A 72,089-nucleotide genomic window follows, 5' to 3' on the forward strand; every position below is an offset into this window, starting at 1 on the left:
AACAGTTGATAAGTCTCTGTAATTATTGTGATTATCAATAAAAATAAGTATTCTAATCTAAAACTCCGGCACTAAATCGATACAGGTTTACTCAATCTACTAAGTGAATTATTTATAAATTATTTATCTGTTCTACAAGCGCTGATAAACATCAATAACCAAATTAATCTCCAATAAATCCTTGTTACCATTCTGTACTAAATAATGATATTGAAGTGAGAAAATAGTGTCGTCACCGCGGAGATCTCTCATTGGTTATTAAATCTCCATCCGTACTGTTATTGGCTGAGTGTTTGAAATTAAACCAATCACGTTGACTATTATTATTTCGTAATTAACAAGTGATATTCTTATTTAAACAACAACATGAAAAATACTACGAGGGCAAACAAATAATGTAATAACGATAATCCTATAAATTTAAATGAAATCCTTAATCAGCTCTCAAGAACCCTTAATGACAAACTTAAAGAGATGGAAAAACAATATTTTTTGTTAGCTAGACGCAAGATTCAAGGACTTTACAGATCAATTAGAACCTATTATAAAATCAGTGGAATTTTATCTTCACAAATTGAAACTTTAAACACCAAAATGTTAGCTTCGACCATTCTCTGGAATGCGAATTTATTCATTTGAAGGAAGTTATAAAGGACGTTAATATGAAAATGAACCAACGAGAACAATATGATAGACTCCGTAATGTTGAAATTTGCGGAGTTCCGATGTCAAAAAGTAAAAACATCCAGGTTAATGAATATATTCCAGAAATTTGGGTACCAACTACAAAAAGAGGACATTGACTTCATTCATAGAGTGCGACCATGGCCAACGGCAGCTTCTAAAATGACATCCACACCCACATCTACATCAAATATAATCATACGTCTTCTTCGGCGAGATTGCAAGAACGCTTTGTTAGTAGCTGCACGTCACCACCAGACCTTGACTTCAGCAGATATCTGCCTTCCAGGAGTAGCAAGCCGTATATTCCTCAATGATCACCTCACACCTTCTAACTAGTTACTAAGGAAGAAAGCCAGGAAATTTAAAAGTGAAAAAAATTATATATACCTTTGGACAAAAAACTGTTATATATTTATGAGAAAAAATGACTGTTCTCCGGTTATTCGAATTTCCTCTGAGGCAGATATAAACAAAACAGTATGACTCCTTTCAAATACTACAATGATTTTTATTTTCATTTCTATTCGCATTTGGCATTTTTATGTAGCATACACAATTTTAAACTATTCTTTAATCTTATAACTTCCAGTAAACAAATTACTTTTAATCAAGTTATGGCATATCATACGTCTCGTAAGAGGTTAAATTTACATCGCACACTTTTTGTCTACATTAATCGAACTCACATTACTAATTTACCATACGTTTATTTTTATTATTATTAAAATGAAATTTTTGGTGATATCTTATTTATATTTTACAATATGGCTTCTTTAAGATATTTTCCACTGTACCCTAAAAACTTTTAAAAACAAATTAACCTTACAATGTACCTTAATCACAACGATTATTTTTTAGTGTTCGCCTATTCTTTTAATTATTATTTTTTACCAAGCTCTTTAAATATCTATTTTCTTCCTAACCTGTAATCTATAAAAATGATTGTCAATGCAACTAAACTGGTTAATCTTATATTCAACTAAAATGTAAAATTTATTCGCATGTACAACTGTCTGTTTTCTAAATAAACTAAAATAAAAAAATAGTTGTTTTTTAGTATTATTGCAGTTTCCATCATTGCAGTGGCCATCATCCGTTGGCTAAAGAAGGAGGTAGCGTAATACGGCATAATACCCCAAAAACAAATCACTACAATATTTGTGCTGGGTCGCAAACCGGGGAAGATTAAAAAGAGAAATTGTTTCTTGTTTCTCGTGCAGACCGTAGAGTGCATTGAACTGACACAGGGTTAAAAGTGTATTGTCGCTACTGTAGAGAAAAGTTTTGAACGAGATTCAATAAAATTCGATCGAGAAGTAAATCGAGTAGAAGCTGATCACTTATCCGAGTAAAAATTGTAAGTTACATTCAGAAAGTCAAAAATATCTTTTTCGTAGTGGAAACAATCATTACACAAATAATCAATTATCATTGCGAAAGAGTATAAATTAAAAAATTAGGTTTGTAAAATGTGCAATAAAAGATGGCATTTAGCTGGACAGAAACGATTATTTCCAATATGGGAGTTAATAATTATAAAATAATAATAAAATTATACCTAGAAATTTAGTAGGTAGAGGTAAAGTTAAATTAACTTAAATAATAAAAAGGAAAACACTTTGTTTAAAGTCACATTATTGTAATTTTTAAAGTCTACCGGTTTCGGTACCTCCGTACCATCATCAGCACTGTTATAAAAATACTAACAATTACAGAATAATACACATATATATATAAACAAATAGTTGAGAGAGAAAGAGATAGAAAAACAGAGAGAGACAGTATCAGTTGCGGGAGGGAAGTGGGGGTGGGGAGTTAGGGATAACAGGAAACATATTTATTATAGGGCTGAATGTTAAATTTAATTGATTATTGATGATTAAATTAGATGTTTTGCGTCAGTGAAAGCTTATAAAAAGAGGATAACCCTGGAAAATAAACTCAAAATATTGTGCCAATCAAATACCCACATCAAGAACCCGGAGACATCATCATCTCAAAAATTCTACGAACGTGTACAGAATCTCTCCTCGGTACAGTTTACCCAACAAGAAATGGAATTACTCTCCAAAGGTTTAAAATATAACCTAAAATATACTAATAAAAATTACAATAGTGCTGTGGAAAACGTTGCAGTAGACATGGAAACAGAGTTATATAAATCTCCGAAACCTTACCTCTACAAAAGTGCCGAGGTCTTACAAGACCTTATCCCAAGATTCCAGCCAAAGCAGAATCAAGAAAACTTACACGCCAAGAATATCCGTGAAAAACTGAAGAAAGAAGATTTAATATTAACTAGAGCTGATAAAGGCAATACAGTTATAATTATGAACAAGATAGAATATAATCATAAAATTAATGACTTCCTAGAATCTGATAACTTTGAAATTTTAAAAGTAGATCCCACTAATAAATACCAGAGAACCCTTAAAAGTACATTAAACGAGTGTAAAACCCCAATATTCAAAGATGATACTTATCACCAGGTTAAATTCTTAACTAAAAACCCGAAAATCCCCAGGTTATATGGGTTTGTCAAAATACATAAAGCTAATAGGCCAATTAGGCCGATTGTGACTTGTTGTAATGCACCTAATTATAAAATTGCTTCTTTTCTTACTAAGGTAATTAAGGATTCCAATATATTTCAACCAAAATATACAATTAAAAATTCCCATGGATTAATCAACCACTTGAAAGATTTAACCCTCCCTAGCAACTGTAAACTGATTTCTTTTGATGTAGTGAATTTGTTTTCCAGTATTCCGATAGTAGAATGTAAAAATATTATAAGCAATTTAGTCAATGGTTCTAACTTACATAAGGATTTTACAAAAGATATTAACCAACTTATCGATGTTTGCTTGAACCAGAACAGTTTTAAATATAATAATATAATGTACCGACAACGAGATGGATTACCGATGGGGTCTCCCACAAGTCCACTTATTGCCGATATTTTTATGAATAATTTTGAAAACAATATTTTTGAACTTAAAACACCTTTGTTAAAAAATATTTTACTATGGAGACGCTATGTAGACGATATCATATGCATTTGGGCGGGTACAGAGCGTCAGCTAAATTCCTTCCTATTACTCCTCAACTCCTTACATAAACAGATCCAATTCACACTAGAAGTAGGCATAAATTCGACACTCAACTTTTTAGATCTCACATTATCGATTATTGATAGTAAAATTCATTTTAATATTTTTAGAAAACCTACCTTCACAGACACTATAATCCATAATACGTCCAACCACCCTATTTCCCACAAACATTCGGCATTCCACTCTATGATCCACTGTTTAGTCACTACTCCTTTAACAAATGTTAATTACGCTAATGAGTTAAGTACAATTAAACTAATAGCACTTAATAATGGATATGAAATAGGCCTTATTGATAGAATCCTTGCAAAAAAATTAAGATATATTGCCATAAAAAAATACGTCTACAATAGTCCACTAACTTTCAACAATAATAACTCCAACCAGCAGTGGAGAAGAATTTTGTATATTAATAACCTTTCCTCTACATGTACAATTAAATTCCCACCAGAAATTAAACCAGCGTATTATACTAATAATAATCTAGGAAAATATTTAGTTAATGCCAAAGATAAAGAAGATGTTCTTAGCCACTCGGGCGTATATAAAATTAGTTGTAATGATTGCCCAGCATTCTACATAAGGCAAACATCACGCAATATAGAAACTAGAATAAAAGAACACCTAAGATGTCTAACCAGTTCGGGATTTTCAGAATTTGCAGAACATCTAATTAATAAAGATCATACTTTTAACCGTGACACGGGTATTAAAGTCCTACACAAAAATGAGATAGGTTTACGACTTAATAATTTGGAAGCGTTGGAAATAAAGAAATCAGTCAATTCAAAGGCTGAAATCATCAATAATCAATTAAATTTAACATTCAGCCCTATAATAAATATGTTTCCTGTTATCCCTAACTCCCCACCCCACTTCCCTCCCGCAACTGATACTGTCTCTCTCTGTTTTTCTATCTCTTTCTCTCTCAACTATTTGTTTATATATATGTGTATTATTCTGTATTTGTTAGTATTTTTATAACAGTCCTGATGATGGTACGGAGGTACCGAAACCGGTAGACTTAAAAAATTACAATAAAGTGACTTTAAACAAATTGTTTTCCTTTTTATTATTTAAAATGTCAAGTCACAATGCGTTTGCTTCTTTTGAAAAATTAAATTAACTTCTTTGAAACACAATCAGGTAGAAAAGATTTTTCTAAAGGAAAGCTAATAGTTCAGAAATGCACAAAATTATTTCCATAGCAGATAGAAACATTACACCTTTGAAGAATGCCAACATTTTTATACAATCTATCAGAATCAGCTGGTTTTCAGCAGTGCCTCCAATATAATAATATATACATATTTAGGTATAATAATGAACAATGAAATAATATTAACCATGAAAACTCAAATCAACACAAACAAATAAAAATAAAAGTGTAAATAGTAGGTAAACAAATCAATGCAAATTAATAATGTAGTCAACAAAAATTCTAAATACTATAAATATACAATATACAAAATCGCAACTACAAGTAACTAAGTATCCCCTTCATTGTAACGATAGCAACTATTCGCAGCAAAGCTTTTTGAAGCAATGCAACGATGTCGATATTCGAATTGACAGTGGTACTTCGTCTCAAAGCTTTGACGAAGAATAGCTATAACTCCCCTCAAACACAGTAGTTTTATTTAAATATTGAAGACAATATTAGTGATTTCTGAACGAAAATCTGAAACAGAAAAATTAGAAAAGGAAACGGTCACATCTGGGACTCGAACCCAGGACCCTTGTCTTTCCGGGACAGTGCTCTACCAACTGAGCTAATGGGACCCTATTCTCCTCGATCACTTTTAACTGTATCATACTTCGAATAAGAACTACTAACATTGTCTTCATTTTTTTTTTTCACCGCACAAAAAAAAAAAAAAAAATTAGGCAGGAACCTTTGAATTCATCAAATTGAACATTTGACACAATTGGAAATTGTAATTTCCTTCTGTTGGACATATTCGAATCTGATGCCGATAGAGGCAGGGCGAGATATGATCCCGTCTCGGGGACATTTCAACAATATCGGACACATGCATTTTGGACTCGTTATACTTGTTTTTGGGTTTTTTCAGTAAAGAGGGACCATATACTGTATCTCCATAGTCCAATATTGAGAGAACAAGACTATAAGTAATAATATTTCGTAATTTAATTGATTATGAAATAATAGTTTGGAGCCTTATTATAAATAAAGATGAATTAATAAATAACGTCAATCTGAAATTCGTGGTAGATTGTGTAACATTGTGCAGCGTGTTAACGGAAACAAATTGAGTAGGTATGTGAAACATTTCACAGAAGTCAAATTGGCACAAGAATCATTTTGTTGAAGTGGTTTTGACAACAAAGTTATTAAGGTACCTTCATACGCGAAGAACACACTGTACATGTTACAATTTAAAGTTTGTGATGCAAGTCAATGCTAATTTGAGATTTAAAGTTTGTGATGGAAGTCAATGCTAATTTGAGATTTAAAGTTTGTGATGGAAGTCAATGCTAATTTGAGATTTAAAGTTTGTGATGGAAGTCAATGCTAATTTGAGATTTAAAGTTTGTGATGGAAGTCAATGCTAATCTGACAATTTGAGATTTTTTTCAACAAGAGATTTTATAGAATTGTTTAATGTAAGACTTTCAGGATTATTTTATTGTGTTTATAGTAATACGTTAAAACAACAATTAATTGGGAAATTTCCAGTAGTTTTTTTTCAGAAGAGTCAATTTATCAAATATATGGATCAATTGCAGTTAAAACAACAAGCGGTTCCGATTTAAAAAAAGTAGATTTATTCCTTTGGAGGTGAAAGAGCAAGTGGAAAGTGTAAACAATAGGTTAGTTTTAGAATAATTGAATCGGTATCATGTAGTGAATTTGCGAGTGCAATTGTTCCGGTTGTAAAAGACTTAAATATTAGAATCTGTGACGATTATAAATAAACGATTAACAACTTGCAATCAATAACCGTGCGGCAAAAAACGTGTGCACGCTAAAATTAGAATTGGAATTTAAAATATCTCACGAATGCTCGGAACGGCCGGATGCTCAAAAAATAACCAGTTTTCTCAGAAATAATTTCGATGGTTCCAGTGACAGTTCAGAACCGGTTCATTATGACCGGGACAGGAATATCGACCAACTCTAGTGTCGTTTCGCGTCTTGCATTTATGATCGTGGCACAATACCATTGCCAGGGGCGTACAACTCCCGTCTGACCTTGTAACCCTGATGGGAGGAGTTATTCAATACCCAAATTCTTATAGACAAAGCTGTTGTGGCTGAAAGCTCAGATCTCATTGGCTCAGAGCAAAAATTGTAGTTTGATCTCTCGCTCTCTACCATAGCGACTTGTGTAACAGAAAGAGAAGCTAAGCATGTGTTATGCTGCGATAAAAAATAACGGTAATTTCCAAGACGCCATTTCGAAAGTTAGTGAAAGTTATTAGCGTAAATATTTTGAATTTTGAAAATCGTCTAACCCATCTAAAAATAATGTTGTGTGCTAGAATTCTTCATGGTGATAAATTAATGTCGTGTTGTGTTAAAGGTTGCTCAGACGGATTCGATAATCTGGTGCTAGCAAGAAGCAGCAAGAAATACGTTTGTTTGTGGGTGTCAGTTCGCAATTGAAAGCAAAAATACGGTACTTTTGGGGTTAAAAAAGAATGCATGGCAACGCTTAATCTTCCAGTCATCATATAATATCCTGTCTATCTTCACCAACTAAAAGAAGGACCCGAACCCGTTGATAAATACAGGTACTAACCTTTCGTTCTTTGATACAATATTCCTGATTCCTGAATGTACTTCATTGGCTAATAATTTAATTAATTTTCCTTTTCAGACCTATCCGTATTCCGACGCGATACTATACCACGTATTAGGATGCTAAAACTGCTAAAAAAAGCCACGATTACATCAAACAAGATCATTTTAACCTCTCTAGAATTGCATCATGTAAGTATTCAGATTTAACCAGCATTTTCCATGATGTTTGCTGACGACAAACTGTGAAAATTATATGAAACCCTTGCAGGAGAATTTGAATAACTTCTAGTGCTGTGGCAATAATAATTAACACCTAAATTTGTTGAATATGTATTTTGTGTATATATTCTTGTATTTTTGTGCAAGGTCAAATTAAATCCTATTAACCCATATTTCGCCGCTATCAGTTCCCGTGGTCAGATTTTGATAGAATTTGGATATGTGGTATATAAACACACAATTAAGAAAATAAAAAAATTTAAAAAAATGAAAAAACTTACACTTACAAAAAAATGAGGTGGTGCGTTTTCGCACCGTCAGCGAAATAGGGGGGTAAAAAGTAAATGTATGAAACCAAACAAGTTTATTTTAAAGTGGATTTATTTCTCTTAATTTATAAATCATATTACTAATATTAACCAAAATTAAAGATATTGTATATATAGGTAGGAAAGTGCACCTTTCTAAAAGACATAATAAGAAATTAGCATACACAAATATTATAATAAACACTATTTTCCGGTATGGTATAATTCGTTACATTTATGGTGCAATGCCACATTACACTCTGGACACATAAAATATGTGTGTGAATGACATATGCGACATCTTTTTCTATTTTCCCCCTTATTTAAAAAATGACTACTCCCTGCTATACTTGACCTCGATGTTGTCGCAAATCTACTGGGTCTGCCAATAGAAGAAGAATTTACTTTTGACGACTTTATGAGAGCGGTGGCCACACTTCTTCTAAAATTCAAAAGGCTCATATTTTCTTCTGGATGAACCATTTGGTATAGTTTCCATGCATTACAAAGTGCCACATCACAGAAGTTGGAGAATATTGCCCACCACCACTTTTTACCACGAACCCTTATTCTATAGTTTGAAATGAAATTATCCGCTAAATCAACACCTCCCATAAAACGATTATATTGGGTAAGAGCGCTGGGTTGAGTGACATTTATATAATCTTTTTTAAATATTTTAATACCTCGATACGTTTTTAATGGGCTCTACGTTATCAAAATTAGATGCCACTGTAACTACAGCACTATCTTTCCATCTAACGACCAGTATCTTATTATTTTTTTAGAATCTATAATCATATTCCCCTCTTTCTAATTTATTAATTTGTTTGGTCGCTTTTAGTGTACCGATGTTCTTTAGTCGATTTTCTCTTATCGTACCAGTACCGAAAAACAAATAATCACTTAAATAGGTAAGTTTTTAGATTTTCACGGCCAAAAGCATTTTTGTTGTTTGTTTTTGGGGTGTTATGCCGTGTTGCGCTAACTCCTTCTTTAGCCGACGTTTCGGACAGCGTTGCAGTGTTCGGATCTACCGGATCTGCCCTGATGATGGACACTGCAACGCTGTCCGAAACGTCGGCTAAAGAAGGAGTTAGCGCAACACGGCATAACACCCCAAAAACAAACAACAAAAAATCACTTAAATATTTCAAAAGTGGGATCGATGTAAATAAGTTATCAAAATAAACAATGTGATTTCCTGGAGTGTCTACACTTTTCAGAAGATCCTTCACAACGTTGCCTCCCATACCCAAATTATTAGTATTTGACGGCACTTTGTTTTTTCCCGTATATATATCAAATGCATAAATATATCCATCTGCAGAAGCCAATGTCCACGACTTATATCCAAATTTGATTGGCTTGCCATGAATATACATTTTACACGAATGTTTTCCTCTATAAGGGATCATTTGTTCGTCTATTGACAGCGCATGCCTTACAGTCCCGAACTGTTTAAAAATTTTATTCAACAAGGATAAATATGGTCTAACTTTATAAAGTTTGTCAGTCGTATTGATATTTAAATTGTCGGCCAAGTGTAAATTACTCTTGACGTCACGATAGGTTTGTCTGGTCATGCATGACCTTACAAAAGGATTTGTAATGTCCTCATCTGGAGACCAATACATTTCTTCACGAGGTAACCTATGATACCCAGTGTATAGTAAAAATCCTATAAATGTTTTTATATTATTGATCGTCAACGATGTGGCTACTTTGTTTTTTAATAGAGCGTAACCATTTGATTGTTCTACAATTAAGTTAATAAGATCATTATTAAAAAATAGTTCAAAGAACTCGGTACAAGATTTACCCACTAATTTTCTTTTCACATCTTTGACGCTTCTATTCTCAACGTTGTTTGGCACTCGCGAATAACTAGGTTTCGATTTCTTCCAACGCATTTCCCTTGGCATTGATGACGAAGATGTTGATGGTTGGGGTTGGGATAGAGTTGTTGAAGGTTCACTCATCAGCCTCTCGGAGTGGACTTCCAAAGTTCCTGCCGTATCTCCGAAAGTATGGCTAAATGCAGCGTCTTCATGTAAATCATTGTCATCAAAATCCTCTTCATCAGTAACTTCGGCGACTTCAGGTGGTAAAACGACCACATCTGGAATATCTTCTTCGCCGTCTTCATCGTTGACATTCCAATTCTCTGTGATAAAGTCAGCAGCTTCTTGTGCGGTAAAAAAGTCCTTTGGATTCATCCTATTCAGAAGAAAAAACACAGTATTAGCGATTGATGCCGGTAATTATGAATAAAATAATGCCAAGGTTTTTACCCCCGTATTTCGCCGACGGTGCGTTAATGCACCACTTAAATAAACTATGTGAAATGAGTACCTTTGAAATTTTTATTTATTTAAAAGTGTTCAAATTATTAAATACGAGTCAATTCTGTATTAAAAAATGCTGGAATATATTAAGAATTTTAGTAATATGTTAAATATAATAATTATTTAAAAATTGCTTACCTGAGTGTCGTATTTTGTCCGACTTTGGGGGCGTCTACAATGCGACTGAAGCAAATATATTTCTACCTGTTTAGTTCTAACGGTAAAGTCAAACCTTTTCTATAAATACCTGAAAGAATAACGGTGAATCCTTATCAAGTTATCAAAATATGACCAAGCAACCAGGATGGTGCGTTTTTGAACCGTCAGCGAAATATGGGTTAAGTTGTTGCAGTAAGACTGGGTTCGATTCCTAGTTGAGACCGGTACTTTTTATTTTTCTGTGTCTTGTTCTGTATCATGCTTTGTTTAGATATATTAGTATTATCTTCTACTTCAATGATAAATCAATGCTCAATACATCGGTTGTACTGACCCTGTTTTGTATTACTGTCCATTGTCTTTTTGAAAATAAAAAGTATTTTTATGTGTGCATAGCTGTGGGTTTTTTTTATTTTCCTTTTCCTGCATTCCAATATTTTTATTTTTAAAATATAATTTTTTTGGGCTAGTGAATGAACGATGTTAGCTGGGTGCTGTTATATTATCTATGTTTGCACTTTTTTAAATGGCCTTGAGATTTATTTATGGTCCACAATATATTTACCTGTCTGGACCAAACGACCGTTTTATCTGTGGTCGTCTGTGGTTAAGGGGGTGACAAAATGGGGCCATACAAAAAGCCCGAAGATATCGATCTAGAGAGTGGTTTATTTATGACCATTGCTTAACTACTACTGCAAAAGTGCAATATCATTGTTCCTCTTTATTGTAGTAATATTTTATTAACTGCACAGTTTTTGTGTTCCATTTATACAGTATTGTGTCAATTCAGTGAACATCACATTTCTATCGAAATTAATCACATTCTTCGACTTCTACTTTTCTAGTGACGTTTCTTCAACACAATGGAACTGTTGCCATGTACATAAGTATGTTTATGTTATATAGAGTATGTAAGCCCCTTAATTGCCCCATGTTTATTATAAGAATACATCGCATTAACAACATGCACCATATAATATATTGAGCTACCCAACACCAACCAGGTTAACACGCGACAGACAGTGAATTATTTCATCGTTTATCTTTTCTTTGTAGGTTTTATAAATAAAAATAATAATCATAGAAAATAAATAGGCTAAATTCGTCTACCTAAATGTATGCAGCTATACTAGAGCGTTTGACACCAAATATGGGCAGTCATCGTTCAACTGAGTATATTAAATATGATATTGTGGCGTTGGGTGGAATAATCCAGATTGTCTCACTGAAAGTAAACAACGCGACCTACCCTACGACAATACGTCGCGAGTTGGTCTGGCACATTACGCCAACTCACTAGAAGGTTCTAGCCTATCGCCTATGCGTAATAGCAGCGCAACCGAAAGTTCCAGTAGGACCCAGACAGAGTGAGACCCCCACCAGATCCACAAAATATAATATATTATTGTGTAATTAGAACTAAGATTGGCAATTATTAGACCGTCATAAAACCGGAATTTCTCGGTTGGACTGTAAAGTTAGAATTGTATACAGTAAATGTCTTACTTAATAAAATAAACAAATTTTGACTTACTTAAACCTTCAATCCATTGGCATATTTACCCTTGTATTTCTTAAATATGCTGTTAGAAAGTCAGAGAAGTTGTGTGTATTTCTGCTTTGCAATAAAACAGAATAAATAGTATATTTCCGAACGTATCAGAAAACTAACTGTTTTTGAAAAGTGGTGGAAATTAACATAATCAAACATAAAAACGTAAATAAATAAGAATACTTTTTTTCGTCTAAACATTGAACTAAAATGTTATTAATGGTACCTATGTAAAATTTTTGTCATTTTATATAAAAATTAATAATAAAAAATTCACAAAGTTTGATATTTTTTTCCCAAATCCCAGCTATTATATCATAAATAAGCCAGAGTCCTGAAGGGTTAGGTTAGGTTAGGTAACAGTAACAACTGTAGGTTGGATAATGTTTTGGAATAAAATAACATGATATCTGTAGTCAATAGCTTTTTATTGTTTGTAATGTAATATTATAAAAAAATGTTAACTTTGATATCGGATCAGGTGGCCAATTTAAGAATTTGTACTAGAAGCAGCCTAATACTGTAAGGTTAGGTTAGGTTGTACAAACATTATGTCAGGTTGCGCAGATGTCCACTATAAGAGTCCAATGGCAGCGGTGAAGTCGAGCAACCTAATGACTGATTTCAGCGATGTTACTGTGGATTCTGAATACCCACGTAAGAATTTTGCCAGTTGGAAGAGGAGTTAGGTTAGGTTGAGTTGCACAAATCTTAGGTAAGGTTGCACAAATCTAAGGTTATGTTGTACAATTCTTATGTCAGTTTGCACAGACGTCTAGGTGAAAAGTACGCCGGTAGTGGGTAAGTCGGGCAGGTAATTGACGACACGTGTGAAGTCGTTGATATTGCAGCAGATACTGAAGCCATTGGCCATGTCGGTGTTCTCCCAGTTGATCCAATTGAATGCTGTGTTGCCGGTGCACTGGTCGGGGCAGAAATCTCTCCCCAGAGTTTGCGCCTCGGCAAGAGTCACGTACGGGTTGTTCAGTCCCAGGAAAGCGGTGGCTCTGCCGGTGCTGGGCTCGTACACTACCTGCAAATGAAAAGTAGCTTTTAATGTGATGGTCACATGTTTTATGGTCAATAGATTGTAACTTAAAGTGTTTTATCTCGAAAAACAGGTGATATTGAAGACCAGGATATCAAGACTCGGTCATTTAGATAGTTGCTCGTACCTAGATTGCATGCTGTTGGCAATGCTTTCACATAAGCTGTACCTATAGTAGATGTGTTCAACAGCACGGAGTAAAGTTACAAGAAGGCTGTAATAACATAACTCAATCAGACAAAAAAATAAGTTAAGCATAATTCTATTCTTTTGCGTACACGAAAAAAATTGATATTGATAATTTATTAAAAATTTCTTCAAATTATTGGTAATCCGGTTAATCTCGGGATTATTTCCTAATAAACTTTTACTAAATTTCCATTTGTCTTAATAAAACAATAACGAAATGCGGACATATAATGATTATTTATTTTTTTGTTTATTTTATTATTTATTATTATGAACACGTGTTCCGACATCGTGATAAGACTTTCGTATTTTACTTAAAGTTTACTGGGAAACCTATCAACTCATTCGTTTAGGGCCTGCAATCTCGTGTTTAAACGGATTACGAATAATTTGAAGAGATTCTTATCTTAAAAAGACCTGCTACACAGCATCTCTCTTAGGCCCTGTCTGGAAAATGTAAAAAAAACTCCTGTGTCGTGCACTGCTCTATGGCCAAAAGCCAAATATGTGCAATTTTCAAGATCAAAATTAAGTTTTGTTTTTCGAACCACTTCAATGGAGTAGTTGCCTCCTCTTCTAAGAAGAAAAACGATATAAAGATGTACAAATCTTCCGGCCACGCATTGTTCTAAAAGTTTCATAACTAAATTGAAAAAAATGGAGTTAAATAGTATCTTAAAATAATTGTCTGTTTTTCCCTTTCTTTATATTTATTATCAGCCTATATTAATCTCTACTTTATTAAGATGTTTCTAATTACTCTCTTAATTGCTCAGTACTGTAACAGAATTATATGTTTGTACACCTACGCATATTGATGATCCAGAAGTTTCAATTGTTCCTATTATATATGACTTATTAACTAATGTTATTCTATTTTCCTTATAATTGATATAACTCGCTCACCAAGCACAAGAACCAGTTTTTTGTTTGGTGAGATTGCGATTGTAAATATATTTTGTACCGATATGTAATTTATGTAATACTACTGTACCTACTTATATCTATATTAAATAAAAAAAATATAATTATTATTTTGTTGCCAATTGAATAAATATGCACACAAACAAATTGCTGTTCCATTTTACAATAGTATGTATTACCTGTTTAGCCTTTACAATTTACTTACTGAAGTTCTTATATGTAAGGGGGTCATTTGGTCAATGACCACCAAAAATATGCAGCAATAATTAATAATTGGATTTGCATGGAATAATTAAAAATGTCGAATTCTGTTGATATCATATTGAGACAAATCGCAAAAAGTGTATATGAATGGCCCCAACCGCACTGCAATTTGTTTCTGTTACAAAACATAAAAATAAAGGGATTAAACGATATTTTAATACGAAAAGTTACAGTTTTTGTGGATGAATCTGTGGTGGCGATAAAAGTAACGTAATATTTTGTTTTCATTGCTTACTTTTAAACTCAACCGACTGACATGGGAGTTAGTGATTTAAATATTCAAAAGAAGAGATTAATAAGCAATCTAACTCTACACTACATATCGACAATTCAATGAGCTTTGTCTTATTAGGAACCAATGATATTCGTATTAAATAAGATAGTGATTAGTAGATACAAATTTGTATATTTTAACAAAAATTTTGAAGTGTGTTTTGTGGATCTTTAGAACTGGCATTAAAAGGTCACGATGAAGCAAAAGAGTCTGATAATCCAGGAATATTCCGTGGTATTATTAACTTTGTTCAGGAAATATTAAAAGAACATTTAGAAAGGTCTTCGAGATTTAAAGGTTTATCTTAGAAGATTCACAATGATTTGTTAGACTCAATTTTAGCAGTATCTAAGGAAGAAATTATACTAGATATACAGAAATTGAAAAACGTTGCAATTCTGTGATGATAGATAAACCAGAAATTGAGATGACGTTAAAAAAGATCTTGAAAAACAAATATAATAACACATCTAATTACAAAGTAGAAGTTAGAACTGAAATAAGAAGAAGGCTAGTATATACCGGTAAAATCTATGTGGGATACCAGAGAATACAAGTAGAGGATGCCCATCCTCTAGTGCAGTACTATCACTGCCTGGGCTTTGGACATACTTCTGTCAGGTGTCTTCATAAAGAAAAGGACAAACCATCGTGTACACACTGTGCTGGTGATCATTCCTACAAAGATTGTGCTAACCAAGATAAAGAACCTAAATGTAAAAACTGTGAGAAAAAAGATGAACTGGAATATTGACATCAGGCATTCTGTAAACGATAAAACGAAATGTAATGTGTATAAAAAAATGAGCTTTTTAGCAAAAGAAAAAAAATAATATTGACTAGAAATAACATTTAACCTGTCCCAAAGTAGATATAGTTTTATTATAATACATATGATTTTTTCTCGTAGAATTTGCTACATTTCAATAAATACAATTTACTTCTTCAAATTTTGCAAATTCACTTTGTGGCACCATTTCCATGATAATCTTTATTTTTTTTAAATCGACATGTTTCGAGAATGGTGTTCTCTTCATCAGGACATAAAATATACAATGTCGATTTAAAAAAATAAAGATTATCGTGGTAAAAAAAAGTGTTTTAATTTATTTCATTAAATACAATTTACGTTATTATTGCCAAACATTACATATTTTTATTTCTACATTATATTAAAGAAAAAAATCACTGTGTAAAAACTCTAAGCTTCCAAACGTCGTTCTATTCTGTTATTGAATATACATTTTCTTACATTGTGGGACTACTTTATTTCCCCCCACTCCGCTGCTATACGCAAGCGAGCATGAGAAGAGGAATCTTCATCCCTGTTTTAGCGTTCGATTCAACCGCCAGTACCTCCACTCTTTCTGCCACCGTCACCGCGTTCTGTATAAATTATAATATTCGTCCTCACAAATAAACTAAATCAATTGTTCAGACACTCGTGTCAATCTCCCATCTCCTGAACACAATTTACGGTTTGGGCAGCCGCCGTAAATTACAAATAAGTACAGCCCTCATACAACCACGCTGCCACAGCATAAATATTGTTATAAAAAATCACATAATAACTAACAAAAATAAAATTATTATGTAGCATTATTTTTTGAATATTAATATCATATCGACATATTAACAGATATAAATATTCTGAAATAACACTAGATGTGAACATACAGAATATTTTGTATTTATTAAGTGTTTATCAAAAAGTACTTGTACCAATTAGCTTCAGATTCAATCACTTTTATATTGTTAAATATTAAACATTAAATTCTTCAATCTATACTTACAACACGTCTGTTGTTAAACAAAACAAGAAAATAATTAATTACCACGGGCTGAAACCTACAAAAGATATTAATTACTGTTAAGGTTTCATAAATCGAGTTATTTATATTGCGCTTACAAGAATACGTGTTAATTATATTATCTATGTATGGGAATTAATCAACCTAACAAAATTATTAAATTTTATTGTTATCTAAAAATGAAATACTTATTTGTAATATTATTTAATGCTGATCGCATGGAAAACCATTATGTACTAACCATATTATACTAACAGCTTTTACTTTAAGAAAATGAATGGTGGTTTATTTGAAAAAAAACAAATGCTTTATCATATTGACTGTTTATTAAATTGTTGTGAGAAAAAAATGTATGTAATTATGTCTTGTATTAATTTGAACCTTATACTGCATTATAAAGAGATATTTCTTATAGAAATATTTCAATATGTAAAATCAACCAAACAACGTATCAGCATCTTATTGTAATTCATAAAATTCAACTACGAATTAGATGGCGCAAATTAATTTTTCTTATATAGATAATGACGACAAAATAGAAAGTAGAAGAGTAAATAATTTAGAAGATTGGATAAAAAAAAACAAAACACAAATACGTCTGATAATCTTGTTTGTATTCAAATAAATATATGATCTCTACAAAAATATTGGGATGTATTGCATATATATATTTACTTAATTGTTTGAAGCATATTGACATTCTAATGCTATGTGAAACATCTATTCAAACTGAAAGTACGTGTATGTACAATATTCCGGGATATAATGCAGGACTGATAAGTCAGGAGGAGGTATTATTTTGTATATAAGAAACAAATTTGAATTTAGACTAAAAACCTTACAATCAATACATTTTGAAAATAAAACAGGAAAGCTCATACTCCAGGACAAAACTAAAGTCAATATAATTGCTATCTATAGATCTCCTAATTTCAGTAAATCATCATTTCTGACGGAATTATCATCATACTTGAGACAATTAATAGTAAGGAAAATATTATCTTCTTGGAGATATAAATCTAAATTTGCTTAATGAACAAGATAATATTGTAACTTCATATGAAAACTTACTTAATAACCATTATTTAACTAAATACATCAATGTAGTAACCAGAGAAGATGTATTAAATGGACAAATTACTCGCACGTGTATTGACCATATATTTGCCAAATTTAGAGGCAAGAAAATAACTGCTTGCGTCTGTGAAAATAATATTGCCGATCATTTTATCACTGCTATTAATATAAAATTTCATAAACGTCAGGTAGACTTTGCAAATAAGTATATTCAAATCATCTCACAAAAGGATATTGATAGATATATTTAAGATTATAACTGGAGTAAGATTATAGAGATTATTTCAGAGATAGAAAAATATGTACCAAAATAAGTAACACTTTTAGTAAAACAAAAAATGTATCTGCAGGAGTTCCACAAGGTTCCATATAGGGACCTGCACTGTATATAATTTATGTAACTATAATGAAAACACTTTTCTCTATTATAAAGATCTAAAAATTGCAATTGAACTCATGCAAATTGACTTTAATGAACTTTGTAAATGGTCACATGATGCAGGACTATTAATGAATGCTAAAAAAACGCATTACGCATTACAAAAATGCGAAGTAATACATATAAGATCACCTAATGCCAAATTTCAAATTAATCCTAAAATTATTTCTCATAATTTTAATTGCATCCATAAAAAATAATTCTATATGTGAAAGCTTAGAATTAGTTAAGGAATATGTCTATCTTGGTGTTACAGTAGATTGTTTTTTCAAATGGGACAAACATATTAAAAAAACTGTAAAAGACTCAGATAAATTGCTGGCAGAATGTACACATTAAATTTTTTCCTATCAATTGAAACACTTAAAATAATTTATATGCCAATGGCAGAAAAAATTATAAGATATGGATTAACAATATGGGGAAATACTACTATAACCAATCTGAAACAAGTCCAAGTTGTACAAAACGCAATTGTAAAATTACTCGTTGTCCCTAATATTTTCAAACAGGGACATAATACACCGTTGCTGTTTCAGAGTGCCAAAATTTTACCTGTTAAGGCTATACTATGGCAAACAAATTATAATTCAGCATATATTTACCCTGCAGCATAGAGAAATAAATAACGGGTTAATAGTTCCAAAATTGAATAATAAGTACGGACAGAGCACGTTTGAATACAACATACCGAAGATATTTAATTTATTAGTCTATGAAAAAGGTTAAATATATGGTGAAAAATTAGCTATCGGAAAAAAAACTGTAATATGTAAGAAAAATTGTATGAAAAAATGTTGATTCTGTAGATTTAAGATGTAAATTATAACTTCTAAAATGTATATATAACTAAACTTTAAGCACCTGTTTACAAGCCAATTCAATTGGCTTAGCAGGACTTGTTTGATGACATGTATTTACTATTTATTAAATAAAAAATAAATAAAAAGTGGATGAGACAACTGAAGGTTCCACCAGAACCCAAATGGTATTTGTGATCAGATATTTGAAAGTCAATGTCATATGTGAACGTTTTTGGAAATTCGTTAACCCAGAGGCTTGCACCGCAGGAGGATTAAAAAAATGAAATATTGAGTTCCCGCGACAGCTGATGTTGACTCGCAATGTTACGACGGTTATGCTCACTAAATCTAATTTTACAAAAAGCTGGTACCATAACGACGGGTTTAAAAGTATTTTTTGCGACCGTTCAATCATTGTCCGTTTTTTTTCAAGATCGCCAAAGCGAAATAATTTTTACATGAAACCGATAAGTTTGTCTGCCAAAGGTAGCCCACTCCAACCGGTGTTGTAATGCCTAATGCAAAATAGCTTTTTTTAACGGACATTTTCAAATGTTATAATTTAATTTTGGAAAAGGAAAATGATCAAATTACTCAAGATAGAATCCACAAGATCAGTCACATCACTCCTATACCTACCTATCCAACGCAACTATCATGGTATATATTTTTGTAGATTTTTAAATTATAGGGGAACTCCGCAATTAATGGTAAAAACATTACATTCAAAGTAATTGTGTTAATAATAAGTGAAAAGAAAAATAAATTTAAATAAACCAATAATGTGCTATCGGCTTCAGAGCAGGTGATTACCGGCAAATTAATTACATATATTGTGCTACCGGCTTCAGAGTAGGTGATTACCGGCGAATTAATTACATATATTGTGCTACCGGCTTCAGAGTAGGTGATTACCGGCGAATTAATTACATATATTGTGCTACCGGCTTCAGAGTAGGTGATTACCGGCGAATTAATTACATATATTGTGCTACCGGCTTCAGAGTAGGTGATTACCGGCAAATTAATTACATATATTGTGCTACCGGCTTCAGAGTAGGTGATTACCGGCGAATTAATTACATATATTGTGCTACCGGCTTCAGAGTAGGTGATTACCGGCGAATTAATTACATATATTGTGCTACCGGCTTCAGAGTAGGTGATTACCGGCGAATTAATTACATATATTGTGCTACCGGCTTCAGAGTAGGTGATTACCGGCGAATTAATTACATAATATATTGTTCTACCGGCTTCAGAGTAGGTGATTACCGGCGAATTAATTACATATATTGTGCTACCGGCTTCATAGTAGGTGATTACCGGCAAATTAATTACATATATTGTGCTACCGGCTTCAAAGTAGGTGATTACCGGCGAATCAATTACATATATTGGCGTTTTTATAATATTCCTCTCTGATTACAAATATTACCTCTTATTCGGTTTTTTCGACTGACCTATTAATTGACCGATTAACCCCAGAGCCGCCTCTCTATCATACAAAGTTTTTGACAGTTTTTCATTAATTATCACTAGCTTTACCCCGCTACGCTTTGCTGTTTCTCAGTCTGTCAGTACAGATAGAAAAACATTAGCGCGTGTTGCTTTTATGTCCAACAGATGTCGCTATTTAAAAGAAACGTGTTTTTACCTCATCTATATAACATATCAAAAATATCAAAAAATACGCAAATTCAATGTCAAAATTTCAAATAAATGTGAAGAACTTTCGGAAATTTAAGATTTTACACAAACGAACGTTTACATTTTTATTTATATATCGGCCCTGGCAAACGCTGTTCTTCCACATACCGCTTTATTTATATATCGGCCCTGGCAAACGCTGTTCTGCCACAGACCGCTTTCTATGCAGGGAAATATTAAAATTTGTGGTTTTTTTTATGACAAATTAAAAAAAAATATATACCATAATTTTTTATTTTTTTTTAGATCTTGTCAACAGCGCCACTAATCGGGTCCAAAACTTTTCTATCTTTCAAGCATACTGACAATACACATTCACAAACTTTCGTATATCTATCAAGCTTATTGACAATAAACATTCACAAACTTTCATATCTTTCAAGCTGACAATACACATTCACAAACTTTCATATATATATCAAGCTTATTGACAATAAAAATTCACAAACTTTCATATCTTTCAAGCTTAATGACAATACACATTCACAAACTTTCATATATCTGTGGTTATCTTGGTGTACAAATAAAAGTCTCGTTCAACTCTGATACAGTGTTAATTTTTAAATTAAAATTGATTTTACAGACGCAATATTTACTCGTTTACTATTCACAATACTATAGAATGCTGGCGATATCTAGGTCAACTTGGCTGGCGGTTTGGAGACGGAATACTGGCGAGTTCCTTCTCGCTGCCGCTTTTATAAGGTAAAGAAGCTTCTCGAACATTTTGGTTGCTATGTAGATATAAAACAAAATTAAAAAGAATAAAAGAACATCCAAGAAGCTTGTTTGGAAAAAAACCGAAACTTCTAGAACTCCGTTCGAATCAAGTAGTGGCGTACCACTACATATCTATCAAGCTTACTGACAATACACATTCACAAACTTTCATATATCTATCAAGCTTACTGACAATACACATTCACAAACTTTCATTGAAATCGGTTTGGCGGTTCAGAGATTAGCGTGTACGAACACAGTGACACGTGATTTGTATATATTAAGAAATAGATAGATATAAATAAACAATTGCGCTTTGACTTACCTTGTAGAACCACAGTGGCACAGGGATCTGTCTTGTTGAAGGATTGAGGTAAATTTCCTTTGGATATCCAGTGTTGTTATTAAATTCAAGGATGCCATAAGTGCCGCTGTAAAACCTTGTGGTGGTGTTTAAGGCTGCGATACGCAACTTCAATCTCTGAAACATTATAATTAATGATGTTAAAAGGTTACTTGCAAGATTCACGTTTTTACAATTCTGTGGTTTTTTGATTTGATAACTAATTCTTCAAAAAAAATTTTTAAAAACTCCTTGGAACCATATTTTTAGGGGGTATTTCACTATGTCGGGCTAAATATCTGACTAGCTAGCCGTTGGCTGGCTTTAAAGATCAGAATAACTTCGTTATTCAACGGCGACCGTTTCACCATTGTTACCGAGCTTCCGGATAGATAACACTCGAAATGGTCTGGCAAACATCGCAAAATGTTTGCAGTTACCCAATCTACTATAACGCCTGTCATGTTTTGCCGCAATGTCAATGGAATGCTAGCGTCAACGCCAATTAATAAGTTTCCCGCCACAGTCCGCACACCGCAAAGGGTGCATTTTTTTGGTTATGTTATATTGATTATCAGGTCATTTTAGATGGATTCGTGTCGAATTAATACATTGTTTCTTATTTTGAACACAATCAAATAATTCAGGATGGATCATACAAGCATTCAAATTCATTCGAGCTCTTAAAACTCGCGGCCTTCGCATCGCCGCCCTTTCACCTGCTTCTGTAAATCAAAAATCTCGGTATCCATAATAATTCGCAACAAAATTCGACTCACTTCTCCGCTGTCAAACTCGGAATGTTTTGACGCCATCTTTGATTCGAGGAATAGCGCCTAACGTGAGGTTCGAGCACTGATTGGTCAAATCGAACTTTAACCCGAGCGTTAGTGTTATTCAGATATAGTGAAAACGAAAAAATGACTAATCCGCGGATTAATGCTTAGTCAGAACATAATCAGAGATAGTGAAATGCCCCCTTAGAGTATTAAATTTGTTTCGTACAATATGCTTCTGTTATCTGTTGTCTGTCTTACTTATAAGATTTAGCATTAGTAAAGTAAGCCCGGGGAACGCCGGAGACTTCAGTTAGTACTGTACATTATTTTTTAATGAATAAACTGTGAAACAACATAATTGAATTTGAACCCGTGACTTCCGGATTCGTAGCCAAGGATCGTAACCACTCAACAAGGGAATCCGTTACCCCGCAGGCTAATTTGTTCGGTTTGGGAACAAACATCTATTATCCGTTGTATCAATTCGCTTTTGAGAACAGCTCATATGATGCCGTGTGAGAAATATGATTTAAACGAGAAAGAGAAAACACAATACTTTATATTCAAATCTAGAAGTTAACCACATAATAACTGAAATGTACACCTCTTTGAAACCAAATGTTCCGACCGCAATTTGAGAAAAATTGTTTTGTGGAATTTGTATTAATTATTTTTATATGAACATCAAGAAATGAGGTGACAGCAACTTTATAATACATTTTCCTAATAAAATGTTTATTTGCTAACAGCGATTTCAGTTCTGTGTTTAGACGAAAATACGGAAGGTAAGCTATTATTTTATTTCAATCAAAATACCTATTTGAATTGTGGGTAAACTTATACTTAGTGATATATCGATTGAAAAAATAACTTCTTTTTTTTTTTAAAGAAAGACAAACATTCCCGGGTTACGAATAAACTGACAATATTTGAAAATCTCCTACTACCACCATAGTAAGCTGAAAATGTTGCTTGTGTTGTGATGGAGGACTTAGCCAGCCGAGGAATTTTGGTTATTTGTTTTTGGGGTGTTATGCCGTGTTGCGCTAACTCCTTCTTTAGCCAACATTTTGGACAGCATTGCAGTGTCCATCATCAGGGCAGATGTGTTATTTGAGGTTGTGGTGAAATGTGAGCTTATGTATGAAGTTGTGATACCGTGTTGCCAGCTCCAACCCTCTGAGCTAACATTAACATAACATTTTTTTATTTAAAGTGGTTTTCTTCGTTTAGCTCTGGTGTAGCCGTCAATTACCGGATACAAAGAACTATTGAGCTTAGCTCCATCAACAAAACAACTTTTGTACTTTATTCCACTTATTTTTTTATTTATTTCTAACACAATGGAATTCCACCACAAATTAACAGTACAAAAAACTAGACCCATTAAAAGCAGCGAAAATAAATAAGTCGAATAAAGTACAAAAGTTATTTAGATTTCAATTCTAATACAATGGAATTCAACCACGAATTAACAGTCCAAAAACTAGACTCATTTTGCACAAATCATTACAAAACAATCAAAAACTTCCGCATCTCCGATGCGAAAAGTGGAAGCATGTGTTATCCGTTTTACGGGTTTATAAACAGTTTCCTTTTGATAAAATATTCTTCGACACGGAGTTGGTTCAAATTATTTAAATACACACACATATTTATATATTTAGAAGCTGGAACCCTTTCAAAGAGATTGATATCAGTATAAAATTATCGGAAAAGCAATACCTTTCTCGTAGCGTAACAAAGCGCAAAAGCAAATATTCCCGGATTACAAATAACCTGACAATATTAGAAAATCTAACTAAGATTACTTATAAACTTCCATCACAGTGGAAAATGTTGCTTGTGTCATGATGGAGGACTTAGCCAGCCGAAGAATTGAATTCACGACGCCTATGACCCAGACTGCCACATTTCCACTGTAATTTTTCATAGAAAGATGTATATTTATTGTTTTGGTGTTTAATTCGTAGAACTCCATTTAATTTTTTTAAATAAATTTAAAATAAATCAAATTTAATAATTTTATAATTATTATAAAGTTCGGCAAGTATTTCTGTTATTTTTACAGTTTTTAATGTGACAGCTGTTTCGGCTTTTGAGGCCATTATCAAACTGTGGGTATGTCCACACGGCGACGACTTATTTATTTGATTTTATTTATCCCCACCCATTTAAATTTCTATAATGTTCAAAAATGATTCATTAAGAATTGGAATAACCAAAATATTTGGGAATCCAGCAGTGTTTGCACACCTGTTAAAATTAATGGCCTAAGGGTTTTCTTAATTGTTGGTACGTGGGTGATTATGTTAAGGAATTATATTTTTTGGGTTTTTTGAAAATATTAAGCAGGGGAGAAATGATCATTTTTGGTTGATTTTTAATTAGGGTTATGTTTGGATCATTAGTTCTTTTATTTATCTCTAATTGTTCTAGTAAATTTAATCTAAAACCCTTTCTTTCTATGTGTAAAGGTTTAGGCTCGTTGTTGTCAAGCGGGACGTGGTTTTTCTCTACATTAAAAACTGTAAAAATAACAGAAATACTTGCAGAACTTAATAATTATTATTACATTATTAAATTTGATTTATTTTAAATTTATTTAAAAAAATAAAAAATTAAATAAAAATAAAAATAAAAAATAAAATAAAATAGAAAGATGAGCTGCAAAACCCTTCGGGCGTTTAAAAATAATGTATCGTATTATTTTAAAATGTAACTTATGTATATACTTATATAAAACTTAAATAAATTTGCGTACTTATCTATCTGACCGGTCAGTGGTTGAGTGGGCATAGCGCTTGGGTCTCACCCGAGCGTCGCGTGTTCGATTCCTCGGCTGGCTAAGTCCTCCATCACAACACAAGCAACATTTTCGGCTTTCTGTGGTGGTAGTAGGAGATTTTCAAACATTGTTGGGTTATTCGTAACCCGGGAATGTTTGTCTTTCTTTAAAAAAAAAAAAAAATCTTCTATATATATATATATATATAAATCTCGTGCACGGTGTTTGTGGTCGCACTCCTCCTAAACGGCTAGACCGATTTTATGAAATTTTTATGTGTAATTGATAGGTATGACAATAGGTTGTAAAGTATATTTCATACCGTTAGGTGATTAGGGTGTCTCTATCCAGAATTTTTATCTGTCTTTTTTTGACAAATAATATTTTTTGTGTTCTTTTATTATTTGGCATTAAAAAATATCTATAACCTTAAATTTTCACCCCCTTACCCCCTCCCTACCATTTTGCCGTGATCGTAATCGTGATTATAGTATTTATGTTTAAAAAAATTAACAGTCGTTCATATTTCAGACAGAAAGAAATTATTTAAGTTGTTGAATAACAGATGGCTCTGCTTTTGCCTCATTGAACAAGTCATTCACGAGAAGCGTCGTGACATTTTGACATTTCATTTGGCATTTGTTATGTATCATGTATCACTGTGTGCATAATTTTGAACGATTTATTTTAATTTATCTATTTGTGGGTGTTGGCACCTAGCATCGTACTACCTACCTTCTATCCTTTGTAAAATTATTGTGGCCTATCTACCCAACCCCTCTCCTCTCCTATGCCGACGTTAGATGAGTTAAAATATTCGTCCTGTCAACATCGTTTGATTACGGAGCCCCCTTTATCGACCGTGTCGAAAATCAAAGCCATCGTGAGCTCGCGCATTGTGAAATTTGTGAATTGTTGTGAACCAGTGCAAAGAAGGATTGAAAACCGTGGAAGAATAGAAAAGGGTAAGTCGGCATTCAGAACTTTTCCAATCCTATTATTCCGCGTTGCGACGGTGCTATATCCGTCCCCAACAGTGGGCGCGTATTACAGTGAACAAAGCCAGCAAGATGCAAGGGGGCCCATTCTGGGCCGTTGAACGAATAAAGCAACAAATATGCAAAATAGTAGAGCAGAAATAACAAACATACAAATCCAACAAGATACCGAAACTGTGCGTGTGAGCATGTCGCAATTGCATAAATCTGAATCTCAAGAGGCACGGAGGTGAACAAAATTAATTTCTTTTTTTTTGCTTAAATCTCGGCACACCATGTTTTTCACATGGACATAATTAGCATGTTCTCGCGTGGGCAAACCATCGAGCTTATTTGTTTTAGCTAAAGACGGACTGACTAAAAATATTGTACACAATTGCTCTTCGAAATTAATGTTGATTTACTTTATTTCATTTTCCTACTTTACGATATAAAATATAATTATTTTTTTTACTTTTCATTTAACTTTTAAAAGATCGAACATTGAATTAAGAAAATGAATAGTTGGCGTTTTTTTTTGTTTTGATTCGCGGTCATCGTCTTCAGTGCTCCATTTATCTTTCTGCCATAGATCCCACCTCTACACACTTACAATACATTCGTTATTTTTTATATTAAAATTATATAACAACCGAAATATTCACTATAAATAATTAATATGACAGAACAACGTTTGTCGGGTCAACTAGTATCACTACAAAATCATTTAACAAATGCAATTAAAAAAAAAATGAAGCAAACAAATCTCAGTATTAGAAATTATCGAGGAACAACTCACAACCATTTCATTCTTGATTTTTTTTTTGTACTGTATATTTAATCAACCACCATAACATGGGCATGCGCCTAGCTTGGTGGTTTTAACATACCTAAAAACTGTAAAAACCAATAAAAACACTGAATAAAGAAAAAAAAATCTCATATGAACTAATAATTCTTCATTCAATTTATCAATTTGTGGATCGACACAAATTAATACATATTTTTTAAATTCAGGAAACACTATATTATAATTATTGATTTTTTCTCTTCTCTGAGAAAAATTCAATTTACAGTTTTTCTTCTATCTTTAATAGTTACCGAGATAAAGACGTAAAAATGCGAACAAGTTAATTGCACGACTAGGTTTTGTTTATCGTGAATTTCAGTGCAACTTACTATAAAACTTTAGTAGAGCAGTAACTTTTTATGTGTTTTTACCAATGTTGAACTTATGAACCAAAATTAGGTTGAAAATTGAAAAGGAGATAGGTAGGTATAGCGTTTTAAACTTTCTTAGAATTAATTATTATTTATAGAAATTTTATATCTTGAAATTCGTAGTGCGGGCGTAATAACAATATTTAAACTAATTTTATCAGCTAAATTTCGTCTAATTAAATAACATGTTTTTAAGAACTAAATAAAACCGTAAATTGGATTACACACCTGCTGTACTGGTATAACGCGAGACCACATTTCCTGAGAAAATTTTTTCGTTTTCTTAGCTTGCTTACATTTGGATATTTGTTTTTGTTTTTACTCCCCATTTTCAATTATGGACCTATAAAAACTCATTATTAGTAATTATAAATACAAACGGAAAGCATTTTTCCATGAGAAATAAATCATTTACTCAGGTAAACACGGAATAAAGACATTTCGAAATCTCAAAATTTTGAGATTTAAAAAATGAATCAGTAAAAAACGAAGTTTTTTTGCTATAAATACATATGTTTTATCAATAAATATATATCTAGATTTTACTAAATAATAAATCTTCCACCCCAGGGACTAGATTCACCCACGCAAACAGCTGAGCCAAATCCTAATTTGGTACGGCCGACATTTATTGCGTATATTAACTGTCATTCAATTTCAGATAAACGCGTATATGTTCACTTCTGTGCCACCAAAATGCGTTATCATCGACAACGAGTCTATATTCCGAGTTTCAGCTCGATTGGATGTTGGGTAGTTCATAAATACTTTCAAAAAAACGAAAGTGAATTTCAAATAGATAATATCAGAAAGAAACACAAGCTTACCCTCACGGTTTGAGAACTAAAAATACCCCTTGCTAAAATTATGTCACCAGGAAAGAAACCGTTAAAAACACTGGCACGGATCTGACATCTGTTCGTTGCCGCTCTCCGCGGGCTTCTGAAGAAATACAAGAAATCAATACAATGTGTCACTCGAAAAATTATTAAGTAAGCGCCTAAGTGGATTTTAATTTTTAGAAAAAAATTAATAAAAACGGTTAAAAAGTTAATCAAGTCAAGTGGTAGCAAATAAACCTAGTCATAAAACAGTATTTTTAAAAAGTTGTTCTTTATACGAGTTTATAGTAAACTCATGAAAAAGAAATCAATTTACTTGTTAACGCTTATATTTTTCATGACGTAAAACCAAGCGGTAGAACAAGATTTGATGTATTCATAGTATATTTTGGTATTTATAACTTATACCGATTCGTAGTAAAGATTAATCTAAATAGTGCTTTCACTTATAGCTTCACCTTAACACAGAATTACGAATACCGCACATTCCTCAATAATCTCCTAGCCCAATTGATGATCTAATGGAGGGAAAATTAGTTATATCTCAAATATTTTTTCTACGGTATCCCCAATTGGGGTAGATACCTATGCGGTTGGGGTTTAAATGTATATGAATTATTACATAAACCAATACACCTGCACAAGCACCGCAGACGAAAACATTTCTAGGTCGAAACGCAAACCAATTAATGCTATTAATTTGTATTATTTTCACAGTAAACACCTTAACAAGAGTTAGACGACAATTCTTTAGTCTTTACTTAAACGGAAATATTTTTGTTTTGTTTAAAATGGAAACCTTTAAAACATATCAGTTTAACCGGCTAAATCAGCCATTTAACTAGTTCATTTGGCGCCACTTATAATCGTCGTTTTTTTTCCATCAATCTTTTTTTATTCTCTAACGGGGGCAGCTACCAGACCTCTTTAATTGCTAATTAAAAGAGGTCTGGCAGAGTTAAATTTGAATTTAGAGTCTTGCTAAGTTAAATTTATACCTCATTTAAAACAGCAAATGGTTTGAGACCAGACTATGTTGTTGTTTTCTAACAAATTAATTGAATGTAGAATTATCAATATAATCTCCATGTAAATGTGATCAAAATCTGTAATGATGGATGGCAGCTTAAGATTATTCCTATAAACTTAAAACGGAAACATGCTAACATGTTCAGTATGGTTAGATGGAAGGAAAATGGATGTTAGTCGTACCGTCAAATACCTGGGACATATTATCACAGACGACCTGAAAGACATCGAGGATATGGAAAGGCAAAGAAGAGCGATATCCGTTAGAGCAGGTATGCTGTCAAGGCGTTTTCATTTTTGCAGTACAAACGTGAAAAAGTTACTATTCAACGCATTCTGTGCTTCGCTGTACACGTCAGAACTGTGGGTGGATTACACTACATCCCAATGGCATAAGCAAAAGGTCGCTTACAATAATGCTTATCGCCAACTATTCCGCCTACCGAGATACTGCAGCGCCACGGAAATGCTCCTGGAGGGACGAGTACACTCTTTCAGAGAGCTTCTCCGCCATCACATGGGAAGCTTATGGAGCAGACTACACCAATCAAGTAACAAAATCATCACGATGAAAAAATGAAATATTTACACTCAGTCAATCATAATGGCATAATAGAGAAAAATGTTCAGATTTTTTTCCCTGTCTATGAGGTTTTTTATCCAGTTAATAATTTTACTCGTCTGCACACATAAATGTAACGTATTATCATATCAGTATTGCAAATACAACATTCAGATGGTAATAGTAATAAGGCCAAATGAGCCGCAATACTAGTTAGTAAGACACATGAAAGGATATTGTTATAAGCCTTAGCTAGTTAGAGAATTACGGAATAATCCATAAAACACATTAATATAACGTAAAATCAGTTTTGTAAATACAACCATCAGATGACAATAGTAATAAGGCCAAATGAGCCGCAATACTAGTTAGTTAGACACATGAAAGGGTATTGTTATAAGCCTTAGCTAGTTAGAGGATTACGAAATAATCCATAAAACACATTAATATAACGTAAAATCAGTCTTGTAAATACAACCATCAGATGACAATAGTAATAAGGCCAAATGAGCCGCAATACTAGTTAGTTAGACACATGAAAGGGTATTGTTATAAGCCCTAGCTAGTTAGAGGATTACGAAAGAATCCAAAACACATAAATTTAACGTAAAATCAGTCTTGTAAATACAACCATCAGATGACAATACTAATAAGGCCAAATGAGCCGCAATACTAGTCAGCTAGAAACATGAAAGGGTATTGTTATAAGTCCTAGCTAGTTAGAGGATTACGAAAGAATCCATAAAACACATTAATGTAACGTAAAATCAGTCTTGTAAATACAACCATCAGGTGGTAATAGTAATAAGGCCAAATATCCTAACAATCTTAAGGCCACCTATCTTAACAAACGGATCTTTAGAGCATAGGCATCAGGTGTAAAAAATGCTGTACTTGTTCTACCAGTATTTCGATGGAAGATGCTCCGAGGAACTGCGTTATTGATCCCTTTATCACTAGTGCATAGTCTGGATACACGCTAAACGCGCGCACACGTTTTTACGCTGCCAACATTTATTCGACCGGTCGGTGGCCGAGTTGACATCGCGTTTGGATCCCACCCAAGCGTAGTGTGTTTAATTCCTCGGCTGGCTAAGTCCTCCATCACAACACAACATTTTTCAGCTTACTGTGGTGGTAGTAGGAGATTTTCAAATATTGGCAGGTTATTCGTAACCCGGGAATGTTAGTCTTTCTTTAAAAAAAAAATAAAATAAAAAGTTTTTATCCGTTTGGACATTCCAAACTATTTTAGTAGCTTATGTAAATGCATAGATAAAGCTAGAAATTATAAAGGCACAGTATGACTCGGACAATTCTATGGGAGGGGGGAATAAACACATAAGTCAATTTTTTCATTTTTTTTTTATTTGTCCATCGTGAACTATGTAACCATGTTCACAAGTGTTCCAAAACACACACGTCTAGGAACTTTATTATGGATAGTGTTCTCACTGATCCTTATCACACGAAATAATTGACTACAGAAATGGGGGAGAATAAACACATAAGTCTGACTTATGTGCTTTGGAACACAAAATATTTTTAAGACTGGCAAGGTCTATGACTTATTTGACATTTCTCTATGGTAACCGAACTGTCATTGTTCGCGCGTTTTTGGTGTGTTGACGTATAAACAGAAACATTTTGAGGAAACTATTAATACTATTTATCCTATTTACTGTCAAGTGTGGTGAATATTATTTTACAATGGGAAGTAGAAGCAAAAAGATGGTTAAGTTAGCGATGGAACAGAACAGAGGACTTACTAAAGGTAAATATATTTTTTGTTCATAACCTAATTTTGACATTCATGATATTTTTTGATACGTGATATTTTTTTCATAACATACTCTGTTTTAAAATGAGATGGCCACTTTGAATTCTAAATAAAACAAAATTACATATTTTCAACAGGTCCTGCAACAATAATGGATGAAGCGCGGGTCACGAGAGACAATCTAACAGTATTAGAAGAACCAGTAATGGATGCTGTAGCAATCACTTCTCGACATTTGGAAAATGATATCTCATTGTTTGATTTCGATGATTCAGTCGAAGATCCAAACTTTGAACCTCCACCTGAGTCAGATGGGTCCATAATATCATCACGAGCGACTCCAAATGTGGAAAATTTTAGTGTTACTCCTACTCAGGGAAAACATTCACGAAAAATTAAAGCAGACAGGAAAAGTTAACGCAATTCTGGAAAAGAATATCACACTCTTTCGGGAAAACTTCGTAAAGCCCGAAAAATGACACCTTTACCAAATTGTAGGTTAAAATGTAAATCAAAAATACCAGAAGACAAGTGCACTGATATTTTTAACGAATATTGGGGATTACAAAGTTTTAACAGAAGAAGTTCATTCGTAGCTTCATCGATAACTATGTATGATAAAGCCACAAGCAGACCGAGAGCTGGAAACCCAGATGATGAGAAAGTACGACTTAAAACTTATAAATATTTTTTAGGTGTTGACGGGGAAAAAATAAATGTTTGTAAGGGCTGTTTTTTGAAAATCCTCGGAGAAACGGACAATTTCGTGAACTTAGTGGCTTTAAAGAAAAGAAGTTCAGTTGGTGGATTGCAAACATCCGACAATAGAGGCTTGCAGGCTCCTAAAAACAGATGGGGTGAGGACAAAATGGAAGAAATACGGACCCATTTAAAGCAATTCCCGGCTTACGAAAGCCACTATACTAGAAGGCAAAATAACAAGAAATACTTGCCGAGTAACTTATACATCAACATTAATATCTGACATTTTCTAAAACAGCCAGAGGGCAGCCGTCAGAGGACCTTAATCTCAAATTACATTCATGCCAAGGAATTTATCAAAAAAATCAAGGCTTATCATGCCTCTGTCCCACTATAGCACACTCCAAAAGCATCAAATATCTTGGAATTGAAATTGATGATAATCTCCGTTGGAACTCACATATAGATGTAATTACAAAAAAACTAACCAGGTACATATACTTCTTTAGAAACATTCGCAATATCCTCAATATAAACGATATTAAAAAAGTATACTATGCTTTGTGTCAATCACAAATAGAGTACGGAATAACTGGATGGGGGTCTGCCTTGAGCACTCACACAGAGCGGCTCAATATAGCACAAAAAGGAGTATTAAAGACTATACTGAAAGTTCCGCTTAGAACTCCGACAGAAGAAATATTCAAAAACTTCAATGTTTACAATGTACAGAAACTATATTCAAAAAATATTTTATTTAAACTGAAAAAAAAACATATCCGAATACTCCACTGCCCAACATAAATACACAACCAGGGCAAAAAGCGAAAATATCCTGATTACTCCCAGTTTGAACACATCCTTTGGACAGAGAAATAATAAATTCCATGCTATAAAATTGTTCAATGCTCTACCAAATGAAACCAAAAAAATAAACGAAATGAGTATATTTAAAACAAAAGTCAAAACATGGCTTAGAGATCAAAGTAATAATCAACTTACAAACATTATGAAGACAATGTAAAGACAATTCAAAACTAAATACAAAAATTTAAGAAAAACTACAGGCCGCCTCAGAACAGGAAACCCTAGTGAGGACTGTGAAAAAAATACAAAAAATATACTTATATTATACTTTAAACCTACATAATAATGTACGAAATGTACAAAGCGGAATACATAAATCCAGTGTCAATTCGTTACTATAGAGAAGAATTCCACAGAATGAAACTTTCGTTCAAAAAACCCAAACAAGATACCTGCTATGAATGTGACAAATATAAATTAAAAATTGAGTTGACACAGAATGAAGAGGAAAAGGGAGAAATAATCAAAGAGCGGGACACCCATCAAAAAGCTGCAGATTACAGGTATACGAAAGAGTCCAGATTCGGCATTAGCAAAAGAAGATACTTCCGTAAAGTGCTTGACTTTTGACCTGCAGCAGTGTCTTCCGACACCATCATTAGCATCTTCGGTAGCTTTTTATAAACGACAATTATGGACGTTTAACTTGACAATCCATGACAATGCAACTCGTGAGGCAACATGCTACATGTGGCACGAGTCCATAGCTGGCCGAGGTGCAAATCAGATCGCTTCGTGTTTATTTAAACACCTCTCCGCGTTACCACCACGTATCAAAAAAGTTATTTTGTACTCTGATACCTGTGGAGGACAAAATAAAAACTCTCATGTTGCTGCAATGCTCACAGCTATCTTGCAGACAATTCCAGTTGAAACTATAGAACATAAGTTCATGGTCTCCGGCCACTCTCATATGGAAGTTGATAGTGACCATGCAGTTATCGAAAAGAAGAAGAAAAAGCTAAGTTCCCAGATTAACCACCCATATGACTGGTATCAGTTAGTTCGAGGATGTGGGAATCGATTTAAAGTTGTAGAAATGGCTCAGAGAGACTTTTTAATGTTTTCATCACTGCTTAGAGGGCCACTGGTTTTAAGAAAACGAGATTCAGAAGGACAGCCTTTCAAATGGCACGAGGCTTGCTGGTTCCATTATGATAAAAACTTTGGAATTATTGGGTACAAAAAAAGTTTTGCCGACGAAGAACCGTTCCAAACATTAAGTTTAAAAAGACGTAACACTGCAGGGTTACCACAAAATTTTGTATTCCCGATTATTAATAATAATCCAATACCTATAAGTATGGAGAAAAAAAGGGACATTCTTTCAATGTTGGATTTAATTCCCACAATATTTCATGATTTTTATCGACAACTTCCTTCAATTAATGCGCCAGATCAAGATCCAGACCTTGTTGATGCAGAAGATGATTAATCGTCGTACTTCAAATTTTATTATTGCAGTTTTATTATTCACCATTTTCATTTCTGCTATGGCTGCCACTGACTATTTTTATCACGACTTATTTTTTTAAACACAAATCTACCCTAACAAAGTGTTGAAATTATACTAATTGGTGTAGGTCACCAATTTTATTGAAAAATATTAATAAAACTACCTTGTGTATTGTATTTTTTAAACACAAATCTACCCTAATAAAGTGTTGAAATTATACTAATTGGTGTAGGTCACCAATTTTATTGAAAAATATTAATAAAACTACCTTGTGTATTGTATTTTTTTAAACACAAATCTACCCTAACAAAGTGTTGAAATTATACTAATTGGTGTAGGTCACCAATTTTATTGAAAAATATTAATAAAACTACCTTGTGTATTGTATTTTTTTAAACACAAATCTACCCTAACAAAGTGTTGAAATTATACTAATTGGTGTAGGTCACCAATTTTATTGAAAAATATTAATAAAACTACCTTGTGTATTGTATTTTTTTAAACACAAATCTACCCTAACAAAGTGTTGAAATTATACTAATTGGTGTAGGTCACCAATTTTATTGAAAAATATTAATAAAACTACCTTGTGTATTGTATTTTTTTAAACACAAATCTACCCTAACAAAGTGTTGAAATTATACTAATTGGTTGTAGGTCACCAATTTTATTGAAAAATATTAATAAAACTACCTTGTGTATTGTATTTTTTTAAACACAAATCTACCCTAACAAAGTGTTGAAATTATACTAATTGGTGTAGGTCACCAATTTTATTGAAAAATATTAATAAAACTACCTTGTGTATTGTATTTTTTTTTTGTTGTACCTAAACACATAAGTCATATTTTTTTAGTCATTTTGTTTGTTCAATTACACATAAGTCGAAACTTTTCATGATTTACATTACTTATGTAAATATTACGTTGTTGTAATTGAGAGTGACTCATTGGATAAAACAAAACAGAAAAAAAAATTAATGGGTTCTTTGGAAAAAAAAATGAGAGACAGAAAAAACTGTCTCCTGGAAAGTAAGCTAATTTGACTTATGTGATTATTCCCCCCTCCCATAGAATTGTTCAGTTGGTGGTGTTACAGCTGTACGCTTCAGAAACCACAGATTTCATAAATGGAATTTAACTTTGGTGAGTATATCCCATCAAATCAACGATCTTCAAATCTAGAAATCGGGCCCAATGTCGGCTGTGCATACGTTTAACAGTTATCGTACAACAGTTGAATTGAAAACTGGCAAGTTGTTTTTGCTTCACTTGTAAAACTAACATATCTTGCAAGTGCAAGGACGATGTAATGAATTTGTTCCACCACACAGTTGAAATATAAATACATACTGAAAATATCTAGTATGTATATGTTCTACTTTATTTATATGTACTTTAAATTATAAAATAATGGCTATCAAATAATAAACTAACTCATGATTTGGCAAAAGAACATTATTAAAAAAATATTTTCTTTTTACTATGGTATTAAAATTATTGAAAAAGCAAAAAAAAAATGTTTGGTGTAACTTACAAAAATACAATTTTTTCGTAAATAAAAGAAAATTTCAACCCAAAAGAAACAGATAACGTAAAGTTCCATCTTGGATACAAGAAGATTATAACAAGATTACCTCTTCCAGTCTTTCCCAATTGCCTCCGCTAAACATTTCCCACTGCGGAGCCACGTTCACGAAGTTATAGGTCGCTCTCTGCGAAGGAGAGAACACAAAGTCGGTTTTGGCGGCTAGGCGTCCTCGAGCAAGGAAGTGCGTGCCATTGATGTAATCGTCGCCGGCACCAATGCCAAGGATGGCATTTAACGATTCGTTCTGTGAGTTAGGTTTATACAAGTCGTTCACGCTCAGGCCGGGGAAGAAGGCGCCCTCTATGAACAAAGAAGACAAATTCATTTGTAAAGGTTCCCACTCTGTAGATTAAAAAGCATATAGATATAGATTAGAGACTTTTTGTTTATTTGTTACCAACACCCCTGCAATAAGTCACCCCAAGTGGATGGCTACGTTTGGTGATAAAGCAGGGGTGCCCGGGTTCATGGGGTAAGGTTACTCTAGGTCGGATTGTCGGTAGATACATTGCCCACCTACTGCGATACGGGTTGGATCGGAAGAGACTGGTTGAGAAAGTTATTTTTAGCTCTCCAGCAGAACTCTCTCGACCTATTGCTGTGCACCGCAGTGAAAGGGATGGATCCATACCTGCGTCTCTCCTGGATTCCCTGATCCCCAGATTCCTACCCACCCCTCATACCATTTCTCTCCCAGGACTTCCTATCCTTTATTTCCTTATTGTTTTTTAAAAATCCTTAAAATATAAGATAAAAGTTCAAATAAAGATGAATACATTAGCTATATAGCACTATGTTCAGTTTATATGTCTCTATGTTCAAATTCAGAGGTAAATACAGATAAATTCATTGGCTATATAGGAATATAATTAGTTTATATGTCTTCATATTAAAATGTGGGTGAATTTATTGGCTATATATTTTTTTATTTTTTTTATTTATTTATTTTTTTATTAATACCCCAAACTAGGCGAATGCCCGTATTATGGTGGTAATAAATAAAAAATAAAAAAAATAAAGAAATCATAAGAAAATATAAAGAAAACATATAAAATAAAATATAAACACAATTATTTTTGTTGTTGGTGAATTTATTGGCTATAGAGCACTATAATCAGTTAATATGTCTCCATATTAAAATTCAGAGGTAAAATACAGATAAATTCATTGGCTGTATAGCAATATAATTAGTTTATATGTCTCCATATTAAAATATGGGTTGAATTTATTGGCTATAGAGCACTTTAATCAGTTAATATATTAAAATTCAGAGGTAAAAAACATATTAATTCATTGGCTATATAGCACTATAATCACTTTATGTGTCTCCATATTCAAATTCACAGGTAAAATACAGATGAATTCATTGACTATATAGCAATATAATTAGTTTATGTGAATTAATAGGTGAATTTATTGGCTATATAGCACTATAATCAGTTTTTATGTCTCCATATTCAAATTCAGAGGTAAAATACAAATGATTTCATTGGCTATATAGCACTATAATCAGTTTATATGTCTCCATATTCACATTCAGAGGTAAAATACAGATAAATTCATTGACTATATAGCAATATAATTAGTTTATGTGAATTTATAGGTGAATTTATTGGCTATAGAGCAATATAATCAGTTAATGTGTCTCGATATTAAAATTCAGAGGTAAAATACAGATAAATTCATTGGCTTTATATCAATATAATTAGTTTTTATGTTTTCATATCAAAATATGGGTGAATTTGTTGGCTATATAGTACTTCAATCAGTTTATTTGTCTCCATATTCAAATTCAGAGGTATGATTTTTTTTAAATGAGGTCATTTAATATTCAACTCGAACGCCAATCACTTAACTCATATTCTAGTTATTGATGGTTAAAAAACCCACACAGCATCCCCAAAGATGACGTAGGCTGTGTGGAACTAATGCAAAAATACGTTTTTTTTTTAAACTTACGTTCGAAACTAATAATAGGTACATTATCCATGTATTTAGCATTATTGGCGTTCTGGTCGTAAATCACATAAGACACCTCGGCTCTATTCTCGTGGAAGCAGATAGTCATGATGGTGTGCGCCTTGCCTGCGGCGGTCAGACCCACGGTGATGATGGTGCCTCCATTATTGTACCCGCAGCTGCCCCCCTTGACCATGGTGGTCACAGGGTTAGCAGTGCAGTTCACATCGGAGAAATTGAACGTGCTGGTGGGCCAGCTCGGCGCCGAGAACATAGTTCCTCCTGTGCAGACGAATTGCTGAAAATAACATCGAGTTATAATAGTTTTTGAAGTTAATGCCAGAAGCAAACTCACTTAGCTATCACACATAAAACTATTAATGGTTGGATTAATGGAAAGCTTCAAATAATAATTGTAATTCACTGACAAAAGAAACTCACTTAGCTATCACACATACAACTATTAATGGTTAGATTAATGGAAAGCTTCTAATAATAATTGTAATTCACTGACAAAGGAAACTGACTTAGCTATCACACATACAACTATTAATGGTTAGATTAATGGAAAGCTTCAAATAATAATTGTAATTCACTGACAAAAGAAACTCACTTAGCTATCACACACAACTATATGGTTAGATTAATGGAAAGCTTCAAATAATAATTGTAATTCACTGACAAAAGAAACTCAATTAGCTATCACACATACAATGATTAGATTACCCAAACATGCTTCACAAATTAAATAAATACCATTCCGGTAGTCGAATAGTAAGTTCGTGAATGATAATCACTTCATGTAGAATCATGAAATACACATTTTTACTGCTAAACAAACTACATTATATTGATTTTGATTCGATTGCGTATCTCATTCCAATATTGAAATAATGCGTCAAGTCCTTCTCGGACGTCCCCGACTTCTCCCGGATCTACCATTCGAATCGTTCACTAAATACTCCTGGCACTAATAAGAACAAACTAATTGTGTTGTATGAATGCAATAGGACGCATACGGGACAAACAATGAAACATTAATTTGTATATGTATAGAAAATAAATATCTTTTGTCTATGATTCAAAATTATAATGCTAAATAATAAAATATGTACAGATCCTAAATCTAAAATATTAATTAGACTGTTAGATAATCAGGAACCGTTGACAAAATGCTATCTGGTACGGGAATTAATTGTAATTAAATAAGTAACATTAAAAATAAAATAAAATAAACTACTCACGGCTTCCACCGGGCTGCCAATCGCTAAGGGATGGTCCAATTTGCTACCGGGGCAAGCCATGGTGACCACCTGTCTGTCGGAGAAGACGAGATTGCCAGTGGTACCCAAGGGGGCCAGCAGGGCTCCACCAGTCTCGTACACGGGCTGCGGTTCTGTCAGAGACGACACAGGTACTGAACAGGAGGCTAAAACAGAAAATACATACATAATAAATCATTTCGTTCCTTTCCAACCAGTTTATAGCTACAAGTGGTGTACCACAGGCAGTGGCGGACAGAGGCCCGGGGCGGCAAAGCCCCGCGGCAAAGCTCGGAGAGCCCCCCCCCTAGTTCAAGAAGTTGATATAATTTTACAGTATTTTTATTCAGTTCACATTTTGTATGTATAAGTGTTTGTTTATTTAGTTAAAATCTTGCAAGCGAAATTTAAATATGGATATGGACGAGGAAAATGAAATACGGATCGATCCGCGAAAAAAATCCGATTCTTAAACTGTTTGAAAATCTAGTCACTATAGCCAGGGCCGTATTATGCTTAAGGTATGGGGCCCGCGTCGGGTAGGGGCCCCTAGGGTAAAGGGGCCCCGAGACGAGCATTGCCTAGGGGCCCTGACATGTTTAATCCGGTCCTGGCAGGGCCGTATGTCAATGCCCCACTGCCTATGGGGCACGCATCGCATAGGGGCCCCTAGAGTAAAGGAGACCCGAGATGTGCATTGCCTATTGGCCCCGATTATGACACCAAGTAGGGATTTTTTTATAAAGGGCACCCTTTTGTTTTATTTATTATGAACGATCATTTTTTTCCATAAAAAACGAAAAAAAATTCGAAGGTCCGCCATTTTTTCTTTTTTTTTAGATATAAAAATAACCCCTATATGATGTCATAGACAGTGATTTTTGAATGGTTAAAGAACTGTTTGAAAATTAAGTCACTATGGCCAGGGCCGTATTATGCGTAAAGCAGTGTAGGCAACTGCCTAGGGACCCCCAGCGGGTAGGGGCCCATGGGGTAAGGGAACCCCGAGACGTGCATTGCCTAGGGGCCCCGACATGTTAATGTTTAATCCGGACCTTGCAGGACCGTACTGTCCATTGGGCAGTAACGTCCACACTCGTATCGGTGGCGCGCACATGCCTACATGTCGGCCGTATTATGCGTAAGGCAGAGTAAGCAACTGCCTAGGGACCCCCATCGGGTAGGGCTCCCATAGGGTAAAGGAACGTGCATTGCCTAGGGGCCCCGACATGTTTATGTTTAATCCGGACCTTGCAGGACCGTACTGTCCATTGGGCAGTAACGTCCACACTCGTATCGGTGGCGCGCACATGCCTACATGTCGGCCGTATTATGCGTAAGGCAGAGTAAGCAACTGCCTAGGGACCCCCATCGGGTAGGGCTCCCATAGGGTAAAGGAACGTGCATTGCCTAGGGGCCCCGACATGTTTATGTTTAATCCGGACCTTGCAGGACCGTACTGTCCATTGGGCAGTAACGTCCACACTCGTATCGGTGGCGCGCACATGCCTACATGTCGGCCGTATTATGCGTAAGGCAGAGTAAGCAACTGCCTAGGGACCCCCATCGGGTAGGGCTCCCATAGGGTAAAGGAACGTGCATTGCCTAGGGGCCCCGACATGTTTATGTTTAATCCGGACCTTGCAGGACCGTACTGTCCATTGGGCAGTAATGTCCACACTCGTATCGGTGGCGCGCACATGCCTACATGTCGGCCGTATTATGCGTAAGGCAGAGTAAGCAACTGCCTAGGGACCCCCATCGGGTAGGGCTCCCATAGGGTAAAGGAACGTGCATTGCCTAGGGGCCCCGACATGTTTATGTTTAATCCGGACCTTGCAGGACCGTACTGTCCATTGGGCAGTAACGTCCACACTCGTATCGGTGGCGCGCACATGCCTACATGTCGGCCGTATTATGCGTAAGGCAGAGTAAGCAACTGCCTAGGGACCTCCATCGGGTAGGGCTCCCATAGGGTAAAGGAACGTGCATTGCCTAGGGGCCCCGACATGTTTATGTTTAATCCGGACCTTGCAGGACCGTACTGTCCATTGGGCAGTAACGTCCACACTCGTATCGGTGGCGCGCACATGCCTACATGTCGGCCGTATTATGCGTAAGGCAGAGTAAGCAACTGCCTAGGGACCTCCATCGGGTAGGGCTCCCATAGGGTAAAGGAACGTGCATTGCCTAGGGGCCCCGACATGTTTATGTTTAATCCGGACCTTGCAGGACCGTACTGTCCATTGGGCAGTAACGTCCACACTCGTATCGGTGGCGCGCACATGCCTACATGTCGGCCGTATTATGCGTAAGGCAGAGTAAGCAACTGCCTAGGGACCTCCATCGGGTAGGGCTCCCATAGGGTAAAGGAACGTGCATTGCCTAGGGGCCCCGACATGTTTATGTTTAATCCGGACCTTGCAGGACCGTACTGTCCATTGGGCAGTAACGTCCACACTCGTATCGGTGGCGCGCACATGCCTACATGTCGGCCGTATTATGCGTAAGGCAGAGTAAGCAACTGCCTAGGGACCTCCATCGGGTAGGGCTCCCATAGGGTAAAGGAACGTGCATTGCCTAGGGGCCCCGACATGTTTATGTTTAATCCGGACCTTGCAGGACCGTACTGTCCATTGGGCAGTAACGTCCACACTCGTATCGGTGGCGCGCACATGCCTACATGTCGGCCGTATTATGCGTAAGGCAGAGTAAGCAACTGCCTAGGGACCTCCATCGGGTAGGGCTCCCATAGGGTAAAGGAACGTGCATTGCCTAGGGGCCCCGACATGTTTATGTTTAATCCGGACCTTGCAGGACCGTACTGTCCATTGGGCAGTAACGTCCACACTCGTATCGGTGGCGCGCACATGCCTACATGTCGGCCGTATTATGCGTAAGGCAGAGTAAGCAACTGCCTAGGGACCTCCATCGGGTAGGGCTCCCATAGGGTAAAGGAACGTGCATTGCCTAGGGGCCCCGACATGTTTATGTTTAATCCGGACCTTGCAGGACCGTACTGTCCATTGGGCAGTAACGTCCACACTCGTATCGGTGGCGCGCACATGCCTACATGTCGGCCGTATTATGCGTAAGGCAGAGTAAGCAACTTCCTAGGGACCCCCATCGGGTAGGGCTCCCATAGGGTAAAGGAACGTGCATTGCCTAGGGGCCCCGACATTTTTTTTTTTTTTTTAATATTTTTATTTATTTTATAAAATACAGTATAATGTTTAAATTTACATAGTAAGAACATATTTCAATAAAAATTAACATGTTTACCTTTACAAGAGTCTAAAACTCGTGTGTAAAGGGAAAATAATAAAAACTTAACATACATATGTAAATAGAAGAAAAAAAGAATCATAAATTAATACAAATACACTGTATATATAGTACACTGAATTCGCCCACATAACACATACAACCACACACAGACACACATGCACACGTACACACACGCAAACACTCACACACACCTCTCTCCTTCCCCAGCACACTAATTTAACTTAACTTAAAAATGTAACTTAACCGTAAAATGTATAATATACCTCATATGCATATATGTCAGCAACATGTCATTGGTACCAATTATTGTACTAACTTTTATAATTTTGTAACTATTGTCATCTATGTAATTATGTACTGTTTGTTTCTGCAATTAACAAAAATAAAAATAAAATAAAAATAAAATAAAAACATATAAAGTGAAGAGATTTTAGTTTTTTTATACAATAATATATAAAATAATATAGTGAGATATCATCGTCATTCTAATTCGTTAAATTATTTATTGTAGTGAAGTTAATTTTATTTTTAAATTTATTAAAGTCCGGTTCTAATCTCATCTCAGTCGTTAATTTATTAAACCATACCACTCCAGTGTACGTGTAATAGTGTTGTGCAAAACTGGTATGCATTAATGGAGTCCATAAGCGACCCATTGTATTTTGCCTATTGCTCTCGACACGAACCATGGCATGGTGTGACTTCTTATACAGATCTTTGTGGATTTGAAGTAGCGTATTTTTCGTATATGTATTTTTTAGTGATGGGACTTGAAAATCTTGGAAAAGTTGTAAGGTTGGGTAGTCTGATGGTTTTTTTATTAAAATTTTTATTAACAGCCTTTGAGTGATTTCCAGCGGTAAAAGTGATGATTTGTAAGCTCCCCCCCACGCAACGATACCATACTGTATTATTGAATGGGCTAGAGCGTAGTAAATATTTTTAAGAATTTTTAAGTTAAGTATATTTCTTAGACTAATAAATATGTAAATGAGTTTTCTTAATCTATTTATGATATTGTTTATGTGAGTTTTCCACTTAAGTTGACTATCTATTATTACACCTAAATATTTAATTTCATTTTTATTTCCTATGGATAAACAGTCATTATTTTGGCAAGTAGATTTTTTTGATATGCATTTTTTTGAATGTATTTTAATATTTAATGTAATAAAAGGGTTTATTTTGTTTATACTAAAAATTATATAATATGTTTTTTCAATATTTAATGTTAATAAGTTTTTATCAAACCATTCTTTTAACGTATTGATATCATTGTTAGCAATTATTTCAAGTTCATTCAATGAATTCGCTTGAAATATAATTGCAGTATCATCTGCATATGAAATGAGTTTTCCTGTTAATGGTAATTTAAAGATATTATTAACATATAATATGAATAGAAGAGGGCCCAATATGGTGCCTTGTGGTATTCCAAAGTCACTTGTGTTCGGTTCACTGAGAGTGTTATTTATTTTTACATATTGACTTCTAGAGTTCAGGAAACTTTCTATCCACATTTTGGCATTATCTATAATTCCTATTTTGTTAAGCTTGTAGAGTAATTTTTTGTGACTTATGCTGTCGAAGGCTTTCTTTAGGTCTATGAATATTGCAAGAGATTTTTTGCCTTTGTCTAGTGCTTGATGTATTTTTGTTGTTAAATCTATGATTGCGTCCTGTGTGCTTATTTTTTCGCGAAATCCAAATTGTTGGTCACTCAATATATTATTAGTTTCAATAAATTTTAGCAGTTGCTTTTTTGCTACCTTTTCAAAAATTTTTGAGATATTTGATAATACTGATATAGGTCGGTAGTTATTAATTTCTTTAGTGTCACCTGATTTAAAAATCGGTGAAATAATAGTTTTTTTGTAAATAGATGGAAAGATTCCTTTTTTAAGACTATTATTTATGATATGTGTAATAGGTTTTTTCAAAAAGTTAAGATTTTTTTTCAGAATTTCAACGGTTATCCCATCAAAACCTGGTGCGGACTCAGTTTTTAGGTTTTGTATTATAACAACAGTTTCTTGTTCGGTTATCGTTTCGAATGTTTTAACCGTTTTATTTAATGAAGCTACTGGAATTCCTGATGTGGTGGTATTATCTATGTTGTTAGTTATTTCGTTTGCGAGATTTTTTCCGACATTTGAAAAAAAATTATTGAAAGCATTCGCACATAGTTTTGGGTTATCAGAAACTTGCATCATATTATTGTTAATGTGCAGCTTTAAAATGTCACTTGTCTTTCTTTTTTTATCAATTATTTCATTTATTGTTTTCCAAATTTTTTTACCACTGTTACCTGAATTTAACATCTTTTGTTTGTAGAATTCTTCTTTGGTCATTTTAATTAGTGCCGTTAGTTTATTTCTGTATTTTTTAAAGTGTAAAATAATCGAATTATTTAGTGGGAATTTTTTTGTAAGTTTAAATAATTTTTCTTTTTCTCTAATGGAAACCACTAGACCATGGGTAATCCATGGTTTAATTTTTTTGAATTTTTTTTTATATATTTTTTTGTGTATTTCACAGCTTGAATCTTTTATATGCTTTTGTAAGGTGTCATGAAATTTTAAAGCACTATTATTTACATCTTCTGTGCAGAGTATAGATTCCCATGTTTCGTGAGACAGTTTTTCATGAAGTATTTGTTGGTTTATCGATATTTTAGGCATGTTAGATTTATTACTATTATTAATGTTTTGTTTTTCTATGTTAAGGTTGAGAATACATGTATGATGGTCCGTTATGTTGTTTCTCCATATTATTGTTTGAAGATTATCAATGTAGTTGGAATTACACCATATGTGATCAATACATGATGGTATTTGATTATTAAATTCTCTAGTATATTTATTAATACAGGGTTTAAAATTTAAAGCGGTCATCATGTTAATATAATTGTCCTTTTCAATAGTGTGATTATTTTCAGCAATGTTAATATTAATATCGCCAATTAGAAAATTATTTGTACATTTATTATTTAAAATAATATTATTCAATTCTCCAATAAAACTGGATATAACAGCAGAGTGTGTCCTGTATATTGATATTATTTGTATAGGTAGTTTATTATTAATGCTCAGTCTTATAATAATACAGTTTGCATTAGTCATATTCGTTTCAGTAAAGAGTACGTCTTTAAATATCGTCTTCGTGTATATAACAATACCACTATTTTTGTTAATATAATGTGAGCTCTGAAAGTAGTTGTAATTGGGGAGAGTTGGGATGATTGAGTTGGTGTTTAAATGTGCTTCAGTCAGTATGATTATGTCAGGATATTTGTTTAATAAATTTAGGTTTACTAGAAAATGATCAAAATTTTTCTTTATAGATCGTATGTTTAGATGCATTACGGTAAATGAATCTGGAGTCGTTTGAAGTATTGTGTTACAGTCATTAGAGTTGTCACAAATTACATTTTTTACGTAAATTTTTTTTTCCAGATGTTGAATAATGTAGTCATCCATTTCTAGTTTTAGCAAAAGGATTAAATAATATATAAGCGTTTGATGCATTTTTGTTCAGTGAAGCGAAGGAATATATTTTAAAAATATTATGATATTGGTAATCGTATTGTATATAGTTTTTAAACGGTTGTGAAATGTTTTCTTTAAACACATTTAAAGTTTTGAAGAATTTAAACGACATTATAATTTGTAGAATACAATGAGAGTTTTTCGTAAATGGAAATAAATTGATATGTAAATTATTGGGAATTAATATACAGAATTTTATATAAAGTACTGAAGGTATATTAAAGTTTTTATAATACAATCTAACTAGTAAATTAGTTTTATGATAGCATTCTTTGATAATATGGGCAAGCTTTATTATTTGCTAGGTGATTTGTTGGTATTTTTAGATTGAATCTTTCATTTGTTGTGGCACAATTTTTACATTTTGGAGAAGTTTCCTTATTTTCACAGTCCTTGTAGGAGTGGTCTCCTGCACAGTGCATACACGAAATTTTATTTGTTACCTTTTGTAGGCATCTGCTTGATGTGTGCCCAAACATGTTAATGTTTAATCCGGACCTTGCAGGACCGTACTGTCCATTGGGCAGTAACGTCCACACTCGTATCGGTGGCGCGCACATGCCTACATGTCGGCCGTATTATGCGTAAGGCAGAGTAAGCAACTGCCTAGGGACCCCCATCGGGTAAGGCTCCCATAGGGTAAAGGAACGTGCATTGCCTATGGGCCCCGACATGTTTATGTTTAATCCGGACCTTGCAGGACCGTACTGTCCATTGGGCAGTAACGTCCACACTCGTATCGGTGGCGCGCACATGCCTACATGTCGGCTGTATTATGCGTAAGGCAGAGTAAGCAACTGCCTAGGGACCCCCATCGGGTAGGGCTCCCATAGGGTAAAGGAACGTGCATTGCCTAGGGGCCCCGACATGTTTATGTTTAATCCGGACCTTGCAGGACCGTACTGTCCATTGGGCAGTAACGTCCACACTCGTATCGGTGGCGCGCACATGCCTACATGTCGGCCGTATTATGCGTAAGGCAGAGTAAGCAACTGCCTAGGGACCCCCATCGGGTAGGGCTCCCATAGGGTAAAGGAACGTGCATTGCCTATGGGCCCCGACATGTTTATGTTTAATCCGGACCTTGCAGGACCGTACTGTCCATTGGGCAGTAACGTCCACACTCGTATCGGTGGCGCGCACATGCCTACATGTCGGCTGTATTATGCGTAAGGCAGAGTAAGCAACTGCCTAGGGACCCCCATCGGGTAGGGCTCCCATAGGGTAAAGGAACGTGCATTGCCTAGGGGCCCCGACATGTTTATGTTTAATCCGGACCTTGCAGGACCGTACTGTCCATTGGGCAGTAACGTCCACACTCGTATCGGTGGCGCGCACATGCCTACATGTCGGCCGTATTATGCGTAAGGCAGAGTAAGCAACTGCCTAGGGACCCCCATCGGGTAGGGCTCCCATAGGGTAAAGGAACGTGCATTGCCTAGGGGCCCCGACATGTTTATGTTTAATCCGGACCTTGCAGGACCGTACTGTCCATTGGGCAGTAACGTCCACACTCGTATCGGTGGCACGCACATGCCTACATGTCGGCCGTATTATGCGTAAGGCAGAGTAAGCAACTGCCTAGGGAACCCCATCGGGTAGGGCTCCCATAGGGTAAAGGAACGTGCATTGCCTAGGGGCCCCGACATGTTTATGTTTAATCCGGACCTTGCAGGACCGTACTGTCCATTGGGCAGTAACGTCCACACTCGTATCGGTGGCGCGCACATGCCTACATGTCGGCCGTATTATGCGTAAGGCAGAGTAAGCAACTGCCTAGGGACCTCCATCGGGTAGGGCTCCCATAGGGTAAAGGAACGTGCATTGCCTAGGGGCCCCGACATGTTTATGTTTAATCCGGACCTTGCAGGACCGTACTGTCCATTGGGCAGTAACGTCCACACTCGTATCGGTGGCGCGCACATGCCTACATGTCGGCCGTATTATGCGTAAGGCAGAGTAAGCAACTGCCTAGGGACCTCCATCGGGTAGGGCTCCCATAGGGTAAAGGAACGTGCATTGCCTAGGGGCCCCGACATGTTTATGTTTAATCCGGACCTTGCAGGACCGTACTGTCCATTGGGCAGTAACGTCCACACTCGTATCGGTGGCGCGCACATGCCTACATGTCGGCCGTATTATGCGTAAGGCAGAGTAAGCAACTGCCTAGGGACCTCCATCGGGTAGGGCTCCCATAGGGTAAAGGAACGTGCATTGCCTAGGGGCCCCGACATGTTTATGTTTAATCCGGACCTTGCAGGACCGTACTGTCCATTGGGCAGTAACGTCCACACTCGTATCGGTGGCGCGCACATGCCTACATGTCGGCCGTATTATGCGTAAGGCAGAGTAAGCAACTGCCTAGGGACCTCCATCGGGTAGGGCTCCCATAGGGTAAAGGAACGTGCATTGCCTAGGGGCCCCGACATGTTTATGTTTAATCCGGACCTTGCAGGACCGTACTGTCCATTGGGCAGTAACGTCCACACTCGTATCGGTGGCGCGCACATGCCTACATGTCGGCCGTATTATGCGTAAGGCAGAGTAAGCAACTTCCTAGGGACCCCCATCGGGTAGGGCTCCCATAGGGTAAAGGAACGTGCATTGCCTAGGGGCCCCGACATTTTTTTTTTTTTTTTAATATTTTTATTTATTTTATAAAATACAGTATAATGTTTAAATTTACATAGTAAGAACATATTTCAATAAAAATTAACATGTTTACCTTTACAAGAGTCTAAAACTCGTGTGTAAAGGGAAAATAATAAAAACTTAACATACATATGTAAATAGAAGAAAAAAAGAATCATAAATTAATACAAATACACTGTATATATAGTACACTGAATTCGCCCACATAACACATACAACCACACACAGACACACATGCACACGTACACACACGCAAACACTCACACACACCTCTCTCCTTCCCCAGCACACTAATTTAACTTAACTTAAAAATGTAACTTAACCGTAAAATGTATAATATACCTCATATGCATATATGTCAGCAACATGTCATTGGTACCAATTATTGTACTAACTTTTATAATTTTGTAACTATTGTCATCTATGTAATTATGTACTGTTTGTTTCTGCAATTAACAAAAATAAAAATAAAATAAAAATAAAATAAAAACATATAAAGTGAAGAGATTTTAGTTTTTTTATACAATAATATATAAAATAATATAGTGAGATATCATCGTCATTCTAATTCGTTAAATTATTTATTGTAGTGAAGTTAATTTTATTTTTAAATTTATTAAAGTCCGGTTCTAATCTCATCTCAGTCGTTAATTTATTAAACCATACCACTCCAGTGTACGTGTAATAGTGTTGTGCAAAACTGGTATGCATTAATGGAGTCCATAAGCGACCCATTGTATTTTGCCTATTGCTCTCGACACGAACCATGGCATGGTGTGACTTCTTATACAGATCTTTGTGGATTTGAAGTAGCGTATTTTTCGTATATGTATTTTTTAGTGATGGGACTTGAAAATCTTGGAAAAGTTGTAAGGTTGGGTAGTCTGATGGTTTTTTTATTAAAATTTTTATTAACAGCCTTTGAGTGATTTCCAGCGGTAAAAGTGATGATTTGTAAGCTCCCCCCCACGCAACGATACCATACTGTATTATTGAATGGGCTAGAGCGTAGTAAATATTTTTAAGAATTTTTAAGTTAAGTATATTTCTTAGACTAATAAATATGTAAATGAGTTTTCTTAATCTATTTATGATATTGTTTATGTGAGTTTTCCACTTAAGTTGACTATCTATTATTACACCTAAATATTTAATTTCATTTTTATTTCCTATGGATAAACAGTCATTATTTTGGCAAGTAGATTTTTTTGATATGCATTTTTTTGAATGTATTTTAATATTTAATGTAATAAAAGGGTTTATTTTGTTTATACTAAAAATTATATAATATGTTTTTTCAATATTTAATGTTAATAAGTTTTTATCAAACCATTCTTTTAACGTATTGATATCATTGTTAGCAATTATTTCAAGTTCATTCAATGAATTCGCTTGAAATATAATTGCAGTATCATCTGCATATGAAATGAGTTTTCCTGTTAATGGTAATTTAAAGATATTATTAACATATAATATGAATAGAAGAGGGCCCAATATGGTGCCTTGTGGTATTCCAAAGTCACTTGTGTTCGGTTCACTGAGAGTGTTATTTATTTTTACATATTGACTTCTAGAGTTCAGGAAACTTTCTATCCACATTTTGGCATTATCTATAATTCCTATTTTGTTAAGCTTGTAGAGTAATTTTTTGTGACTTATGCTGTCGAAGGCTTTCTTTAGGTCTATGAATATTGCAAGAGATTTTTTGCCTTTGTCTAGTGCTTGATGTATTTTTGTTGTTAAATCTATGATTGCGTCCTGTGTGCTTATTTTTTCGCGAAATCCAAATTGTTGGTCACTCAATATATTATTAGTTTCAATAAATTTTAGCAGTTGCTTTTTTGCTACCTTTTCAAAAATTTTTGAGATATTTGATAATACTGATATAGGTCGGTAGTTATTAATTTCTTTAGTGTCACCTGATTTAAAAATCGGTGAAATAATAGTTTTTTTGTAAATAGATGGAAAGATTCCTTTTTTAAGACTATTATTTATGATATGTGTAATAGGTTTTTTCAAAAAGTTAAGATTTTTTTTCAGAATTTCAACGGTTATCCCATCAAAACCTGGTGCGGACTCAGTTTTTAGGTTTTGTATTATAACAACAGTTTCTTGTTCGGTTATCGTTTCGAATGTTTTAACCGTTTTATTTAATGAAGCTACTGGAATTCCTGATGTGGTGGTATTATCTATGTTGTTAGTTATTTCGTTTGCGAGATTTTTTCCGACATTTGAAAAAAAATTATTGAAAGCATTCGCACATAGTTTTGGGTTATCAGAAACTTGCATCATATTATTGTTAATGTGCAGCTTTAAAATGTCACTTGTCTTTCTTTTTTTATCAATTATTTCATTTATTGTTTTCCAAATTTTTTTACCACTGTTACCTGAATTTAACATCTTTTGTTTGTAGAATTCTTCTTTGGTCATTTTAATTAGTGCCGTTAGTTTATTTCTGTATTTTTTAAAGTGTAAAATAATCGAATTATTTAGTGGGAATTTTTTTGTAAGTTTAAATAATTTTTCTTTTTCTCTAATGGAAACCACTAGACCATGGGTAATCCATGGTTTAATTTTTTTGAATTTTTTTTTATATATTTTTTTGTGTATTTCACAGCTTGAATCTTTTATATGCTTTTGTAAGGTGTCATGAAATTTTAAAGCACTATTATTTACATCTTCTGTGCAGAGTATAGATTCCCATGTTTCGTGAGACAGTTTTTCATGAAGTATTTGTTGGTTTATCGATATTTTAGGCATGTTAGATTTATTACTATTATTAATGTTTTGTTTTTCTATGTTAAGGTTGAGAATACATGTATGATGGTCCGTTATGTTGTTTCTCCATATTATTGTTTGAAGATTATCAATGTAGTTGGAATTACACCATATGTGATCAATACATGATGGTATTTGATTATTAAATTCTCTAGTATATTTATTAATACAGGGTTTAAAATTTAAAGCGGTCATCATGTTAATATAATTGTCCTTTTCAATAGTGTGATTATTTTCAGCAATGTTAATATTAATATCGCCAATTAGAAAATTATTTGTACATTTATTATTTAAAATAATATTATTCAATTCTCCAATAAAACTGGATATAACAGCAGAGTGTGTCCTGTATATTGATATTATTTGTATAGGTAGTTTATTATTAATGCTCAGTCTTATAATAATACAGTTTGCATTAGTCATATTCGTTTCAGTAAAGAGTACGTCTTTAAATATCGTCTTCGTGTATATAACAATACCACTATTTTTGTTAATATAATGTGAGCTCTGAAAGTAGTTGTAATTGGGGAGAGTTGGGATGATTGAGTTGGTGTTTAAATGTGCTTCAGTCAGTATGATTATGTCAGGATATTTGTTTAATAAATTTAGGTTTACTAGAAAATGATCAAAATTTTTCTTTATAGATCGTATGTTTAGATGCATTACGGTAAATGAATCTGGAGTCGTTTGAAGTATTGTGTTACAGTCATTAGAGTTGTCACAAATTACATTTTTTACGTAAATTTTTTTTTCCAGATGTTGAATAATGTAGTCATCCATTTCTAGTTTTAGCAAAAGGATTAAATAATATATAAGCGTTTGATGCATTTTTGTTCAGTGAAGCGAAGGAATATATTTTAAAAATATTATGATATTGGTAATCGTATTGTATATAGTTTTTAAACGGTTGTGAAATGTTTTCTTTAAACACATTTAAAGTTTTGAAGAATTTAAACGACATTATAATTTGTAGAATACAATGAGAGTTTTTCGTAAATGGAAATAAATTGATATGTAAATTATTGGGAATTAATATACAGAATTTTATATAAAGTACTGAAGGTATATTAAAGTTTTTATAATACAATCTAACTAGTAAATTAGTTTTATGATAGCATTCTTTGATAATATGGGCAAGCTTTATTATTTGCTAGGTGATTTGTTGGTATTTTTAGATTGAATCTTTCATTTGTTGTGGCACAATTTTTACATTTTGGAGAAGTTTCCTTATTTTCACAGTCCTTGTAGGAGTGGTCTCCTGCACAGTGCATACACGAAATTTTATTTGTTACCTTTTGTAGGCATCTGCTTGATGTGTGCCCAAACATGTTAATGTTTAATCCGGACCTTGCAGGACCGTACTGTCCATTGGGCAGTAACGTCCACACTCGTATCGGTGGCGCGCACATGCCTACATGTCGGCCGTATTATGCGTAAGGCAGAGTAAGCAACTGCCTAGGGACCCCCATCGGGTAAGGCTCCCATAGGGTAAAGGAACGTGCATTGCCTATGGGCCCCGACATGTTTATGTTTAATCCGGACCTTGCAGGACCGTACTGTCCATTGGGCAGTAACGTCCACACTCGTATCGGTGGCGCGCACATGCCTACATGTCGGCTGTATTATGCGTAAGGCAGAGTAAGCAACTGCCTAGGGACCCCCATCGGGTAGGGCTCCCATAGGGTAAAGGAACGTGCATTGCCTAGGGGCCCCGACATGTTTATGTTTAATCCGGACCTTGCAGGACCGTACTGTCCATTGGGCAGTAACGTCCACACTCGTATCGGTGGCGCGCACATGCCTACATGTCGGCCGTATTATGCGTAAGGCAGAGTAAGCAACTGCCTAGGGACCCCCATCGGGTAGGGCTCCCATAGGGTAAAGGAACGTGCATTGCCTATGGGCCCCGACATGTTTATGTTTAATCCGGACCTTGCAGGACCGTACTGTCCATTGGGCAGTAACGTCCACACTCGTATCGGTGGCGCGCACATGCCTACATGTCGGCTGTATTATGCGTAAGGCAGAGTAAGCAACTGCCTAGGGACCCCCATCGGGTAGGGCTCCCATAGGGTAAAGGAACGTGCATTGCCTAGGGGCCCCGACATGTTTATGTTTAATCCGGACCTTGCAGGACCGTACTGTCCATTGGGCAGTAACGTCCACACTCGTATCGGTGGCGCGCACATGCCTACATGTCGGCCGTATTATGCGTAAGGCAGAGTAAGCAACTGCCTAGGGACCCCCATCGGGTAGGGCTCCCATAGGGTAAAGGAACGTGCATTGCCTAGGGGCCCCGACATGTTTATGTTTAATCCGGACCTTGCAGGACCGTACTGTCCATTGGGCAGTAACGTCCACACTCGTATCGGTGGCACGCACATGCCTACATGTCGGCCGTATTATGCGTAAGGCAGAGTAAGCAACTGCCTAGGGAACCCCATCGGGTAGGGCTCCCATAGGGTAAAGGAACGTGCATTGCCTAGGGGCCCCGACATGTTTATGTTTAATCCGGACCTTGCAGGACCGTACTGTCCATTGGGCAGTAACGTCCACACTCGTATCGGTGGCGCGCACATGCCTACATGTCGGCCGTATTATGCGTAAGGCAGAGTAAGCAACTGCCTAGGGACCCCCATCGGGTAGGGCTCCCATAGGGTAAAGGAACGTGCATTGCCTAGGGGCCCCGACATGTTTATGTTTAATCCGGACCTTGCAGGACCGTACTGTCCATTGGGCAGTAACGTCCACACTCGTATCGGTGGCGCGCACATGCCTACATGTCGGCCGTATTATGCGTAAGGCAGAGTAAGCAACTGCCTAGGGACCCCCATCGGGTAGGGCTCCCATAGGGTAAAGGAACGTGCATTGCCTAGGGGCCCCGACATGTTTATGTTTAATCCGGACCTTGCAGGACCGTACTGTCCATTGGGCAGTAACGTCCACACTCGTATCGGTGGCACGCACATGCCTACATGTCGGCCGTATTATGCGTAAGGCAGAGTAAGCAACTGCCTAGGGAACCCCATCGGGTAGGGCTCCCATAGGGTAAAGGAACGTGCATTGCCTAGGGGCCCCGACATGTTTATGTTTAATCCGGACCTTGCAGGACCGTACTGTCCATTGGGCAGTAACGTCCACACTCGTATCGGTGGCGCGCACATGCCTACATGTCGGCCGTATTATGCGTAAGGCAGAGTAAGCAACTGCCTAGGGACCCCCATCGGGTAGGGCTCCCATAGGGTAAAGGAACGTGCATTGCCTAGGGGCCCCGATATGTTTATGTTTAATCCAGACCTTGCAGGACCGTACTGTCCATTGGGCAGTAACGTCCACACTCGTATCGGTGGCGCGCACATGCCTACATGTCGGCCGTATTATGCGTAAGGCAGAGTAAGCAACTGCCTAGGGACCCCCATCGGGTAGGGCTCCCATAGGGTAAAGGAACGTGCATTGCCTAGGGGCCCCGACATGTTTATGTTTAATCCGGACCTTGCAGGACCGTACTGTCCATTGGGCAGTAACGTCCACACTCGTATCGGTGGCGCGCACATGCCTACATGTCGGCCGTATTATGCGTAAGGCAGATTAAGCAACTGCCTAGGGACCCCCATCGGGTAGGGCTCCCATAGGGTAAAGGAACGTGCATTGCCTAGGGGCCCCGACATGTTTATGTTTAATCCGGACCTTGCAGGACCGTACTGTCCATTGGGCAGTAACGTCCACACTCGTATCGGTGGCGCGCACATGCCTACATGTCGGCCGTATTATGCGTAAGGCAGAGTAAGCAACTGCCTAGGGACCCCCATCGAGTAGGGCTCCCATAGGGTAAAGGAACGTGCATTGCCTAGGGGCCCCGACATGTTTATGTTTAATCCGGACCTTGCAGGACCGTACTGTCCATTGGGCAGTAACGTCCACACTCGTATCGGTGGCGCGCACATGCCTACATGTCGGCCGTATTATGCGTAAGGCAGAGTAAGCAACTGCCTAGGGACCCCCATCGGGTAGGGCTCCCATAGGGTAAAGGAACGTGCATTGCCTAGGGGCCCCGACATGTTTATGTTTAATCCGGACCTTGCAGGACCGTACTGTCCATTGGGCAGTAACGTCCACACTCGTATCGGTGGCGCGCACATGCCTACATGTCGGCCGTATTATGCGTAAGGCAGAGTAAGCAACTGCCTAGGGACCCCCATCGGGTAGGGCTCCCATAGGGTAAAGGAACGTGCATTGCCTAGGGGCCCCGACATGTTTATGTTTAATCCGGACCTTGCAGGACCGTACTGTCCATTGGGCAGTAACGTCCACACTCGTATCGGTGGCGCGCACATGCCTACATTTCGGCCGTATTATGCGTAAGGCAGAGTAAGCAACTTCCTAGGGACCCCCATCGGGTAGGGCTCCCATAGGGTAAAGGAACGTGCATTGCCTAGGGGCCCCGACATGTTTATGTTTAATCCGGACCTTGCAGGACCGTACTGTCCATTGGGCAGTAACGTCCACACTCGTATCGGTGGCGCGCACATGCCTACATGTCGGCCGTATTATGCGTAAGGCAGAGTAAGCAACTGCCTAGGGACCCCCATCGGGTAGGGCTCCCATAGGGTAAAGGAACGTGCATTGCCTAGGGGCCCCGACATGTTTATGTTTAATCCAGACCTTGCAGGACCGTACTGTCCATTGGGCAGTAACGTCCACACTCGTATCGGTGGCGCGCACATGCCTACATGTCGGCCGTATTATGCGTAAGGCAGAGTAAGCAACTGCCTAGGGACCCCCATCGGGTAGGGCTCCCATAGGGTAAAGGAACGTGCATTGCCTAGGGGCCCCGACATGTTTATGTTTAATCCGGACCTTGCAGGACCGTACTGTCCATTGGGCAGTAACGTCCACACTCGTATCGGTGGCGCGCACATGCCTACATGTCGGCCGTATTATGCGTAAGGCAGATTAAGCAACTGCCTAGGGACCCCCATCGGGTAGGGCTCCCATAGGGTAAAGGAACGTGCATTGCCTAGGGGCCCCGACATGTTTATGTTTAATCCGGACCTTGCAGGACCGTACTGTCCATTGGGCAGTAACGTCCACACTCGTATCGGTGGCGCGCACATGCCTACATGTCGGCCGTATTATGCGTAAGGCAGAGTAAGCAACTGCCTAGGGACCCCCATCGGGTAGGGCTCCCATAGGGTAAAGGAACGTGCATTGCCTAGGGGCCCCGACATGTTTATGTTTAATCCGGACCTTGCAGGACCGTACTGTCCATTGGGCAGTAACGTCCACACTCGTATCGGTGGCGCGCACATGCCTACATGTCGGCCGTATTATGCGTAAGGCAGAGTAAGCAACTGCCTAGGGACCCCCATCGGGTAGGGCTCCCATAGGGTAAAGGAACGTGCATTGCCTAGGGGCCCCGACATGTTTATGTTTAATCCGGACCTTGCAGGACCGTACTGTCCATTGGGCAGTAACGTCCACACTCGTATCGGTGGCGCGCACATGCCTACATGTCGGCCGTATTATGCGTAAGGCAGAGTAAGCAACTGCCTAGGGACCCCCATCGGGTAGGGCTCCCATAGGGTAAAGGAACGTGCATTGCCTAGGGGCCCCGACATGTTTATGTTTAATCCGGACCTTGCAGGACCGTACTGTCCATTGGGCAGTAACGTCCACACTCGTATCGGTGGCGCGCACATGCCTACATGTCGGCCGTATTATGCGTAAGGCAGAGTAAGCAACTGCCTAGGGACCCCCATCGAGTAGGGCTCCCATAGGGTAAAGGAACGTGCATTGCCTAGGGGCCCCGACATGTTTATGTTTAATCCGGACCTTGCAGGACCGTACTGTCCATTGGGCAGTAACGTCCACACTCGTATCGGTGGCGCGCACATGCCTACATGTCGGCCGTATTATGCGTAAGGCAGAGTAAGCAACTGCCTAGGGACCCCCATCGGGTAGGGCTCCCATAGGGTAAAGGAACGTGCATTGCCTAGGGGCCCCGACATGTTTATGTTTAATCCGGACCTTGCAGGACCGTACTGTCCATTGGGCAGTAACGTCCACACTCGTATCGGTGGCGCGCACATGCCTACATGTCGGCCGTATTATGCGTAAGGCAGAGTAAGCAACTGCCTAGGGACCCCCATCGGGTAGGGCTCCCATAGGGTAAAGGAACGTGCATTGCCTAGGGGCCCCGACATGTTTATGTTTAATCCGGACCTTGCAGGACCGTACTGTCCATTGGGCAGTAACGTCCACACTCGTATCGGTGGCGCGCACATGCCTACATTTCGGCCGTATTATGCGTAAGGCAGAGTAAGCAACTTCCTAGGGACCCCCATCGGGTAGGGCTCCCATAGGGTAAAGGAACGTGCATTGCCTAGGGGCCCCGACATGTTTATGTTTAATCCGGACCTTGCAGGACCGTACTGTCCATTGGGCAGTAACGTCCACACTCGTATCGGTGGCGCGCACATGCCTACATGTCGGCCGTATTATGCGTAAGGCAGAGTAAGCAACTGCCTAGGGACCCCCATCGGGTAGGGCTCCCATAGGGTAAAGGAACGTGCATTGCCTAGGGGCCCCGACATGTTTATGTTTAATCCAGACCTTGCAGGACCGTACTGTCCATTGGGCAGTAACGTCCACACTCGTATCGGTGGCGCGCACATGCCTACATGTCGGCCGTATTATGCGTAAGGCAGAGTAAGCAACTGCCTAGGGACCCCCATCGGGTAGGGCTCCCATAGGGTAAAGGAACGTGCATTGCCTAGGGGCCCCGACATGTTTATGTTTAATCCGGACCTTGCAGGACCGTACTGTCCATTGGGCAGTAACGTCCACACTCGTATCGGTGGCGCGCACATGCCTACATGTCGGCCGTATTATGCGTAAGGCAGATTAAGCAACTGCCTAGGGACCCCCATCGGGTAGGGCTCCCATAGGGTAAAGGAACGTGCATTGCCTAGGGGCCCCGACATGTTTATGTTTAATCCGGACCTTGCAGGACCGTACTGTCCATTGGGCAGTAACGTCCACACTCGTATCGGTGGCGCGCACATGCCTACATGTCGGCCGTATTATGCGTAAGGCAGAGTAAGCAACTGCCTAGGGACCCCCATCGGGTAGGGCTCCCATAGGGTAAAGGAACGTGCATTGCCTAGGGGCCCCGACATGTTTATGTTTAATCCGGACCTTGCAGGACCGTACTGTCCATTGGGCAGTAACGTCCACACTCGTATCGGTGGCGCGCACATGCCTACATGTCGGCCGTATTATGCGTAAGGCAGAGTAAGCAACTGCCTAGGGACCCCCATCGGGTAGGGCTCCCATAGGGTAAAGGAACGTGCATTGCCTAGGGGCCCCGACATGTTTATGTTTAATCCGGACCTTGCAGGACCGTACTGTCCATTGGGCAGTAACGTCCACACTCGTATCGGTGGCGCGCACATGCCTACATGTCGGCCGTATTATGCGTAAGGCAGAGTAAGCAACTGCCTAGGGACCCCCATCGGGTAGGGCTCCCATAGGGTAAAGGAACGTGCATTGCCTAGGGGCCCCGACATGTTTATGTTTAATCCGGACCTTGCAGGACCGTACTGTCCATTGGGCAGTAACGTCCACACTCGTATCGGTGGCGCGCACATGCCTACATGTCGGCCGTATTATGCGTAAGGCAGAGTAAGCAACTGCCTAGGGACCCCCATCGGGTAGGGCTCCCATAGGGTAAAGGAACGTGCATTGCCTAGGGGCCCCGACATGTTTATGTTTAATCCGGACCTTGCAGGACCGTACTGTCCATTGGGCAGTAACGTCCACACTCGTATCGGTGGCGCGCACATGCCTACATGTCGGCCGTATTATGCGTAAGGCAGAGTAAGCAACTGCCTAGGGACCCCCATCGGGTAGGGCTCCCATAGGGTAAAGGAACGTGCATTGCCTAGGGGCCCCGACATGTTTATGTTTAATCCGGACCTTGCAGGACCGTACTGTCCATTGGGCAGTAACGTCCACACTCGTATCGGTGGCGCGCACATGCCTACATGTCGGCCGTATTATGCGTAAGGCAGAGTAAGCAACTGCCTAGGGACCCCCATCGGGTAGGGCTCCCATAGGGTAAAGGAACGTGCATTGCCTAGGGGCCCCGACATGTTTATGTTTAATCCGGACCTTGCAGGGCCGTACTGTCCATTGGGCAGTAATGTCCACACTCGTATCGGTGGCGCGCACATGCCTACATGTCGGCTGTATTATGCGTAAGGCAGAGTAAGCAACTGCCTAGGGACCCCCATCGGGTAGGGGCCCATAGGGTCAAGGAACCCCGAGACGTGCATTGCCTAGGGGCCCCGACATGTTTATGTTTAATCCGGACCTTGCAGGACCGTACTGTCCATTGGGCAGTAACGTCCACACTCGTATCGGTGGCGCGCACATGCCTACATGTCGGCCGTATTATGCGTAAGGCAGAGTAAGCAACTGCCTAGGGACCCCCATCGGGTAGGGCTCCCATAGGGTAAAGGAACGTGCATTGCCTAGGGGCCCCGACATGTTTATGTTTAATCCGGACCTTGCAGGACCGTACTGTCCATTGGGCAGTAATGTCCACACTCGTATCGGTGGCGCGCACATGCCTACATGTCGGCCGTATTATGCGTAAGGCAGAGTAAGCAACTGCCTAGGGACCCCCATCGGGTAGGGCTCCCATAGGGTAAAGGAACGTGCATTGCCTAGGGGCCCCGACATGTTTATGTTTAATCCGGACCTTGCAGGACCGTACTGTCCATTGGGCAGTAACGTCCACACTCGTATCGGTGGCGCGCACATGCCTACATGTCGGCCGTATTATGCGTAAGGCAGAGTAAGCAACTGCCTAGGGACCCCCATCGGGTAGGGCTCCCATAGGGTAAAGGAACGTGCATTGCCTAGGGGCCCCGACATGTTTATGTTTAATCCGGACCTTGCAGGACCGTACTGTCCATTGGGCAGTAACGTCCACACTCGTATCGGTGGCGCGCACATGCCTACATGTCGGCCGTATTATGCGTAAGGCAGAGTAAGCAACTGCCTAGGGACCCCCATCGGGTAGGGCTCCCATAGGGTAAAGGAACGTGCATTGCCTAGGGGCCCCGACATGTTTATGTTTAATCCGGACCTTGCAGGACCGTACTGTCCATTGGGCAGTAATGTCCACACTCGTATCGGTGGCGCGCACATGCCTACATGTCGGCTGTATTATGCGTAAGGCAGAGTAAGCAACTGCCTAGGGACCCCCATCGGGTAGGGGCCCATAGGGTCAAGGAACCCCGAGACTTGCATTGCCTAGGGGCCCCGACATGTTTATGTTTAATCCGGACCTTGCAGGGCCGTACTGTCCATTGGGCAGTAATGTCCACACTCGTATCGGTGGCGCGCACATGCCTACATGTCGGCTGTATTATGCGTAAGGCAGAGTAAGCAACTGCCTAGGGACCCCCATCGGGTAGGGGCCCATAGGGTCAAGGAACCCCGAGACGTGCATTGCCTAGGGGCCCCGACATGTTTATGTTTAATCCGGACCTTGCAGGACCGTACTGTCCATTGGGCAGTAACGTCCACACTCGTATCGGTGGCGCGCACATGCCTACATGTCGGCCGTATTATGCGTAAGGCAGAGTAAGCAACTGCCTAGGGACCCCCATCGGGTAGGGCTCCCATAGGGTAAAGGAACGTGCATTGCCTAGGGGCCCCGACATGTTTATGTTTAATCCGGACCTTGCAGGACCGTACTGTCCATTGGGCAGTAACGTCCACACTCGTATCGGTGGCGCGCACATGCCTACATGTCGGCCGTATTATGCGTAAGGCAGAGTAAGCAACTGCCTAGGGACCCCCATCGGGTAGGGCTCCCATAGGGTAAAGGAACGTGCATTGCCTAGGGGCCCCGACATGTTTATGTTTAATCCGGACCTTGCAGGACCGTACTGTCCATTGGGCAGTAACGTCCACACTCGTATCGGTGGCGCGCACATGCCTACATGTCGGCCGTATTATGCGTAAGGCAGAGTAAGCAACTGCCTAGGGACCCCCATCGGGTAGGGCTCCCATAGGGTAAAGGAACGTGCATTGCCTAGGGGCCCCGACATGTTTATGTTTAATCCGGACCTTGCAGGACCGTACTGTCCATTGGGCAGTAACGTCCACACTCGTATCGGTGGCGCGCACATGCCTACATGTCGGCCGTATTATGCGTAAGGCAGAGTAAGCAACTGCCTAGGGACCCCCATCGGGTAGGGCTCCCATAGGGTAAAGGAACGTGCATTGCCTAGGGGCCCCGACATGTTTATGTTTAATCCGGACCTTGCAGGACCGTACTGTCCATTGGGCAGTAATGTCCACACTCGTATCGGTGGCGCGCACATGCCTACATGTCGGCTGTATTATGCGTAAGGCAGAGTAAGCAACTGCCTAGGGACCCCCATCGGGTAGGGGCCCATAGGGTCAAGGAACCCCGAGACGTGCATTGCCTAGGGGCCCCGACATGTTTATGTTTAATCCGGACCTTGCAGGGCCGTACTGTCCATTGGGCAGTAACGTCCACACTCGTATCGGTGGCGCGCACATGCCTACATGTCGGCCGTATTATGCGTAAGGCAGAGTAAGCAACTGCCTAGGGACCCCCATCGGGTAGGGCTCCCATAGGGTAAAGGAACGTGCATTGCCTAGGGGCCCCGACATGTTTATGTTTAATCCGGACCTTGCAGGACCGTACTGTCCATTGGGCAGTAACGTCCACACTCGTATCGGTGGCGCGCACATGCCTACATGTCGGCTGTATTATGCGTAAGGCAGAGTAAGCAACTGCCTAGGGACCCCCATCGGGTAGGGGCCCATAGGGTCAAGGAACCCCGAGACGTGCATTGCCTAGGGGCCCCGACATGTTTATGTTTAATCCGGACCTTGCAGGGCCGTACTGTCCATTGGGCAGTAACGTCCACACTCGTATCGGTGGCGCGCACATGCCTACATGTCGGCCGTATTATGCATAAGGCAGAGTAAGCAACTGCCTAGGGACCCCCATCGGGTAGGGCTCCCATAGGGTAAAGGAACGTGCATTGCCTAGGGGCCCCGACATGTTTATGTTTAATCCGGACCTTGCAGGGCCGTACTGTCCATTGGGCAGTAATGTCCACACTCGTATCGGTGGCGCGCACATGCCTACATGTCGGCTGTATTATGCGTAAGGCAGAGTAAGCAACTGCCTAGGGACCCCCATCGGGTAGGGGCCCATAGGGTCAAGGAACCCCGAGACGTGCATTGCCTAGGGGCCCCGACATGTTTATGTTTAATCCGGACCTTGCAGGGCCGTACTGTCCGTTGGGCAGTAATGTCCACACTCGTATCGGTGGCGCGCACATGCCTACATGTCGGCTGTATTATGCGTAAGGCAGAGTAAGCAACTGCCTAGGGACCCCCATCGGGTAGGGGCCCATAGGGTCAAGGAACCCCGAGACGTGCATTGCCTAGGGGCCCCGACATGTTTATGTTTAATCCGGACGTTGCAGGGCCGTACTGTCCATTGGGCAGTAATGTTCACACTCGTATCGGTGGCGCGCACATGCCTACATGTCGGCTGTATTATGCGTAAGGCAGAGTAAGCAACTGCCTAGGTACCCCCATCGGGTAGGGGCCCATAGGGTCAAGGAACCCCGAGACGTTCATTGCCTAGGGGCCCGGGCATGTTTAACCCGGCTCTGGCAGGGCCGTATTGTCCATTAGGCAGTGTAAGCTACTGCCTTGATGCCACGCATCAGTTAGGGGCCCTTAGCCGATGGTAGCTAAAGGTAAATGGTTCATGTAAATCGGATGTATAGTTTGTTTACGATGTTGTCAACCAGGTTGAAAAAAGTGTTAAAAAAGTTTCGAGAAAAACGCATTTAAAGTTTTGCTGAAGGATAATTCAACATACAAACTGTTTTAAACGGTTTCACTTAAAATGATCTCCGTCAATTATTCTTATATCTTTAAAACATTTTGTGAGAGCATTTTTAACTTTAAAGTGCATATTAATTTTTTTTTTACTGGTGCATTAAAGCCTTGTTTAGGATTTGATCATGGGAACATGGAGGCGTTTAGGCCCCCCCCCTGGACCGGGGGCCCGGGGCGGGGCGGCCCCCCCGCCCCCCCTTAGTCCGCCATTGACCACAGGGGTCTCATTCAGACCCAACATTGTTTTTACTGTTTATAAACGATATTGTTAACATATTTGATAAAGATATAAATGTATTTCCTTTTGCAGACGATTTAAAAATATTTAAAAAAGTAAAAACCGTTGAAAATTGTATCCGTCTACAAAATAACTTAAACTGGAAAATTAATTGGTGCACCCTTAATAAACTTAAGATTAAGATTTTACAAAATAAGTCAACCAATTATATATTCATACGAACTTAACAACTCAACCCTTACCTCTGTCGAAGAAATTTATGACCTGGGCATCATTTTCGACCCTAAATTAAACTTTATATTCCACATAAACCCAATTAACAATAAGGGAATGAAAATGCTTGGGTTCATTCTTCGAAACTCCAGAGGCTTCAGAAATATTTCAACCTAGAAAATGTATGTTTTATGTAATTTATGTTGTATGTCATTAATGCGTTCGTACAGATAGGTCTCCAACTCGTCTTGGAAGGAGTTTATAATTAAATGGTTCTTTTTGATTAATCAGGGATTTATTAATACTCCACGTATTATAAAGGTGACTCGATAGTCGACCTAACTAGAAGCTGGCTAATTGGAATCTGAAACAGTAAGTCTCTCTGGGAGCCTTCCCACTGGCCCTGGCGACTACTGGCCACTGGCTCCATCTTGCGGACTTCCACGAAAGCTTTATGCACTGCCATCTGTGCGTGCATCTATGAAGCTCTTACTTCCCAACAGTATACATCTTTATTTTGAAGTCAGGTCGAATATAACTCCTCGATCTGGTCCCCCCATCATAAAATTCATTCAGATTCAATAGAAAAAAATCAACACAAATTTATAAAACACATTAATTTTAAACTCTGTATTCTCATTGAAAGTATACACTATAATTACGTAATTAAAAAACAATTTTTTAACAACTCTCAGATCGAAGAATTATATCCGACTTAATACCAATGTTCATGATGTAGTGTAGACAGCCTTGATTTAATTAACCTCATTGAATTTCATGTGCCCTTAAGAGCTACTCGTTATAAAATCCTGTTTGATTGTAACAATTCCAAGAGTGAGCATTTCAAACACTCGCTTGTACCTATATTCCATGATGTTAGTAATAGGTACGCAGATGTAGCAGATCTGTTTAACTGCACATAAGCTAGCTACAAAAAGGCTTTACTATCATATCTTCTAAATCATTACGAATACTATGTATGTCTACTCATACTTGTTGATAATATAATGTTTGTACTTGTATCTCCTTCTAGTATTAATTGTATACTTTCTGTCGTTATTTTATGATCCAAGTGTTATTCTGTGACATGAATTATGATATATGGTATATTTATACCGTTGATATTCAATAAATAATAAATTCAACACTTAATCGTCTGATTACATTAAAATATACATTAAATATACATAATTTTTTAAAGTACATACAATACAAAAACACATATTTATCACCTCTGAACACAATTGTCAATTCTGTATTAATCTGTACTTTATTTATCAATGCTATCGATTATTTTCTAATCATCCAACTATATTATAAACTTAAAAACTACCCTTCCCATTTTTTCTACCTTACTACTCCTGTGGTGATCTGTCTTTTTATTACTACTATCTGGCTGTTATTTACTTTACCGGTTTGTTTTATATTAAGTACTAAATTATAATATGAACTAAACTTGTCAATTTGACTGGCCTAAAACAGGATCCATTCCTAGTTGGCTAGTCAAAGTTTCCGCATGTTTTAATATATGATTTTTATGTGAAATAAATTTATTATTATTATTATTATTATTAATAATATTCCTAGCTTATGTAGAGGAAATACGGATACTAATAACCAAAGAAAACGGTTTGATGCCCTGAAATGTGATTGATCGAATTTTCAAAAATTATACATACAGAATATGATAGTTTGAATAGTAAATTTTTTCTGCTATATTTGTTTTCTATGTAAATTTTAAAGTTTTTTTCAGAGTGTTTGCATCCAATCTCTTTAAGCCAAATTTTTATTCTTGATTTGTAATAATTCAAATTTTCTAAAAATATATCTGGAGGAAGAATGTTGTGTAGTTTGGTCGCAAAATAAATGTAATTTCTTTGTCCAAATTTTTTTTTATGACCTGGAACGTTTTTCAAGTCACTGCGATTTGACCTAGTGTGATGAATGCGCGGTATTGTTGAGGATTCAGTATTTTTGAATAGTTTCAATAATGTATTTTAAGCAAATATTTGTTGTAACTAATGAAATGTTCAATCGAAGGCGTTCTTATGATTACTTTCAGGGTAGTCTCTATGATTTATTTTTTAATTGTGTATATACTTAGATACAGCAGATCAACATACTATAATTTCATATTCAATACGAGAATGACATAAAACGAACATTATTTCTATGGCATCCTTTGAAACCTTTACTGACTCAAGTGCCCTGAAAAAATCCAGTACAAATTGTGCTGGATGTTGAAAACATACGTCAACATTTCATAAACCATTCAAATATTTATATTTCCAGCAGCAATATCATCCTAAAAACAAGAGTCAAACTTCTCGGTGTCAATTTAGATTCGGACTTTTCGCTTAAAAGTCAAATATATAGTAATAAGACAACTCTAGTCTGTCCGAAGAAACCTTAAAAAAAACCACTTATCAACTCTTACGTAGTCTCACGTTTCCATTACTGCAACGAAATTTATGCCAGCCTTCCAAAATATCAAACTGACGAACTTCAATCAGTGTTTAATGCAGCAGCACTGCACATAACCGGGGTTTCAAAATATTCTCACATTTCAGAACACCTTCGTAACCTTCAGTGGCTCAAGTGCCCTGAAAGAATCCAGTACAAATTGTGCTGGATGGTGTTTAAGTCCATCAATGAAATGGCCCCACCCTACATCTCTGAACTATGCGTCCCGGAAAACACTGGTCTGACTGAGGCAGTCAACTCTTAGATCAGCAACGTCATTAGCTGTATGCAGACTGGAACCTAAGCGCAAGCCAAATACTAAGTTTGGTGATCGCGCTTTCGTAGTATCTGGGCCGAAGGCTTGGAATAAACTCCCTCCAGAACTAAGATCCATAACAAGTCCAACAGAATTCAGGTCAGGAAATATTAAATTCTGAATGAAAACACGATAAAAATTGCTCACCTTACGTTTTTCGTCTGTACTAATATAACTGACAATAAAAAATACATTTTAATATAAAAATTGTATTTTAAACATTATGGCCACCTCACTTTTGTAGTGGTATAAAAAAATTTAAAAAATCACATAACTTCATAAGTTTTTCTCAAATTGCGGTCGGAACCTTTGGTTTGATAGAAGTGTTCATTTTTATTACTATGTGGTTAATTTCTGTACTTGAATATAAATCTTGGTGTGACGGTAAGGGAGACAACAATTTCTATGAGACCATAATATGTGTTGTTTAAAAGAGCGAACAAATTGACTCTACGGGACTCTAGGTCAGGGCTGTCCAAACCACGGCCCGCGGGCCGCATGCGGCCCGCGGTTTAGATTATTGCGGCCCATTGAACCTTTTTTTAACCGACTTCAAAAAAAAGTCCGGTTCGGTTACACCGACTACAAAGAGGTGTACCCACTGCATATAATAATACTTTATTAACACGCTTTTATATTAACTTCACTTGTATGTTTGTTTGCTTGCTTGCTTGCTTGTTTGCTTGCTTGTATGTAACTCTCCTGCTGCCTTCCTCGGCCCTAGTGGTAGCCGTTTCTCAGGCTCCCTCTCCGGAATAAAAGTTACCTGTTAGAACCATAGTCGGTAATAAAGAAACTACCATTAAATAAATATAGTTTAAAGAAACTGAAAAAACACGCTTTTGTAGCATACGAAACTAAAAAGTGAAAAATAAATATAGTTTAAAAAAACTAAAAAACACGCTTTTAAATAATATCGAACTAAAAACTTCAAAATAAGCTTAAAGCAATAATGAATGAAAAATGATAGTATTATTGTGAAAAAGCGTCGGGCGCACGATATACGAAAAATATGGCACAAAGCGCAATTCAACGCAATGAAAGTTTTGATTGCGCAAGGTTACTCTCAGGTTATTAAAGACTTTTACATTATTTTAAAGTTTGGTATTACGTTGTTCGCTTTGTGTTTGAGTATATTGAACTTTTCATCATGTCTACAAAGAAGAGGAAGTTAAGTGAAGAAAATCGTACATTCAATGCGAAATGGGAGTTAGACTACTTTATCTCCAACAATAACAATAAAATTCAGTGTTTGATTTGTATGCAAGTTTTATCTGTAAGTAAAGAATATAATGTTAAGCGACACTATACTTCTTTACATGAAGAAAAGTATAAAAAACATGTCGGTGAAGCAAGAAAAGTTATGGTGGCTGAGTACAAAAAAAAACTAATACAGCAAACAAGTATGTTTTCAAAACTAAGTACTGAGAATGAACAAAGCTTGGCTGCCTCATATGAAGTTTCATTACAATTAGCCAGAGCAAAAAAACCATTTAGTGATGGAGTTTTAATAAAAAAATGCGCAGTTGAAATGGCTAAACGCTTTATGCAGCCGAAATTAGCGGAAAAGTTTGAATCTGTTGCATTATCTCATCAAACGGTGGCGCGACGAATAGAGGACATGGGTAATTATATAACAAAAAAAATATGTGATTACTTTGTAGATTGCGAATACTATTCAATATGTTTGGATGAAAGTACCGACCAGACCGATGTCAGTCAATTAATAATCTTTATACGTTGCATTTCCAAAGATTTTACAATCACGGAAGAAATGCTGGATTTAATACCATTTCATGGAACAACTAAAGGCAGTGATATATTTGAAGCGGTTAACAAAACTATAGTAGAATATGGAGGATTTCGTAAGTGTTCTTGTATTGTGACCGATGGGGCAAAAGCTATGACCGGGACAGTGACAGGATTCGCGGGACTTCTAACACAAAATGGCATTGATTGCCCGTTGTTGCATTGTATTATACATCAGGAAGCTTTGTGTGGAAAATCTTTGCGTCAAATGAATGCTATGAAAGTTGTTATAAGGATAACCAATTTGATTAGAGGTGGAAATAGGGCATTGACACATAGAAAATTTAGAGACTTTTTAAGTGAAATCGATGCAAACTATGGAGATTTACTATTGCATTCGGAAATCAGATGGCTAAGTGCTGGCCAGTGCTTGCAACGCTTTTTCGCCTTAAGAAAAGAAATACCTTTATTTCTAAAAAATGAGATATCATCTGACACTTCTGAACTACAAGATAAAATGCGAGATCCTCAGTTTCTGGCTGATCTTGCGTTTTTAACTGATATGACGCAACACTTGAATGAATTAAATTTAAAATTGCAAGGTAAAAACCTCAATATAGCCAACATGTACGGAAATGTGAATGGATTCAGAAGTAAACTGAAATTGTTTAAAACGTCTCTACAACAAAATGATTTTTCTTTTTTTTCAAGTTGTAAAGAACATTATTTAGAGATGAAAAATTTTGAAGAATGTAATTTTTTGGACCACCTCAAATACATGGACGAAATAATCGTCGAATTTGAGCGGCGTTTTGCAGATTTAAAAAAAATTGAGAGTGATATAGCTCTCTTTACTCATCCATTAACGATCGCAGTTGCGAGTGTGAAGATTGATTATCAATTGGAACTGTGTGATCTGCAATCAGACCCCTTTTACAAGGGCAGAACAGAAACAGGAATTGATTTTTTTAAGCTCCTCGCTGAACGTTTCCCGAAACTGACGAATTTCGGGCAAAAAATGGGCTCGATGATGGGACCTTTGTGAAAGTGCATATTCAACAATGAAGTTTATTAAATCGAAATACAGGTCTTCATTGACAGATACTTCACTTAAACATGCACTGCGCCTAGCTACCACTAGTATTGAGGTTGATGTTGACAGAATTGTAAAAGACAAATTAATGAAAAAGTAGATAATAAAATAACGATATTACGTATTATTACCAGTATTTTATTTTTATAAATATTTTGCGGCCCACCAATGTATTTAGTCTTTTTTATTGGCCCTGGGTCCCATCTAGTTTGGACACCCCTGCTCTAGGTGTTTGTTCCCAAGTTAGACTGAGGAGTTAAAAATTGACCCAGTTGTCAGATAGACTAGAAATCACAACATCCAAACTTTACTACAAACCAGTCAAAACCCCGAGCAAAGCCGAGACCACGTAAATAAATAATACAAATCATTTCATTGCAAACCAGCAATAATTGAACTTATCCCCAAATTTAAAATGTCGGGTATCTCCAAAGTTAATCTTCCATGCAAATAGAGTAGTGGATGCATGAAACAAATTTCTACATGATATATTGTGGAAATTTAAATATCGGTTGGATGTTTAAAAAATAATAATTTCTCCGAGTTCGCTAATCATTTGATAGAGACAGGCCATAGCTTCAACCGGGATAAAACTAAGTTTAAACATTCTAACATCAATAAATATTTCAATTTGTGCGCATTAGAAACATTAGAAATTAACAAAAAAATGAATTCAAGCATTAATATAGTTAATAAAATAATATCACCTTGCAAACCACTTCTATTGATAATGTTCCCCGTTATGTTGACTCCTCCCCCCGTTTCCCTCTCAACCCCCTCCCCCTCCCTCAAACCCCCTCCCACCAAAGAACCAAACTAAATAAAACCCCATATTTGTACACTTAAAAATTTAGTTTTAAAATAACTAGTTAATGACATGGACGTGTCGAAACCGGTCGCTAATTAATAAAATTTATACGTAACAAATGTACATTGAAATAATAAGACTAATTAAAAACAAAAATGTCCAGAAATTGTTACATAGTGAATGCCAATGAAATACAAAAAAAAGAAAGGATTAACTTATTTTAAATTATAACAACTCAATTAGTGTTAAATTAATTGTGAAATCAGATATGAGTGTATCAACAGAATGGTTTACCGGGCTACGCCGAGGACTTTATCTAGTAAGTTACAAAATATTTTAATATACAGAAATAAATATAACTTACCTCTCGAATCAAATTCTTCCTTAATAGTGTTCAAGTGGATTGGAGACGATTCCATCTGCTTTTGGTGCCAAAAGTCCAAATAGTCTTCAAATTCGTCTTCAGACAGTTCGAAAGTCAAGTCCGCTGGAGTCGGCAGTTGCTGGAAGTCCAGATTCTCCAAGCCGCGGTGCTTGACAATCTCAGGAATCGCGTATGCATCACACGCCACCAAAAAAGCCAAAAAAATTACACAATTCTTCGTCCACATTTTTTCTGCTTCACTGTGGACCGTTTTGAAAAAATATGGTCCGAAAACCAAAAGACGCAGATTTAGACGTTTACAAAAAGTGATTTTAATTTATATTTTACTTTGAAACCACAAAAGTCGGATTCACAATGATGTAAATTAATTTTGTGGCGGGTTTGTACGTTTTATCTGGAAATTTTGTTATCTTGTAAGAATTGTTATCAGAGAGATAAAAAAAAGAAATTGGATTGGAGTGGATTTTATTCAATTTTCATATTTCGGATACATTATGATGTCAATTTTTTTAACTGACTGAATTAAACTGAACGCGGTTGACAATGGAGTGCCATTGTTATTTACCTGTTTACCCGGATGGATGGCAGTGAGGAATGAAACTGGCTCGAAAGCAAACTGAGTGCTGGAGAAATGAGATCCCTGAGGCGTATGTGTAAAACCATCTATGATCGTGTTAGAAGTCTGGAGATTCGCAAATAATGCAAGGCTGATGTCGGAGTAATGAGTAAGATTAAGAAAGAGGCGCTTAGATGGTTTGAGCATGTAGAACGAATGAATAAAGAAAGGAGAATATGTGACTCGAATGTGAATGGTAGAATTAGTCGGAGTCGCCCAAGGAAGACATGGCACGATCAAGTTAACCAGATACATGAGTCGGACCATATCAAAAGTCGGAATAACAGAAGAGTATATTATATGAGACGATGTATGAATGAGAATAAGGCAAGGAGTGTCCATCCTCTCTGCCTGCCCCTGCCTGAAACGGTGTGATGATTGGTGAGTTAGTTAGTTAG

The 72,089-nt window shown here is 37.3% G+C and overlaps 1 protein-coding gene across 1 annotated transcript; it reads right to left on the reverse strand.

Annotated features, from left to right (window-relative positions):
• Nucleotides 1-12,579: 12,579 nt before the first annotated feature.
• Nucleotides 12,580-39,619, reverse strand: LOC149414503 (salivary endonuclease-like). The gene is made up of 5 exons (XM_089644207.1): nt 39,560-39,619; nt 38,316-38,613; nt 36,403-36,656; nt 21,746-21,901; nt 12,580-13,194 (listed from the first exon to the last, which is right to left on the reverse strand). The coding sequence occupies exons 1-5, from the start codon at nt 39,617-39,619 to the stop codon at nt 12,937-12,939; spliced, it is 1,026 nt and encodes a 341-aa protein (XP_089500333.1). The 3' UTR covers nt 12,580-12,936.
• Between the last annotated feature and the right edge of the window lie 32,470 nt (nt 39,620-72,089).

The sequence above is a fragment of the Hesperophylax consimilis genome, chromosome 20 (assembly GCF_061612785.1).
Source record: "Hesperophylax consimilis isolate HC1 chromosome 20, BYU_Hcon_1.0, whole genome shotgun sequence".
Lineage (NCBI taxonomy): Eukaryota > Metazoa > Arthropoda > Insecta > Trichoptera > Limnephilidae > Hesperophylax > Hesperophylax consimilis.

Bases quoted from the DNA above. Each gene is read 5' to 3' on its own strand.
- LOC149414503 (XM_089644207.1), bottom strand. From the start codon at position 39,619: ATGGCTTGCCCCGGTAGCAAATTGGACCATCCCTTAGCGATTGGCAGC. The intron at 36,657-38,315 runs GTAAGTTTAAAA...CTTTGTTCATAG, and splicing joins ACCTATTATTAGTTTCGAAC to AGGGCGCCTTCTTCCCCGGC. The intron at 21,902-36,402 runs GTAATCTTGTTA...ATAATGTTTCAG, and splicing joins ATTGGGAAAGACTGGAAGAG to AGATTGAAGTTGCGTATCGC.